Source organism: Erythrolamprus reginae, chromosome 3 (assembly GCF_031021105.1).
Source record: "Erythrolamprus reginae isolate rEryReg1 chromosome 3, rEryReg1.hap1, whole genome shotgun sequence".
Taxonomy (NCBI): Eukaryota; Metazoa; Chordata; class Lepidosauria; order Squamata; family Dipsadidae; genus Erythrolamprus; species Erythrolamprus reginae.
This window is the reverse complement of record NC_091952.1, coordinates 128,597,764-128,669,852: the sequence shown is the minus strand read 5'-3', so window position 1 is coordinate 128,669,852 and position 72,089 is coordinate 128,597,764. Positions and strand designations below refer to the sequence as shown.

At 40.4% G+C, this 72,089-nt stretch overlaps 2 protein-coding genes across 2 annotated transcripts in view; both read left to right on the top strand.

Annotated features, from left to right (window-relative positions):
- Window positions 1-21,968, top strand: part of CLCA4 (chloride channel accessory 4) — a 39,366-nt gene extending 17,398 nt beyond the window's left edge. The window contains exons 8-15 of the mRNA XM_070749034.1: window positions 1,227-1,451; window positions 3,841-4,018; window positions 5,818-5,924; window positions 9,234-9,464; window positions 10,349-10,616; window positions 14,546-14,710; window positions 20,803-21,042; window positions 21,369-21,968. Coding sequence (XP_070605135.1) covers window positions 1,227-1,451; window positions 3,841-4,018; window positions 5,818-5,924; window positions 9,234-9,464; window positions 10,349-10,616; window positions 14,546-14,710; window positions 20,803-21,042; window positions 21,369-21,901 — 1,947 coding nt within the window. The 3' untranslated portion in view covers window positions 21,902-21,968. The remainder of the gene's footprint in view (window positions 1-1,226; window positions 1,452-3,840; window positions 4,019-5,817; window positions 5,925-9,233; window positions 9,465-10,348; window positions 10,617-14,545; window positions 14,711-20,802; window positions 21,043-21,368) is intronic.
- Window positions 21,969-30,671: 8,703 nt separating this feature from the next.
- SH3GLB1 (SH3 domain containing GRB2 like, endophilin B1) lies at window positions 30,672-54,889 on the top strand. The gene is made up of 9 exons (XM_070746617.1): window positions 30,672-31,012; window positions 40,933-41,074; window positions 42,758-42,886; window positions 43,192-43,325; window positions 43,559-43,651; window positions 50,965-51,054; window positions 51,768-51,868; window positions 53,525-53,759; window positions 54,415-54,889. Exons 1-9 carry the CDS (start codon window positions 30,941-30,943, stop codon window positions 54,520-54,522), a joined length of 1,104 nt encoding a protein of 367 aa, XP_070602718.1. The 5' UTR covers window positions 30,672-30,940; the 3' UTR covers window positions 54,523-54,889.
- The last annotated feature ends 17,200 nt before the right edge of the window (window positions 54,890-72,089 follow it).

Genomic DNA, 72,089 nt, shown 5'->3' with positions numbered 1-72,089 from the left:
GATTATTTGAGGGCAGGAAGTGAAGAGCTGGCTTCCTTAGGAACAGCAATTACTAAAAAGGGAATTCCCTCTGATATACGTCAGAGAAGTACAGGCAGTCCTCAATTTATAACTAACATTGACTTCAAAATCTCTGTTGTTAAGTGAGACATTTGTTGAGTTTTGCCCCATTTATGACCTTTCTTGCCACTTTCTTGTTAAATGAATCACTGCCAGTAGAAAAGTTAGTAATCCAATTATTAAGTAAATCTGGCTTCTCCATTGACTTTGCTTATCAGAAGGTCACAAAAGTGGATCACATGATCCATGGGATACAGCAAAGGTCATAATATGAGCCAGTTGCCAACGATCTGAATGTTGATCACATGATAAGAGGAGGCTATATAGGTTATAACTCAGAAAAATGGTCATGTCACATTTTTCAGTGCCGTTGTAGTTTTGAAAAGTCACTGAATGAAATGTTGTATGTCAACAACTACCTATGCAAAGGTCAAGTCCCCTCTGCTTTAAGCCAAGGAAGCCATACTCAATTTCATAATTTCATACTTTCTTATCCAGTTAATCACCAGCAGGTGGGGGTTGCCGATCCTGCTGCTCCCGGTGCGCTGCACGCTCAGCTTCAGGTGTCTGCCGTGTGCATATGCATGTCCCAGTGAAATTTTGTTTCTGCACATGCACAGGAAGCAAAATTTGGAAGGAGACACACACACCATATTTACAAAATCAATAAAAATATATTTTAAAAAAACACGAGAGATTTCTGCATATGCACAGAAGCAAAAAATCGCTGAAATCTCGTGTGTGCATGCGTCCCCTCACGGGATTTTGCTTCCTGTGCATGCACAGAAGCAAAATCTCACTGGGACACACGGAGATCCATGCCAGACACCCAAAGCTGCACGCGCAGCTCCAGTTTTACTACAGGTGCGGCGTCCCTTTCCATTCCGGTAGGAACCTGCTACTGATCACCAGTTGACCAATTCATTTTAAAATAGGAAAAAAACACAGGGGAGCCAGAGGAGGCGGTCTGTCCCAAATAGCATAAATGTTTAATTACAGATTTTGAACAAGCAGTTGGAACTTTGAGATCAGGGTTGGATGGAGGCCAGCTGTTTCTGCTTTTAAATCAATTTGGCCAAAAGAAAGGCATTTGAAATGATTGTTCAGGCAATATTGACAACTTTATCCTTCTTCCTCATCTTCCATCCCTTTTTCTTTCTATGCAGTATGATCGCATTGGTCGTCTCAACCAAGCTGCAAAATTGTTCCTCTTACAAATTATTGAAATTGGTTCCTGGGTTGGAATTGTAACATTTCATAGCTCTGCCACCATTACGTCTTACTTGCAACAGATTGACAGTGACGATGTACGGCAGAGTCTTGTGAAATATTTGCCTATTTCAGCTAATGGAGGGACTAATATTTGTGCTGGAGTGCGTCAAGGATTTCAGGTAAAAAAAAAAAGATACTCCCATTACTTGTATTTCTCTCCCCCCCCCCCCCCCCGACATATATTATATAGTGAGCTCGTGCAGGTATTTTAAGACAAACACAAAGCAATTATAACATCCAATCATTTTCAGCCTCATAAAGCTGTGTTGGCAATATTCATAGGTACCAGAGCTTTAATGGATGTCTACCATTAGCAAATGCACAGGTACATTTTAAAATGACAAATCTCATGATCACAGTGTTCTTTTAAGGAGATCTGGTGGCATTTTGATCATTTAAAAAAAATTAAATTGCAGTTATTACATTTATTTTGGGGGTATATCCTGGGCAACATCCAATGGAATTCATGCCCAAATAAGATCCATCATCGCCTATCAGTGGGGAAAATGAGTGGCAAAAGGATGCCATTCTATCCAGTGGGAGCTTTTCTTCCTAATTATTTTAAAAAAACAATTAAAAGTAGAATTGCCATATTTGTTTTTGAGAGAGAGAACTAGCATTGAAATTCTTGTTGACTGGGCTAGCCTGCAGGCCAGTTTCTGACATGATTCATTTTGAAGTACTTCTTACAGTGGAGTTTCAAAAGTTGAAAATAACAGAATGGCGTTTATAACCGCCCCGTGTACTCAATTCATATTTAGTGGTATACTACAGGTAGCCTTCAACTTATGGCCACATTTCTGTTGTAAGTAAGACAATTGTTAAGTGTGTCATGCCCAATTGTACAACTTGTTTGCCATAGTTTTAAGCAAATCACTGGAATTAGGTGAATTATTAGGTTGTTAATTGAATTTGGTTTCCCCCATTGACGTTGATTGTCAGACGCCAGCTGCAAAGACCTCAAATGTATGCTGGTGGCCAAGTGCCTGAATTTTGTTCACTTGACTGTGGGGATGCCATAATGGTTATAAGTGTGATAGGGTTTTTTGGTGCTGTTTTTTGGTGCTTCAAACAGTCACTAAAAATGCTTATACGTTGAGGGCCACCTGTAGAAAGAACTTTTTCTATAAAGAAAAGAAGAGGAACATGCCTTCAAATGCAGATGTTATAAACAATATCCCATAAAGCAGTCTATAAGAAATGGAAGATGAAAATGTGAAGCCATCTCAACCTTAATGTTGATAAATTTGTTTGTTTGTGTGTTTATTTATTTGTTTGTTTGTTTGTTTATTTATTTATTTGACTTCTTTGCCGCCCAATCCCGAAGGACCTAGCTTAAGATGACCTCATTAATCATGACATAAAATGTATGCCATGTGTTAGAATAACAGCCCCCAATCTTTGGTGGCACCAGGGACTGTTCTGTGGAATGAGGTTTTTCTGCAGATGGGAGAAATGATCCAGTGCTGGTCAAGGGACTGGGAGCTAGAAAGTACAGGAATGATTATAATATTGTAGGAAGATTCATCAAGGGATGTGGTAGGAGTATTTGTAGTTTCAAAATTATGTTACTTTTTTTCAAGGTGTATTTCACACGAATCTAGGATCTTAGTGTTGCTCTGCTTGGAACAGATTAATGGAGATGGGACTGAAGGAAAGAGAAAACAAAATAAAGAAACAGAATAACAAAATAGGAAAAAGTTTTCCTTAATCTGCTTGGTGATGTATTGAATATGGCAGGTTGGAGTTTTTTGCAATGATACTAGTTCTGCAATAGTGGCATCCATGGCAACAGGCTGCATGTGTGTGTTTGTCAATATTATACATGTTATATATTGTCTTGGTTCTAAGGCCAATTGAACAGGTAGAGGAAAAACAGTGAAAGATAACAATTAATACCACATTATTCCACTGAGATTTATAATATCATTTCTCCTTCTTTTGTACTGTCTCTCTCACAGGGGTGGGTTCCTACTGGTGTGGTCTGGTGCACCGCTCCGGTAGTGGCCCGCTGATTGTGCAATTTTGTCGTGACGGCTCCAGTCTGTCTTTGCTGCTGCGTGCGCAGCAGCATCTTTCCCCCCCTAATTTTCTGCAATTTTTGTTTCTCTGTGCATGCACAAAAGGAAAATTATCCCTCTGCACATGCACAAAAGCAAAATTGCGCTGGGATGCACGAGAGCACAAAACGTTGCAATGCGCATGCAGTGCACCGGGAGGAAACGGTAAGAGGAACCCACCCGTGCTCTGTCTCCTCTATATCTGACTTTATAAGAACATAGGAAGGACCTAGTCTGGCTTTTATTACATACTATAGGTAATTATTCCTAAGGAATACAGTACTACTTTATGGTAGTTGGGGAAATGTGCTGCAATTTTTATTACAAATTATTTATATAATTATTCTATGAATTTTATTCAACTTCTTCATTTTAAAGAGCATTCTGTGAGTTTTGTACTGCATTTCCTGGTCTGCTAATATTTTATTTTATTTATTTTTTAATACAGGTGATTAGATCAAGAGATGGAAGTACCGAAGGGGGTGAAATTGTGCTCTTGACAGATGGAGAAGACAGCGGAATGCGATCTTGCTTTACTGAAATTGAAAGGAGTGGATCAATAATTCACACCATTGCTTTGGGTCCAAATGCTGCAGACGAGCTAAAAAACCTCTCAATCATGACAGGTAAAGTAAACTACCGGTATATACTTTGAACAGCTTCCAGTGTTATGCAATAACAAATGGTGATTCAGAAAATGTGATCTTCATAGTCACAAGGGAATAGTCATCTTACTCAAACCATGATTGGTGCCTTCTAAAAGACGCTCAGTTCACATTTTCTTTTTGGAAATTGCTTGTTGACTGCTTTCCTGCTATTGGGAACCTTTGGATAGATGGCTTTATAACACTGTATGAATTTCCTTCAATCTTCAGTTAAAAAAAATATTTAATTATAATTTTAATGGTTTATTTTTTTTATTTTGGAATAAACAATAAAAGTTACAAATAGACTAAAAGTCCATATAACTTTGAAGTAAGATTTTGAAATTAGAGATAAGAATATTCAATGGGGAAATGCTTTTGTTTTGAATTCTATTTGCAAAAAGAACCCAACCATCATGGGCTGAGACTTGGAAGATTGGATATTAGAGGAAACCATTATTACACTTAAAAGAGGAGAAAATTTGACATTAATTTAGAATGATTTTTTTTGTAATATTGGACATATTGAAGAATATTTTTTATTTGCCTCTATGTATAGACACTGTTCCAAAGATATGAAAGAGGAACAAGTTTTAACTGACAAGATTGAGACTGAATTGAAAAGGGATTAAAAATGACAGACCGCAAGAATGATATTGAAAAAGATATTCCACTGGACACAAAAAAAACCAGTTGATGTCTTAATAATTAAAATGGAGAAATTACAAACCAAGAGAATGACCTGGATAATTTTCCTATATTGGATTTACAAAAGAGGCTTGTTAAAGCCTTGAACAATTTTGTAAGAAGGGATAAAAACTAAAAAGAAATCAAGCACTAGAACCATGATGGTGAAACTATGGCACACATTGTCTGCCAGAGGTGGCATGCAGAACTGTCTCTGTAAGCATGCACACCATCACCAGCTGCTCTTCTGGTTTCTGGGGCATGCATGCACACCATCCAGCTGGTCTTTGCACATGCTGGAGCATCAGAAATCCAAAGACCAGCTGGCTGGTATGCATGTACACTGGGCAGCTCTTCTTTAGGTTTCCAGGGCTCTGGTGCATATGTCTGCACATATTCCAGTTTGGGCACTCAGTGCCGACAAAGTTCACCATCATGCACGTAGAACACGATTTGAAGATCAGATCAAGACTTAGAATTGAAAGGAAGGAATATAAAGTTTATTTATTTGAACAAGGTAAGAAGCGATATGTTTTTATTTCTAGTAATTCCCTAGTGAACTTTTCTGATCAAGACTGAATGAGAAATCTTCAAGGATTTGTTTATAAATAAAAGATTGAATAGAGGAAGGAGGGATTATTTGTTGTATTTTAAGAGGCAGCAATACATTACTAAAATTGTTTCTATTTTTGATGAAGGGGGAGGTAATTTCTTCATATATACTGGTATATCCTTTTTATTTATTATAGCCTTAATTTTTGCTTTCTGTTTTTCCATTTTGCACTTTCTTTTTTTTTCTTTTCATTCTTTTATTTGTTTTAGTTTGTGTTAGTTTTTATTTTTTTTATTGCAACTATTAATAAAGTTCTTTTTTTCTTACAAAAATGGGATGATCTGCAAATAACAATTGGATTGTTGTTGGTCCTGCATTGCTGAACCTAATGTAAATATTTATTATTTATTTATTAATTGGACTTTTATGCCGCCCTTCTCCAAGGACTCGGGGCGGCTTACAACATATAAATATTGATCCAGCATTAGGCACAATGCAAATATTTTAGTAAATCCCATTGATTATCTCAATCTTAATTTAGGTGGATTACAATTTGCTGCATTTGATAAGTTGGATCCCAATGGCCTCATGGATGTTTTCAGTGGAATTTCATCAGAAAGTGGAAATATTTATCATCAGGCAATTCAGGTATTTGAAAGCTATTTATTTATTTTTAAATGCATATATGACTCTCAACAACACTGGATGATTAGTAGCTAGTAGGATTTATACTTTCTCAAACCTCAAGTTCCTTTGAATGCTTTGCAAATGGAAGCTACCGTATTTCTATCAGTCTGTTGATGGCTAATTTGTCAAATGTGCCATGCTTCTAAAAATTATCTTGCATACTTACACTTGGCTTGATCTTAAACATTTACATATTCCCAGTTGAATTTGTGATTTAATTTCTCTGTGTCTTGTGAAATTAAAGACATTTTATCATGTCTAGTGATTGCCAATTAACATTCATTGATGCTTTCTGACAATCTTTTTCATGGTGATTTTCATAGACTTTATATTGTCTGTTGTAAATTACTCCTGTTTTTCATGTTTGGCTACTAATTGTTGGATTTGTTTAGGATGATTTGGGATTCTTTTGTTAGTTTTTAGGCTAACAAAACCATGATATTTAGCATGTTCTTGGAAATTGTTCTGTCCCAGCGACGAGCCCCCCCCCCCCCGGGAAGTAGGCACACACACACTGATTTTTCAAGATTTAAGCATTTAATTCTACAATTTTTATGAGCAGTGAAGTTTGTTTTAAAAGTTTAGAAAATCAGGAAATAACTCGGTGCCAGCTGCTAATTAGCATTCCCACAACAGCCAGCATCCAAGCAGAAACCAAATCAAACAGACTCATTTCTTTGATCGCACAGATCTCATTCACAGACTTACTCTGAGTTGGCAGAAAGCCCGGAGATAATTAGTCCAACTTGCCAGTTTGTAATTCATCATTGAAACAATAATATCCAAGAGAGAAATCTGAACAAACAGCTGTTCAGATTTCTTTCTATCTATCTATCTATCTATCTATCTATCTATCTATCTATCTATCTATCTATCTATCTATTTGATTTTAATGCCGCCATTCTCCTTAGACTCAGGGCGGCTTACAAAATGTTAGCAATAGCACTTTTTAATAGAGACAGCATATTGTCCCCACAATCTGGATCCTCATTTTACCCACCTCGGAAAAATGGAAGGCTGAGTCAACCTTGAGCCGGTGATGAGATTTGAACCGCTGACCTACAGATCTACAGTCAGCTTCAGTGGCTTGCAGTATAGCACTCTACCTGCTGCGCCACCCCGGCAGTAACCTTCCCCTGCTATGCACACTGTTAAGGAAAAATGATCAGAGTTACCCCCGAGTTATCAGGAACATGCTTTTTAGGAATGTGGGATTGCAGTAGAGATCCCGTAAATGATGAGTAATGATCCACTCACAAACAGATTAGTTAAAGAGTATAAAATAGTTTGCTTTTAGATAAATAGCACAGTCCAATTAAACAGTCAAAGTCATTCACATTTAGCCAGTCAATATCAAGAAGTACTATAATCTTACTAGCCTGGCTTTAACTTAAATATCAAACAAAGTTTACAGCTAACAAACACTTCAATACTTCCACAGAATAATAGAGTTTCACATAGAACTCCTTATAAGACACACAGTCAATCACAAATGAATCAGCATTTCAGAGCACTTCAGCCTCCAACTACAATATCTGGCTTCCTCTTATGGCAAACTTAAAACACCATAGCTAATCATAATACAGCAGTACATTTAAAGTTAAATTACTCAAATGTATACATAAGAACATAAGAAGAGCCATGCTGAATCAGGCCAAAACTCATCGAGTCCAGCATTCTGTGTCACACAGTGGCCCACCAATTGTTCATGGGGATCTTGAGCAGAAAGAGAAGGCAAGACCCTCTCTTTCCCTTGACCCCCAACAAGTGGTACTCAGGGGAATCCTGCCTTCCTCAACCAACATAGAGGAAGCACTTGGACATCCGTTTCAATAGCCATCTATATGTTTGGCATCCATGAATCTATCTAATCCTGCCTTGAAGCTATCAAGGCTGACAGCTGTCACAACCTCTTCTGGAAGTGAATTCCATAAACCAACAACCCTCTGGGTGAAGAAATATTTTCCTTGATTTGTCCTCACTTTCTAACCTATGAGCTTTAGGGAGTGCCCCTTGTCCTAGTATTGTGTGATAGAGAAAAGATTTTTTCTCTATCCACCTTTTCTATCCCATGCATGATTTTATACACTTTGATCAAGTCATTCCTTAAATTCCGTCTTTCAAGGCTGAAGAGACCAAGGCGTTGTAACCTGGTATCATAAGGGAGGTGCTCCATTTCCTTTATCATTCTTGTTGCCCTGTTTTGCACCTTTTCCAGTTCCATTATATCCTTCTTAAGGTGCGGTGTCCAGAACTGTACACAGTACTCCAAGTGTGGTCTCACCATCGATTTGTACAGAGTCAATACAATGCTTGCTGATCTATTTTCGATTCCCTTCCTAATCATGCCAAGCATGGAATTTGCTTTTTTTACTGCTGCTGCGCACTAGGTTGACACAAACATAGATTGATGGCTTGTTTATATATTAATAACCTAACCATATGGACTTAGTCCTAACACACACCAAGCCACACCCACAGAACTGGCAGTAATTTTTTTTGAATCCCACCAAAAGCATTATGCTTATTGTTGTATGTATGTGAATGCAGGTATTTGTGCACTGCTGTATGTCAGTTGTTTCTACAGATAGTCCTCGAGTTATGACCACAATTTAACCCCAAATTTATGTTACTAAATAAGACAGTTGTAAACTGAATTTTGTTTCATTTTACAATCTTTCTTGCTATAGTTGTTATGAATCACTAAAGTTTAAGTTACTAACATGTTTGCTACATGAACCTTGCTTCCCCATTAACTTCACTTGTCAGGTCACAAAAACTAATCATATCACCCTAGGACACTGCAACTGTCATAAATATGAACTTGCTGCAAGTATCTGAATTTTGATACATGACCATGGGGATTCTGCAACAGTTATAAGGGTCATGAGTCCCTTTTTTCAATGCTGTTGTAATATCAAGCAGTCACTAAACCAAGTATTGTAAGTCGAGGACTGTAGACCATAATTTATTGTCGTAATAAAAATATTTAATTACCTATAAAAATTACAAAGATTGATTATAGAAATCCAGATAGATAGATATTATTTGTTCTAATATCTGGGAAAGATCGTGCTGTCAAGTGTTTGTTGCACTAGAAATATGCAACAATATCAGCATTTATTCTTTAACTTTTTATAGGTTTGTACTCCATGTTTTTAACTATGAATTTTAACTTAGATGAGATATGCCCAAAGTAATTAAATACAATTGATTACAATCACAGTATTTTCTTGCTGTATTATAATTTCCTCTTCTTTTTACTTGTAGCTTGAAAGTAAAAGTCAGAGTGTTAATGCCGGCAACTTTCTTAATGGTATTGTGTCCATCGATCACACTGTAGGAAATGACACTTTTTTTGTAATTACATGGAGTGAAACCTATTCTAAACCTGGAATTCTTCTGACGGATCCAAAAGGGAAAACATATAATCCTAATGATTTTATAGTTGACAATACCAACCTCAAAACTGCTCGACTTAAGATTAATGGGACTGCCGAGGTAAATATTTCAGCTTTCTTTCAACCAAGGAAGTTGCATTATCATTAAAGTTATCATTTTAACATTATTTTCAGCCCATAGGTACCTATTTCATAGGTGCAAGTGGTATACTAATAAAGTTTGGAATACCTTAAGCTAAATTAGTACAATTAGTTTATCTGCTGAGGTACCTATAAGACTGGTAGATGAGACACAGAAATAACGAAGACTCTAAAAGGAGTAGCCTGATGTTTCAGTTTTGTCTCGATGCAACAGTTAGCTGGTGCCATTAATTTGCCTATTCATTCCATTTTGGTAGGTGGGAGAAGTCATACTGGACTGGCAACATATTTCCACTGTAACATAAAACTTTAATTGTATTTAACTATGTTCATTGGAATTTTGGGATACTGCAATTACAGTACATGGAAGTTATTGGGTTGGTGAAGTTTTACTTAAAGGGACTTATAATATGGTCATACTTGGGCATCCCCATGATGGCATTTCATTAATCACAGTGTTCTGGCAAAAGCCTGCTCTCCTATAGACAGTGTTCAAATGATACATTGATATTGTTAATTGCAAGCAGTTCACCATAGTTAAATATTTCACACATACATTCTTCCATGTGAGACAATCATGAAATTATGGTACCTTACTTCATATGAAAGCCAATATGTGTACAACTATGTGCAAAAATGCTAAGGAATGATTTGTACAAAGCGTAGAACTAAAATGGAAGATTTTACAAGTGATCACGAATGAGCTTCTGTTGTCCAATTCCTTAAAATTCCTACATATACAAATGCCTATTTATTCTTAAGAAATCAACACTGCATTAAAATTGCCCAAACAATGCTGAGTGAATATTTAATAATATTTTACTTCCAAATCTTGATCTGCAGACCGGGGATTGGAGTTATACACTTTATAATACACATTCAACGGCTCAGATGCTATCAATCACAGTAACATCTCGAGCGGCATCTCTAACGGAACCTCCAGTAACTGTGAAGTCGTACTTAAGCAGTGATACAAATACTTTCCCCAATCCAATAATTATTTATGCAGAAGTCAGTCAAGATCTTTTGCCAGTGATTGGTGCGACTGTTACAGCCACAATTGAATCAAATTCTGCAAGTGAGAATTTAGAGCTTTTGGACACAGGTTCTGGTAAGTGTACTCGGAAGAATGTTGTATTATATATTTTTCAGGCGACCTCTCTACATAATATTCCAGAAGTAGTAACTTACTCACGTGGCCTCAGATAATTGTCCTACTACTGTTACTCTAATAGCCTGTCAAACTGGTGGCCCATGGACCAGATACAGCTTGCACAGGCCATGCCAACCTGGCTCTACAAAGGAAAAAAATGTCACAATAAAATCTGTCCTGCGATGCAATTGGGTTTGACACCTATGCTCTAAGTTCATAAATAGTGCTAATGATGGTAGCCTTCTAAATCACAAATACATATTTGTCCACTTTTATTGAGCTCCTGGAACCATTGCAGCTGCTTGCCTGGAGGGAAAATCAATTGTGTTGGATTAGATATGGAAAGCATATTGTGGCCAATGTCCTTTTGCTCTGCTCTCTTTCTTTTATATATTTTTTTATTTTTCTCTATATGAAAAACCTACACAGTATCATCTATACCTTAATATGTAACTACTATCGCTTAAGAACAGTAATACAAAAACCTAAGTTACATTCCAATTTTAATTTTATTATTCAATCTATCTCAATCTATCTCCACTCCCCTCTTTCTATCTCAGGTGGCTCTAATACCTACTTTCTTATAGCTTCTCTCCCCTTTCCTACAACCCTCTCCTCCTCCCCCCTCCTTCTCTCCCTCCCCTTCTACTCTTTCTCCTTTCTTCACCTTCCTACCTTCTTACATCCTCTCTCCCCTTTTTTACTAGCATCTCCTCTTCCTTCCTTCTTGCTTCTCTACATCCCTTTCTGCTCACTCTCCTTTCTCTCTTTCTTTCCTACTTCCTCATACACCCTCTAAATTCTTCCCTGAGTGGATAATTCTAATTACAAAACCTTTTAAAATTAGTTCTCTCCCCACTGAAAACATACATAGCCTATCATATACTTTAATACAGCTTAAGAATCTACTAAATATAATCATTAATACTTCTTAATTTCATATCTATTACTTTCGGTATATGTCATTAATCTCACGCTACCTCCTTTATCTAATTTTGTCATCTGGATTACACCAATTGTTTCAATTTTCAATTAAGTTTTAAGGCTATTGCTTACTTGCTCTACTAGTTGTTCTCTCTTGCTTAATAAACCTAAGCCTTGTGCTTCATTCATTTCCATATTTCCTTAGTCATCGTTTGTTTTTCTTAACCCCTATTTTCACATAACTAAATGCCCCTAAAAATTCCACATTTACTTATTATCAAAAATGAAGTGTCAATTCATATTTTATATTTTATATCTTATATCTGACTGATATCCTTTACAATACAAGGAAAAGCAGATATCATTCAAATTCCAAAACTCAAACACATTGACTTCTTTCATTCATTATCCATCATACTATGTCTTCCCTCTAATGTTACAAATATATCATTTTAAATTTATTTCAAAAATCCAATTTATAGAAGTCTATAATATAATTATATTTTCCCAGAGCTATCACTTAATTGTATAGTTAATTGCTTTTAAATAAATTATATTAGCTTTAAATTAAGTTAAAAAAACTTATTCATTAACAGTATCAATATTAATTGTCATCATCAACTATATTTTCAAATAGATATTAATAATTCAAAATCCCAAATTTCTCAAAATTCATTATGTAAAAAAAGAAATCATTATAAGATAATCAAATAATAATTAAATAATCAAATAATCATAATCAAATATATTCACAAATGTGCTAAATTCTATGTATAAAATATTCATCCATTTTCTTGAAGCTTCCATTCTACTAGAAACAGACATTCAAAATAAAATTAATGGGAGAAATAACAACCTCAAATCTACTAATGATACAAATTTAATGCCTAGAAACAAGAAAGACCTAAGCAATCTCTTGTTGAACATGAAAGAAGACAGTACAAAAAATGCTCAATATTATGCTTACAAGCTAAGTCAATCCAGTAGTACATCTAGGCAAAGATGACTTCTAATTATTGTGATCGGAAGGCTTCGAGTCTGACATCTTAGCAGATAGCTGTTGCTATAAAAGACAGATAGTGTCCAGGTTCAGCTATAATTAACTGTAAATTGACATGACTTTGCCACAAAGTCAATTGTCTCAACTCTTAGCCTTCTAGAACCATGACGCCTATCCTATGCCATGTATGACACAGGTGGCATGCAGAGCCCTCTCGGTGGGCAAGCCAGTTGTTGGCCCAGCCCAGCTCTACCGTGCATGTGCGCATGCATCACACCAGCCAGCTGGTCTTTGTATCTTTGCTGCGCATGCACAAGGACAGGGTGCATATGGGGGTTGCACGCACATTGCATGGGTGGGGCGCAGGGGCACTCACATTGCATTTGGGGGCCTTGTGCAGTGCCCCCACACCCCATTTTTGCTTCCAGGTTGGTGCAGGAGGCCTTCCAGGCCCAAAATGGGACACAGAGGGGCTTGTGCAGCCTGCCCTCTTGCCCCATTTTGGGTTCCAGATTGGTGCAGGGGGCATGGAAGGACTTCTGCAAAAACCTGAAAGCCAAAAATGGGGGGGGCAGGGCGCATGTGGGGGTCACATGTGCAGGCGTGGGGGAGCACAGAGTTTACATACACACATGTGTGGTGGAGGGAATGTGGGGGGGTGTCATATGCACATTGCATAATGGGTGCATGTGTGTGGAGGCACACATGCTTTTGGTACACGATGACAAAAACGTTAGCCATCATTGTTCTAGAAAAAATGGGCTTTATTCTTTTGGGAGTATTGTAGGCAGATGTCTGGGAGAAACTGAAGGAGAATTGAAACAATTCTATTTATAACATTCCATCATTATTTTGTTTGATATAAAGATTAGCATGCAATTATTAGAAATATTTAACACTCAACACTCAGCCCAGAAAAGTCAGCCTAGAGAATCAGGAGTATTTTTGGTACTTATGGTATTCCAAGTCCTTGGAACTCTTTCATTATTCATTGATTTCAGTAGAAAAGTACAGAGATTTGAGCAAACCAAGGAACAAAAATTTACTCTATTGAAACTTAAGATATTTGTTTCTTACCATAGCATTACTAATTAATTACTAATTAATTATTAATTAATTGGCATAACATTGCTTTTTAGAGCTAGTCTTCTGAAAATATACATTATTTTAGGTATCTACACTTAACAAAACTATGAGTATACATGCCTATTAGTTGAAGTTTGGAATGTATCTCTCATGATGAGTGAATACAGACATGTTATATACAAAAAAAATCATGCATGGCATATACCATCTGGATGATATCTCTCTTACAGAAATTACAATCTGATAAATCTTTAGCTATTAAGATCATTGGAGGCATTCTTATATGGCTCACAACAGTAATCAAAATTAGCCCATTATCCCTCAGATTTAGGAATCAATAAACTATGGTCCCTTCTGCCTCAGGAGATCTATGCCAATATCACTGTTGTGTAGAATCTAATATCCAAGAATTATAGAATTGGAAAAAAATTATGGAGCCATTTTGACCAACTTCAAACTTATAACAGCTTTTTTTTTTTACCCTTAAACTATTTACTGTCAACCTCGCCCCATTCTTAGGAGATCTTTAAGGGGCCTGCATTATCTGACACTCTAGTTTCTTCACCAAACCCCCAAAACCTTATCCTTAAACTATCTACTGTCAACCTCACCCTGTTCCTAAGAGATCTTTAAGGGACATGCATAAGCGCACCAATGTGCCTACCATCCCTGTCCTAATGTTTCCTTTTATTTGTATCCATTTCATGTATTCATGTTTATGTTTATACTTATATCTGTTATCTAATACTGATGAAACAAACAAACAAACAAACAAACAATGACATTTACTTTGATGAAAACAGGGATAGATACAACTTAGTTTTGGTGTCTTTTCTACATTATCCTGGATGTTAATTTTTAATATTTTTGTTTCAAGGTGCAGATATTATCAAGAACGATGGAATCTACTCAAGATACTTCACATCATTCAAAGAGGATGGTAGATACAGCATAAAGGTGCATGTCCAAGGGAGAGGTGGGACCAGCCGACAAACTCGCCAAAGGAATCACGCTCTATATGTCCCAGGCTATATAGAGAATGGTAAAAACTATGAAAGAACAGCATTGTAGTATAACTGAATGATTAATTACATGCCATCAAGTTGTTTTAGGCTCCTAGTAGCCACATATCTTTCCCCCATCATAATTTATCATGAAGACCTAACTTAATCTTTCAATTTTTCCATCACCACAATAACCGAGTCCATCGACTTTGGTCCTGATCATCTTCTTCTCTTTACTTCTACATTTTCCAGTATTAAAGCCTCCTTTAGAAAGCTAGTTCATTGCATAATGAGTCTGAAGTAGGATAATTTGAGTGTGGTCATTTGAGAACTCTTGAGTTGATTTGTTTGATCCTTTTGTATTCTCCAATATCAAAGTTCAAATACTCTTCCTATCTTCCTCCTTCAAAGTCCAACTTTTACTTCTGTAGAATATTACAGGGAATATCATGGCTTCCATGATTCTTTTTTAAAATATAAATTTATTATTGATTATTTATAAAGTATTATAATATTATTAAAATAAATATATTATAAAATATGATACTTAATAGTAGAAACTAACATAGACTAAACTTAGAGAAAAAAATAGAGCAGAAAGAATAAAAACTGCCGGAAAGAAGAAAAAGAAAGAGAAGAAAGAATGTAATACAGTATATGTATAAAGAAGTTAATTTCAAGCTTCGTCACAATAAGTTTAGATAAATTTAGTAATTCTTCACTAAATAATGTTACAAATAGCTTCATTTTAAATCCCTTACCTTATCTGTAAACAAATCCATAAAACATCAATTTTACAGCCGGTGTTAGTAAAAATTGCACAAAGGGTTTTCATATTTTGCAAGAAAAAAGTATTTAATTGTAATGAAATAAACTAATTTTTCATTCCTTTCTTTTATTTCCAACAATCTTAATATTTAATTCAATCAAATATACTCCTGAGATTTTATTTGTCTTCAATTCTTCTTAATCCCATCACACAGTTTTTCTTCAAGATGAAGAAAAATTTCTAGGTCATTCTCTTCGTTTGTATTGCATTTTCCTTTTAATTTTTAAAACTTCAAGTTTCTTTCTCTAGTTTCTTTTGTGCTTTCAGTACTTTCTCTGTCTTGTCAGATAATATTTGTTCCGCATCTGTCATTCCTTCATTAACATCTTTTGGATATACAGTGATCCCCCGCTCGTTGCGAGGGTTCCGTTCCAGGACCCCCCGCAACGAGCGGGTTTTCGCGAAGTAGCGCTGCAGAAGTAAAAACACCATCTGCACATGTGCAGATGGTGTTTTTACTTCTGCAGCGCTAGCGAGGAGCCGAAGATTGGGGGCGGTGCGGCTGTTTTAAAACGTCGCCGCCGGCATGGGGGGCTTGCCAGCACCCCCCGGACCTCCAACCCGGGTTTGGGGGGCTGCTAGGAAGCCCCCCATGCCGGCGGCGACGTTTTAAAACAGCCGCGCCGCCCCCAATCTTCGGCTCCTCGCTAGCGGGCAGGCAGGCGGCGGACAAGCCGTTCGCTGGCGCCGCTCGCATCCGCTTCCCAGCTGAGTCCTGAAGCGAATTCGCTTCAGGACTCAGGTGGAAAGCGGCGAGAATGAACGGCGTGGGCGCGGGACGCGCGAGCGGGTGGCGGACAAGCCGTTCGCTAGCGCCGCTCGCTCCGCTTTCCAGCTGAGTCCTGAAGCGAATTCGCTTCAGGACTCAGGTGGGAAGCGGCGAGAATGAACGGCGTGGGCGGGCAAAGGGCGGGCGGCAGCGAGGAGTTTGCGTGGGCGGTGGGGAAACTCCTTGCTGATGCCCGCCGCTCGCCCTCCTGCCAGCAAGAGGGGGAAGACCCAGGGAAGCCGCCCAGCAGCTGATCTGCCGGGCACCATCTACGCATGCGTGCCCATAGAAAAAAAGGGCACGCATGCGCAGATGGTGTTTTGACTTCCGGGTTCAAAAATCGCAAATTACCCTGTTCGCAATGGTCGGGGACGCAATAACCGGGGGATCACTGTACTCTATTAACAGAAGCAGACATCCTTACTGACTGTTGATATTGTAGTTACAAATTCTGGCTCCATTCTTCCAAGATGTCCTTTCATGTTTTTAATATTATAACATTGTGTAATATTGTGCAACTCTCAGTATTAGCCAACATGAAGAGCAGGCTTCCATTTCTAATATAGTGATTTTAAAAGCTACATTAAGCTTAATTTTATCACACCAGAGAAAGCCAAAATTCCAAGGAATGCCATCCTAATTTTAATATCTTATTTCTTAGCAGCACCCACTCCTTCATCCATACCAAACAGTGGGCTTTAAGTACAATTTAATGCAATTCCAATCTTCTCCTTCCTTTGTAATTTGGATGATTTTATATTTAAGCCTTGGCAAGGTGGAAGTTTAATAATAAAAACCTGCCATTGCTGACAGGGCCGCCATTAGGAATTTTGGGGCCCCATACAGCTTAAGTGTCTGCCCCCCCCCCGCCATTTTAAAACTACTGCCACCCAAATCCCGTGCCATGCCACCATGGCCACACACCCTTGGCAAGCCCTCCCCTTAGCCCTCTGAGGTCAAACACAGCCCTGATGTGGCCCTCAATGAAATTGAGTTTGACACCCCTGGCCTAGAGGCTAAATCCTATGACCAAGGGCTAAGAGAACGAGTATGTTTAGCTCAACAAATAGAAAACTGAGGGGGAATATAATAGTAGTTTCCCAATCCTTAAAGGGCTGCCACAGAGCAGATGGCATCTATTTATTCTCCATGCCACCTGAAGGTAGTACAAGAAGCAATGGGCGGAACCTCACCAAGAAGAAATGCAATCTGGAAATAAGGAAAAACTTGGGACTGGGCGGCATATAAATAAATAAACAAACAAACAAACAAATAAATAAATAAATAAATAAATCCCTTCTTTTTTATTAAAAGAAATTAATAATTTAAAAAAACCAAAATCCATTACTATTAAAACTAAAACAACCAGCAAAACTATTAATAAAAACAAGTGAGGGCTGGTTTTTTTCTCTATTATTATTTAAGTGCTTTTACCATATGCTTTAAATCAAGAATCACTTCTCTCTCTGTTTCTCTCTCTTTCCTGTCATTCTCTGCCTCAATCATTTTCTCATTTCTCTTTTTTCTCCCCTTTTTTCTATCATTTCTCTCTCTCTCTTCCTTCCATTCTTCTCTCTCCCTCTTCCTCTCTCTCACTCTCTTCCTTCCTCTCTCATCTCTCTCTCTTTCTTTTTTTCTCTCTCTCTTTCTCTATCTTGCTTTCTTCCTCTCTCACACTCTCTTCCTTCCTCTCTCATCTCTTTCTTTCTCTCTCTCTCTCTCTCTTTCTCTATCTTGCTTTCTTCCTCTCTCTCACTCTCTTCCTTCCTCTCTCATCTCTTTCTTTCTCTCTCTTTCTCTATCTTGCTTTCTTCCTCTCTCTCACTCTCTTCCTTCCTCTCTCATCTCTCTCTCTTTCTTTCTCTCTTTCTCTATCTCTCCCCCTCTTGCTCTCTCTCTTTTTCTCACTTCCCCTCTCTTGTTTTCTTTCTCTCTCTCTCTTGCTTTCTCTCTCTCACTCTTTCTCTCTTTTCTTTCTCTCACTTCTCTCACTCTTTCTCTCTCTTGTACTCTCTCTCTTGCTATCTTTTTCTCTCCCCCCTCTTTCTCTCTCTCTCTCTTTCTCACTTTCTCTCTATCTTGTTCTGTCGCTCTCACTCTCTCTTGTTCTCCAGAGGCTGGCGAAAATGATTTTCAATGTCCCCACCCCTCTTTTCTTACTTTGAATGTTCTGGGCAGACTGGCAGGGGGATGGGGAGAGCGCGTGCCGGCCCGCACGCCTGACATTGAAAATCGCCTTCGCCGGCCCCCGCTGTGAGAACGCCTGCCCCGTGTCTCTTGCAGCGGAGGAGAAAGAGAGGCAGCTTGGGCGGGCAGGGGGCAGCAGCAGTAGCCAGGGGTGCGAGGGGGCTAGAGGTAGGGGGGCGGGGGCGGGGGCGGCTTCGTGCATGCCCTTGGAAAAGAGTGCATGAGGGAGCATTTTGGGGGGCGCTGGTGCAGACCTGTGCAGCCTACATGGAACGGTGCTGGGCACAATGACTGCTGAGGGTGCCAGGAGGCCGCCACACGGTGGCGGGCCAAAACTGCCCCCCCATTTTTCAATTTGGCCGGGCCCCTGACACCAGTACCAGTAGTACCAGCCTATCGGGGCCCTGATTGCTGAAATGGTACAACCATTGTCACAATAGATATTCTCTGAAAGAAAAACATCGTTTTAGGTGGCAAATTCATTTTTTTCTTAATTTCTCCCATCGCCATCTTAATTTAATTTTCTGTCTTAACATATTGTAATTATTCTGAAATAACTTACAATTTATATTAATTATAATAGCACCCAAGTACAGTGGTACTTCTGCTTAAAAACCTAATTTGTTCCCTGACCAGGTTCTTAGGTAGAAAAGTTTGTAAGTAGAAGCAATTTTGTAAGTAGAAGTTTGTAAGTAGAAGCAATTTTGCTTTTTGTAAAAGCAAATAATGTGTGCAAACCCATTAGGAAAGAAATAAAAGCTCAGAATTTGGGTGGGAGGAGGAGGAGGAGGAGGAGGACAGTCACTGCCGAAGGAAGAAGATATGGTGAGGAGGTTCAAAAAAATCCAAAACTTTAAGGCTTAAAAAAAAAGAGGGATTCTCAGGTGGCAAGGAGGAGCACGCACCTCCTATACACCTGACGCAAGGCTGCCTCCCATACACTGTGACAGAGAGCGAAACCCAGGTGGGCGAAAGGGGGGAACCTCCCACTCCTTTGACCGAAAGGCAGCTGCTGCTGCTGCTGCTACCTGCTTAATTTATATCCTTCTCTTTTAATCATCATTCCATCAATTATTTCATCTTACTTTATGTCTCCATTTAATACTTCAAAAGCTAAGTTTAATACTTCAAATGCTAACAATAATGACAAAGGGCATCCTTGACTTTTCCTTTTCTGTATTTCACAAGGTTTTGCTAATTTTCCACTTATAATTATTTGTGCTTGTTGCAAAGTTTAAATCAATTCTATCCAATTACCGTATTTTTTTGGAGGATAAGATGCACTTTTTTGCCCCCCAAAAGAGGGTGGAAATGTCAGTGCATCTTATACACCGAATACAGCCATTTTTTGCCTCCCGACGTCCTGCCCCTGCATCCCATTTTTGCAAAAAATAGGTCTGTTTTTCATAAAAATGGGATGCACAGTTTGGGAAGCCTGCAGAGTGTTCCTAGGGGGTGGGGGAAGGCAAAAAATGGGGCATTTTGCCTTCCCACACCTCCTAGGAATGCTCTGCAGATTTCCCAAACCTTCTCCATGCCCCATTTTTGCAAAATGGGTCTTTTTTTGCAAAAATGGGGGTGGTTTTGCCTTCTAACTACCCCACCTAGCATGACTGGAGGAAGAATTCTGGGAGTTGAAGTCCACTAGTTTTAAAGCTGGCAAGTTTGAAGTTTGTAAAAAGTGTACATGGTTGTAAAAACTATTCTGCCACACTGGTATTTTATTAAATAACATACTATTACACCATTTGGTTCAGAATACTGTTTTACTCCTCTAAAATCTAGATGCGTCTTGTACTCTGAAAAATATGGTAATCAAATTCTCACCAAACTCCATATCTTCCAAAAACAGGAAAGTCCAGGCATCATAGGCCTTTTCTGCATTTGAAAAGTTCAAAGAAGCCTTTTCCAGCATTATTTTCTTTTAAGTACAGTATTCCAAAATGTCCAATACATTCTAATACTGTATTATCTTTTGGGTAAAAGCTCAAACTGATATTCATTAAAAATATAATAAATAACTATAACTATAGTTATCTGTATATCTATATCTATATATCTCAATGTCTAATAAATAATGTATCTCAGAGTCCCTGATGAGTAAATAGGCATGATTATGTATATCTATTTATATTTTCAACAATACATAAATGATTTGCCATTCTTCTTTTTAGACAATTCAAATAAGCATCAGAATAATGAGAAAGTTTGGAGTTTCTGCTGAAAGTCTTTCTTTCTTTCTTTCTTTCTTTCTCTCTCTCTCTCTCTCTCTCTCTCTCTCTCTCTCTCTCCCTCTCCCTCTCCCTCTCCCTCTCCCTCTCTCTCTCTCTCTCTTTCTTCAACAGGTGAAATAAAAATGAATGCACCAAGACCAGAATCTAGTGACAATGATACACAACCCAGCCTTGGAAAATTCAGCAGAATTGCTTCAGGAGGTACTTTTGTAATGTCAGGAGTGACTCCTGGAAGTTCTTCAGATGTCTTTCCACCATCTCGAATCACTGATCTTGAAGCAAAACTCAATGATGAGGATTATTTCCTTTTGTCATGGACTGCTCCTGGAAATGACTATGATACAGGAAAAGGTAATATTTTATTTCCTATGTTAGGCAGAAAAAAATCATGCTAAAGGAGGAATAAAATGCTATTTGTTACTAGCTCCAAAATTTACCATAAATCTTTATAGAATTTTCCTTACAGGATAAAATTGGGTGAATACAATCTAATTTATCACATTGGCTGCTTTCACTTTAAATGAGATGCAGTTGGATTAAAATATACCCCAGAACCCCAGAACTGTTTGTTTGTTGCAAAGATTTCATTGACAAAGATATCAGTTCCCAAGTATTGTGGAGAATTTTTCTTAATGTCTCCTTGAATATTTTTCTCTTTTCTTTTTTCTTTTTTGCAGCTGAAAAGTATGAAATAAAAATGAGTGAAGATCCTGTGGAATTAAGAGATACTTTTCAAAATGCTACTTCCTTGAACACGTCTGATCTGAAACCCGATGATGTTGGGATTAAACAGTCGTTTCAGTATAAGATGGAAAACTTCACAAAAGAAAATGGCACTGCAATTTACTTTGCCATTCGTGCCAGTGATGGCAGCAAAAATGTTGGGGAAGTATCTAATATAGCAAGAGCAGTTGTACTTCTTCCTCCATTCTACCCTACTCCTTCCATACCTACCAATCCTTCTAGCTCTGCTCCACCTACACCAACCAATTCTTCTAGCTCTGCTCCACCTACACAAACCAATCCTTATACCTCAAACACCACTTCTAGTTTGGAAGCTCCCAATAATGAAGCCCATGGTGTGATAAATATGGTGACTGTAATTGTTATCATAGTATGCATTGCTTTAATTATAATTTGTGCTTGTATATGTATAACAATTTGTGTTTTACATAAGCAAAAAAAGGTAAATCCTGAAACTATAATGTAAGAAGAAATAAGAACAAAACTATAGAATGGAAGGACAAATAAATACAACCTATGATGGTTACTTCTAACAACCTGTGTTTGTGTATTTAGATGACCAGTTAATATTCTCTCTCATAGACATAGATTTCTGAGGTATCATTGATTTTAACTTCTAAAAGTTGAAAGGAAATTTAATCACTATCTTCAGCTCCAGAGTAGAGGTGAGTCAAAATAAAATAAAACAAATTAGAAATACTTTTCAGCCTCATATTTTAAATTTTACAAGCCACCTGGAATCATCAATGTGTGAGTTGGGTGGATATATAAATTTGTTTAATAAATACAGAAATAGTTTTCCCCATGTTTTTATCAAGCAAATTTGAATTTGCAAGGCAAATACTTCATTTATATACTCCGCCTTTTACCCTTAGTGTAAATATAACATAAAACCAATTTGAATTTAGCAACCTTAAAGGCAGCGTTATTAATTTCATCTATACTAATTCATGAGAATAAGTTCTATGTTAGGCTTAGATTATAATGATATTACCATAATGGAGTTTGATTCAGTTTTACACTGAAGTATTTTTTTCTGAGATGAGAAAGATTAAATTAAATTAAATCAAGTTTCTGCAGGCAGACTTTAGATGAGTTGAACATGTTGAATGGCTAAAGTAACAACTTTTTAGGAATTATGATTTTTATACTAAGAAATCTGGAAGCATCAAAAGTGAGGGATTTGTTGTTGCCCTATGTCAGCTCCAGCATGCACATACACACTGACCAGCTGATTTTCAGCCTTCTGGAAGATTGGGGGAGGCTCCAGAGGCTTTCCTGAAGCCTGGAGAGGGCAAAAAACAGCCCAACAAGCTTGCTGGAAGTCTGGAGGCTTCAATGAGGCCTGCGTGCATGCATTGGGGGGGGGCAGCACATGAGCATTGCATTATGGGTGTGGGCACATGTGCTCACACTATTGCACATGCAAGCGCCCTTTTGGCACCCGAGCAAAAAAAGGTTCGACAGCACTGTACTATGCTTTAACTACAGTGGAACATAACTACAGTGGAAGATGGCTTAGCAATTCTGATACCTATCAACAGGGACCATATTGCTTCTCCTAAATATTGGTAAATAAGTATCAAGACTCATGTCAAAGCAATCTTTTTAACAAACATGTTTGGTAGGGAGAGATTTAGAAGACTCATATGAGATAAAAATAAATCATTGTTCCATTTGAACTGTTATGGATGGATGACGTAGTAGCAATTTGTATAACTGCTGTTGATTGGCTAATTTAGCGGTGGGAGAAATGAACTCCCATTAGTGGCTTGTAGGCTTCAGGGAAGCCCTTAAAAGTGGCTTTCCTGCAGCCTGCTGGCTGTCTGCATTAGTTCTAGCTAATAGACAATAAAGGTGCTGAACTGTTCCTGTGTCTCTCCTCTTCATTTGCGTGTGAATCTAATGAACAATTTTACTTACTTTCATTTGTTTATTCAATGTATTCAGTCTCTGTTCCATGAATCTGGGTAGGTAACCACGGTTAAAAACAAAAAGAGAAAATCATTAAATAATAGATAGAGTGGCCAAGTTAGAAAACCAACTAACTCATCAGTCAACATTTGTTCCAGTCTTTCTGAAGTTTAATAAAGAATAAATTTAACTGATTCTCAAACTTGGTTACCATTGTGTGCAATTGCTATACTGTATTAATAGCCTTTGGTGTATTTGTAAAAAGGTCTATTGGACTGTTTTGTTTTTGCAGGTCTAATTCAAAATTGTGGTCAACCTGAAAATGGATGGGACTTTTATTAAAGTCCCATCCATTTTCAGGTTGACCACAATTCAGGTTGATCACAATTCAGGTTGACCACAATAATGTACTTATGGCTACCATCCTGATATCCCCCGAAGATACCCCTATATTTCTGTCCTGAATCCCCAATTTCTCCTTTGAAAATAACACCCTTGAATTTGATGAGCCAAAATATTTTCTGACTTGTTTTTTTGCACTTCAGTGGTTTTAGGAAAGCTTCCTGAAGCCCCGGAGTGCAAAAAATAGCACAATGGACAATCCGGAAATTCGGAAAATGCACTTTCAGTTTTCCTGTTGTGCTGTCTTTTGCACTCCGGGGCTTCAGGAAGCTTCCCTGAACCCACTGGAGTGCAAAAAACTGCACAATGGGCAAACCAGAAGTGTTTTTTCAAAACTTCCAGTTTGTCTTTTGGATGGGGGTTATTGTACTCCGGAGCTTCCCTGAAGCATCTGGATGGCAAAATGGCCTTTCCCAAAGCTGAAAATCATCTGGCCAGCACGCACATACACATTGGAGCTGAAATAGGGCAACATCTCGCATGTCCTCTGATATGGCTCTACGTGCCATGTGTGCCATGTGTGTCATAGGTTCGCTATCACAGATGTAGAGGATAAGTAACACAGATTAAAGTGGAAGAAAATTGAAAATTAAAGGTTGTAGAGTAGACCCATATGATAAAATTAGGTAGCTAAGGAGGCAGCATTAAGATAGTAGTAAATATACTTAGGAAAATATGTGATATGTGTATAAATATGGTTATATTGAAAACATGTAAGTCTAAGAGTTGCATTGATAATTAAAGAAAGAAAGGGATGTGAGTTACCTGTCTGTTAACCACAAGATGAAATATGATTAGATTCACTTAGGGAAGGGATTAAGAGGGAGAAAGAGGAAGTAGAGAAGGAGGGGGAGAAGGGGAGACAAGCTGCCAAAGGAGATGGAGTGCCAAAATTTTTATTGCCACACTGTGGGCATGGCTTGTTTTGTGGGTGTGGCTTGATGGTCATAAGACCGGGTGGGACTGGCTTGTCAATCATGTGACTGGGGGTGGTGGCTTAAAGGTCATATGACTGGGTGGCAGTGGCTTACTGACCAAGATAAATTTTCAAATAGGTATAGTATAACAGATTAGGCGAGTAGCTCAATTTTCTTTAATTGCTATAAAAGTTCAGTTTTAGATCATTATTAAAATGATTAAAGCGTTTATGGGTAAAAACATGCTATTTAATTATTCCCTATTTTAAAAGTGATTAGGGATTATACTAAGGTACTAGAGAAGGAAGGACAATAAAAAAACTATTCAATAAATAGTGCATAAACTTACTACCTCCATTGCTCCACCTCTCCGTGGGGGCAGCAGCCCATTACTGGAGAGGAGGGAAGTAGGAAAGTGGCAGAGAAGGAGAAAGAAGGTAAAGGGAAGAGAGGGAGTTAGAGAGAGTAGAGTGATATGAAATATGGGGGGGGGGGGACGACAGACGGGCAAAAAAAGTATAAAAGGTGCAAAATTAGGGTGTTTGTTTATGGTTTATTGAATAGAAATGTAATAGAAAAAAAAGGAAAACAGAAGCTTTCCACCACTTAATAATAATAATAATTGTTCTGTCGGGCTCTCTGGTAAACTTCTCCCCAAAATTCACAGGTACAAATTTCAAACACACACACGTTTGAAAATTCAAAACAATGTTCTTTATAATAAAAAATCCCTTAAACTAAGCCCTCTTTTGGTATAGCAAAGAGCACTCTCTCCAAACAAACTGGTAATTTGTAAAAGTCCCTTATCAGTTCTGTGATACTTAGCTTGCAGCTGTGAGGCAATTCACAGTCCTTCCTCTTTCACAAAGTGAAACACACTTTGCTCTGGTTTAGTTTCAAAGCGGGGGAAAATCAGCATACAAAAGGTCAAAATCAGTAAAACAGTCACGAAACACAACAATCAGATAATCCTCCACAATGGCCAAACCCACAGGCTGCTATTTATAGCAGCCTCACTAATTACCACAGCCCCACCCAACCACAGGTGGCTTCATTTTCTTTGATAATAATCTCTCAGTTGTTGTTGCCTATGCATCGCTCTCCGCATGCGTGGCTATATCATTAACTCTTGTTCTGAATCCAAGGAGGAGCTAGATAATTGATCTCCTTCTGAGCTGTCTGCCACACACTCCTCCTCCCTGTCACTCATGTCTTCTTGGTCAGAAGAGCCTTCATCAGCAGTTTCCACCGGGGGCAAAACAGGCCTGCAACATGTGTATGTCTCCCCCACATCCACAGTCCTTGGGGCAGGAGCTGGGCCAGAGCTAACCACAACAAATAATAATAATAATAATAATAATAATAATAATAATTTATTAGATTTGTATGCCGCCCCTCTCTGAGGACTCGGAGCGACTCACAACAGGTGGTTTCACCTGCCAAACTCAAGGTGATCTGTAAAGCAGGTCTGTTCCTGGGTAGGTCACTGAGACTCCTTGGAACAAAGGGCCACTTCGGGGATTTGTTTGTGGTATGTCCTGCAATCAGCACCCACTCATGTTTTTTATGCCATAATTGAATATTTCTACCTCCTTTTGGCAATAATTTGGCCCGTTTCTTTCTATAAGTTCCATCTAGTGATGTCCTTCTATAGAGGCATTGTTCTGTCTGTTTCAAAACAGCGTAACTGTATGAAGAAATCATTAGAATGACAGGAATTGATAACGCCAACTGTTTTTATTATAAATGAGAGTTTGTGGCTTGGTACTATACATAAAAGTCATTTGTGATTTATTCAATGGACTGCTCTTTATGAAAGTGAGCCACTATTTATATATTGGTCTGAATTTAGTTTGTAATTCTCCAGATGCTAAACTTATTTCTTTCAGTATGGTGACATCTAGTGGATTTACAGTATAATTTTATTTATGTCCTGCCTGATAGATCCTGGTTGCTGTAATAGCATTTTTTTGCATTTGTGGCAGACTTTCACCATATGCATGACTGACTACACCTCGGTTCTTGAGAAAGAAAATCAAATGTGAATGCAGAAAATGAATCTTTAGTAACATGGTGCACTTCATAGTCCTGTATGATATAAATTTATCAACCAGCTAAATGTAATTTGGTACTCTATGGTTGCCAAGAAAATTCTCAATGAATTCTTGCATGCATCCCAGGCAACTTTCTCAGGCCTCACTAACAGATATTGGTATTTCTTGTCATTGATAATGTATCTGAATTATGGACCAGCAAAAATGCTTTCTTTAATCTTAATTTTGGCATTAGTTATTCTTGGAAATATCCTGTCTCAAATAACAAAAATCTTCATCTTCTTTATTCACTACTTTCAAAAAACATTTCATTAGAGTTTTACGTGAAGCACAAGTTTTGTTCAGTCAACAAGTGGCTCATTTGCCTTGTTTTCCTATCCTGAAACCAAATTATTTTGGAGTGGCTATTTGTTTGCTACTCTCTTGCTTGGTCTCATTAGCATAAATAACAACACTATTTGCTACATCCAAAATGTATTCCAAGCAGCAGAGCCACTACTTTTAGATCTCTTAAGCTTGATCTACTGGATGTGTGTCAACTCATAGTTCTATCTTTTTGTATGTTTCTTTCATATGTGCAGCATAGCCAATAGGTACTGAAAGATATACACGGCCATTGTATAACAACAGAATTTTAAATTAACTTAAATTACAGGCTATTTTCATGATTAGCAGCCAAAAATCTGGACTGAGTGTATATGATTGTGTAGTTAATGGGTTTTTATGACAATGTATTTTAATTTAGCTTTAATTTTTTAACATTAGATTCATATTGTACTGTATTGCTGCTTTGTTGTGAGCCGCCCTGAGTCTTCGGAGAGGGGAGGCATACAAATCTAATAAATTCAAAATTCAAAGACACAAGCAAAAGTATTCAGGTAGCAAAACCTTTTGTGTGTTCAGAACTACATTGGGAAACACAGCAATGGAACTAGAACAAGAATGGGCCTCTGAAGAATTCAGAGCAGTGAAGGGCTACCAAACTTTTTACTACCACACTGTGGGCGTGGCTTATGCAGGATGCCCTGCATTTTCTTTCAACATCTTTCTATGCTAAATTTATGTGACTACTTATAAGTAGTCTGGTGTGGAGCTCCATTTTCGCTACTCCACTGCATCCTCCCCCCCCTGTCCAGGCAGTAGCCCACCCCTGATTCAGAGGCAGGTGAATTCAACAAATACTTTTAATACTTTCTATTTAAATAGTTTTTAGTAAAAATCTGGTGAAAAGCTAATCAATGAATGCTTTGCAGATTGTGCCACATTGTCGGAAATACATTAAAAAATTGTTGTTCCCAGTGAGAAAATGTAACTTATAAGTAGTCACATAAATTTAGCATAGATATTCCTTTTGATCTTGGCTGCTGTTTTCAGGATGTTCTGAAAAAGCATGACCCGTGTTTAAAAAATGGACACAAAACTCAAAAAAATAAACTCGAAATAATAATTAATAATAATAATAATAATAACAATAATAATAATAATAATAATAAACAAAGATCTAAAAATTAAGCTGCAACGACTCTGGCAAAAGCCAGTGAAAGTGGTACCAGTGGTCCTTGGCACGCTGGGCGCAGTGCCAAAGGATCTCAGTGGACATTTGAAAACCATCAGAATTGATAAAATTTATATCTGTCAATTGCAGAAGGCTGCTTTAGTGGGATCGGCACACATAATTTGCCGCTACATCACACAGTCCTAGGTGCTTGGGAAACATCTGACTGGGGATGAAATATGAAATACGAAATCCAGCATAGTGATCTCGTTTACTGTGTTGTATTGACAATAAATAATAATAATAATAATAATAATAATAATGATGATGATGATGATAATGATAATAATAATAATAATAATAATAATAATAATAATAATAATAATAATAATAATAATATGAAGTTGGAAGGGACCTTGGAGGTCTTCTAGTCCAGTGTTTCCCAACCATTTTTGAGCTGCGGCATATTATTCACATTTACAAAATCCTGGGAACATTGAGCAGGGGGCGGGCAGGGGGCTAAAGAAGTTTGGACAAAAAACCCCTCTCTTCCTCCCTTTTGCCCTATTTCTCTCTCCCTCCCTCTTTCTTTCCCTCTCTCTCTCCATCCCTCTTTCTTTCTTTCTTCCTCTCTTTTTTGCTCTTTCTCTCTCCCTCCTTCCCTCCCTTTCTTTCTTTCTCTCTCTCTTGCATTCTTTCTCTCTTTCTGTCTCTCTTGCTCTCTCTTTTATTCTCTCTTTCTCTCTCCCTTGCTTTCTCTCTCTCTTGCTTTCCTTCTCTCTTTCTTTCTCTTGCTTTCTTTCTCTCTCTTCCTCTTTCTCTATTTCTTGCTTTCTTTCTCTCTCCTGCTTTCTCTCTCACACACTCTTTCTCTCTTTTTCTCTCCCTTGCTTTCTCTCTCTCTCTTGCTTTCTCTCTTTCTCTCTCTTGCTTTCCTTCTCTCTTTCTCTTTTGCTTTCTTTTTCTCTCTCTTGCTTTCTTTCTCTTTTCTTTCTCTCTCTCTTCCTCTTTCTTGCTTTCTCTCTCTTGCTTTCTCTCTCACACACACTCTCTCTCTCTCTCTCCCTTGCTTTCTCTCTCTCCCTTGCTTTCTCTCTCTTGCTTTCCTTCTCTCTTTCTCTTTCTTTCTTTCTCTCTCTTTCTCTCTTGCTTTCTCTCTCTCCTACTTTCTCTCTCTCGTATACCACGCCGGCAACAGAGAGAGAAAGAGAGAGAGAGAGCGGAGAGAGAGTGGAGGGCGGCTTGCCGGTCTGTGACTCCTTGGATCAGCAGCCCCGCATGGCCCCAGCGCGGACTCTGCCTCCGCCCCTGTCCAGCTCTGCAGCTAAGAGGCAGCAGCCACATCTACCCCTTCACCCTCCCAGGTGTCCATGGCGCTCAGCGCCTGTCCACACGCCGCCTCCGCCTCCCGGTAGCGCACCAGACTTCTACCTGCAGGAATGGGTGGCAGGGCGCCATGAAGGGCGGTGCTTGAAGGCCACCACGGCGCCGTTGTTGTCATCACAGAGCAAAGCCACGCAGTCCCGGATCGCTCGCTTCTCCGGCCAGCAAGCCGGCTGCCTGGGAAAGCGGCGCGCTTTTCAAACGTGGCGCTTTCCTAGGCAGCCGACTTTGCTGGCCGGAGAAGGGAGCGATTCAGGACTGCGTGGCTTTGCACCACTTCAAAAATTTCTGTGGGGGTGGTGGTGTTTCCTGTGCGGGTGCATGCCCACGCAGCTTAGAAGCAACAGTGGCCGGCGCCCTCCCACCAGGCCCCAAAAGCTCACTTGCCGTCACCACCAGAGAAGCTCCAGCCAGGCCGGGCTCGCGGCACACCTGACCATGTCCTGCGGCACACTAGTGTGCCGCGGCACACTGGTTGGGAAACACTGTTCTAGTCCAACCCTCTGCTTAGGCAGGAAACACTACACTACATCAGACAGATGGCTATCTAACATTTTCTTAAAAACTTCCAGTGTTGGATCATTCACAACCTCTGGAGGTTTTGATTGATTAATTCTTCTGTCAGGAAATTTCTCCTTAGTTTTAAGTTGCTTCCTTCTTTGATTAGTTTTCACCCAGTGTTTCTTGTTGTCTACGGTGCTTTCAGGTGCTTTAGAGAATAGTTTGACTCCCTCTTCTTTGTAGCAACCCGTGAGATATTGGAACACTGCTGTCATTTATTATTTATTTATTATTTAGATTTGTATGCCGCCCCTCTCCGCAGACTCGGGGCGGCTCCCGTAGTCTCTCAAAGCAGTATTTACCGAGGCAAGGAAGTAAAAAAAAAGGTCAATTTCGCAGCTAACTCCTTTAGATGCCAGTCACACCATCTCTCAAGAGATCAGTACGTGACCAGCCGATGTAATCTAATCTACACCGCAGCGGCTGAGAAAAAAAGGATCACGCCCAAAGACTCCCCTCCGGAGGCGCTTCCCTCAAGATCCTCTGAGGAAGCTCGTCATCGGGATGGTGGCGGTGGGTGGGCGGAGCGTCCTGTAAGCAGCTGGGCCGTCCTCGGTCTAGCTCGGGGCTCCGCCCACCAGCTCGGATGCATCCAATTGGCTGCTAGTTTCGTAACTCCTGGGCAAGGCCCTATTGCGGCTGGCACCACCCTTCTAAATCCCACCGCCGCCGCCGCCGACTTCGCCCGGCGCTTCCAGAGGGAGGAAGTGTGGTGGGCGGCAAGCCGCCGCCGCCAGCCTCCCCCCCACCCCTCCCGAATTGGTCGGCTCCCGGTAAAGATGAATATTATGGATTTCAATGTGAAGAAGTTGGCGGCTGACGCTGGCACGTTCCTCAGCCGAGCCGTGCAGGTAAAGGAGGCAAGAGCGGCGCCGAGGAAGGAAGCGAAAAAAGCCTCGTTTTTCCCCTTCCTGGCGAAGAGCTGTCCCTCTAGCAGAAGGAGGGCTCGGGCGTTGGCCAGGCCGTTGCTGCACCGGGCGAGACCCCACCCCTCCCCTCTTTCCCCTCCGTAACTGGCATAAGAAGCCGCAGCTCCGCTGGCACTGGGGCAGCAACCGGTTGAGCAGGAGCCAAATTAGGCCTAGTCCTTCTCCTCCTCCTTTCGCAGGCTTGCCTAACGCGGAGAAAGGCAGAGGCGTGGATAATGGGGGTGAGGTGGGGTGGGGGCTGTTTTGGTGCCACTTACGGCTGTCCTCGCCGCCTCAGGGGTCTGTCTAGGGAGCGCAGCGGGCTTCAATGCCCGCAGCTCCGGCGCTTGCGCAAAGATTTCTCATCCCCAGGACTCCCCCCCCCCTCCTTTTTTGGGTTTTCTTTTATTCCGTTTCGGTTTGGCAGCCTCCTTTCCCGTCTTCGGGGGGGGGGGGGGCGTTTCCCATTAAAGGGTGGAAGGTGAGAGACGGAAGGAGGATAAAGACGGGGTGTGACGGACGGACCAGGGGTATCCAACGTTAAGTCTGTCGGACTCCAACTCCCAGAATTCCCCTGCCAAGCTTCTGGCCCTAAAGCTTTGCTGGCTGGGGAATTCTGGGAGTTGAAGTCCGCTGGGCTGCCAAGGTTGGAGACCCCTCCCCATAGAGGTGTGAAAAGTTCGATGCTGGGACTTTCAGGATTGACAGAACAAAATTCTTTTTTCCCCCGCCCCCCCCCCCCCAACACATAATAATTAGCTTTGAAATTTTCAAGTCTATTTAGGACGGGTGGATTTATTTTTAAAAAAGGACTTTGGACAGGTAGATAGAAGATTTTGGGTGGGCAAGCTAGGTGGGTGGGTAATGACTATATATTTGATAGCTGCTTTGGCTAACTTTGTAAATCAAATGGTAAACTGGTGTCTTCCAAAAAGTATAGGATTGGATTTTTGGGAATGCAAATGTTGCCATTCATTCTGGCCCTGAAGCTTTCAAAATGAATCTCTGCCGCTTGTTACTTTGTGACACAAAATTCTGGACTAGATGGCCCTGCGGTTTGATCTGGCAAGGTTCTTGTGCCAAGATTGTTTCATTTAAATTAGATTTCTGCAGACAAATATTTACAAGCCATTAGGCTAACTGTATGAGACCCTGGTGGCCTTTCTAGACACCAGAGTTTGGCACTGTCATTTTGGAAGAGTACAGTACAAGTAAAATAATATTAAAAAAACAAAAACAAAGTGAGACCCCTCCATGTGTCTCCCTTTGTAACTTGAAAAACAAAAATAAAGCATGTGTTCTCAGCTATTATTAGCTTAAGCTCAAGAGTGACTTGGTACAACTGACCCTGCACATTGAGATTTTGCTGAACTTTGCAAAAGAAAAATGCCTGTCTGCGGTGTCTTACTGTGCCTGATATATTATCTATTTTGTTTATTCCTTCTTATTCTAAAGAAATTGTAAGCCTATTCCGGTTAATCCGCAGTATGGTGGTGAAAGATAGGAATTGTGCCCTTTTCCTTAACATTCACTTTTTCATATTTGCATTATTAGTAGATTGGATGAATTTGTGGCTTTAACAATTTTATTTTCTTCCTAACTACACTTACATCAGACTTCCTGTGTTGTGCAATTGTTGCCATAGCACAAAGTTACTGGAGTCTTTAAGTTTTTCCAGTTAATAACAGGATGGCATTTCAGTTTTTGGTAAAATTCTGTTAGTTGCATAATAATTGCCAACACAATGGGAAACATGTTAAACTTTTTTTCTGCCCCACCCTTAAAGTGCTATTATATATTAATTTTAAACCATCCATTTGGTTTCTCTGATGGATTTTCTGACCTCTTTTCTTAAATATAGAAGTATATTATAGTAGCAACTATAAAAATCTATAGTAAAGGGGGGTTTTAGTTGCTGATAAGGCCACCATGTCTATGTAGTTTTCTGGGCACCAATAAGAATGGTTTGCCAATGCCTCTGCCATGATTGATTTTCCAGTCTAGCCTTTAGTTCCTTAATTTTTTAGAGGCTCCTTATCCATAGAAACATAGAAGTCTGACGGCAGAAAAAGACCTCATGGTCCATCTAGTCTGCCCTTATACTATTTTCTGTATTTTATCTTAGGATGGATATATGTTTATCCCAGGCATGTTTAAATTCAGTTACTGTGGATTTATCTACCACATCTGCTGGAAGTTTGTTCCAAGGATCTACTACTCTTTCAGTAAAATAATATTTTTTATTTTATTTTATTTTATTCCTGGTCCTAAATAGAATTTATCTGCTTTATGTTTGGAGGTGAGCCTTCATTGACTAAATACTGTTTGTTTATTTATTGATAATATTTATAATTAATTATGCAACTGTTGACTTTATTCATTATATGATATTAATAGTTATATATAAGATTAGAATAACAAAATGAAAAGTATGCTGATGTCATAGTGGTTACCCCCATTTTGTGACATACCTCTCCCTATATCTCTGGCATTTCATGTTTAATATTGCTTTAATTTATTGTATATTGGTTTTTTATTTTGTTTGCTTTGACTTTGTACCTTGTCCAGAATTCCTTAGAAATAGCTATCCCTAGGCCTAGGCTATGCATATTGCAAAGTAAACATGCCAAAAGAACATTTAAGACTAAGTCAACTCATTTCCAAATTCCAAATATTTTAGCTGAATTTTTCATAGCTAAGGAACTGTGTAGGGGAGAGAGAAAGGAAAAAATGCTACTTGACATACAGACGTGAGGGAGATCCCTAAAAGATCTCTTGTTGATGGCTCTGTGGTCTGTTTATAATCTTTAAAATGTTATGTGGAACAGAATTTAATATTAGAAGTCTACTCCTACCACCTCTTCTTTCCCCATTCCATTTGGCCAGTGCTAATAACTACCCTGCACAATGGTTTTACACATTTCTTTTCATAATATATACCGTATTTTATTTACAATTGTTTAGATTGCAATGAACTCAGAAGAGAGAGGGAGAAAAACAGGTAAAATGCATAACAGATGTTTGCTCAGCTGGTCTCTTGCTTTGTCCACTCAGACAATCAACACTAATGGCCCTTTGCAAAATCTCCTCCCACGTTTGTAGTATTTTTTATTTATAGATACTTTATATGTGATCTTGAAAGCTGTTCAGATATAAAGCAATATCAACTGGATTGCATTGCATATCCCAATTTCATTTGAAATCATCCACAAGTGTCTATATACTACTCTTGTGTGTGATTGTAACTTTCAATTGGATGAAACAGTGTAACATAGGGCACCGATTTTTTAGCATATCGCAAACAGGGCTTATTTACAGAATGAGTAAAAAATGTAAGACCCATGACTCCTATAGGATTGACAGTTTGCAAAGTTGTGGCCGCTGTACACTCAGCCATGGTCATGTGATCATCATTTCCAATATTCCCTGTAAAGTAAAGTCAATGAGGAAGTCAGAAGTCACTCCCATGGCTTTTCTGCCTGCTCATGGTCATTCTATTTCTCTGATTGGGTAAGGAGATATCTCTGAAATGATGACCCATTGAGCAACAGATTGTTTTGTAATCTTGATGGCATATATAGGTCTGAACTAAGAATGAAATTAGTTTAGAAAATCTGTTTCCCCAGGGCTTTCTGCAGCTGTTGCACCAAAGTTGTCTCAGCAATCTTCTCTAGAAGGTTGTAGATTAGTCGATTGTTGTCCTGAATTTCCAGTCTGAGCTGTCATTTCATGAGAAAAAGGTATCTGTACTACCACCTTGTCCTAAACGGGGCACATTTGTCTACTCACTCAAAGATGCACTTAGCAGTGTACCAACCCATTAGTGAGTCATGCCTTAGAGCAGTGTTTCCCAACCTTGGCAACTTGAAGATATTTGGACTTCAACTCCCAGAATTCCCCAGCCAGCAAATGCTGGCTGGGGAATTCTGGGAGTTGAAGTCCAGATATCTTCAAGTTGCCAAGGTTGGGAAACACTGCCTTAGAGCTTTTTGCCAATTAGAAATGAAAAAGATCCAGATTACAGATGTCCGGTCCCAATTCTTCAAGCTAATTCTAAAGATTAATATAATAAAAGTTAATCTTTTTCTTAAATACGAGTGTTTCTTAAATTACTTAACAAGTTACTGTACTTACATACAGTTTCTAGTTTAAGAAGTACATTTCTTCACTTGTAATTTGTTCATTGGTGCTGGAAAGTGAACAAACAAAATTATCTTCTAATTAAGAGATCCTATGATGCTTGTCTTATGATGCTGACTTGTTCATTTATATATGAAAAAAATCAACTGTTTTGCATTTTCTTGGCTACAAATAAATATAGTTTGAATCTGAGTTAAACTAGTTAATAGAGGCTCCAATAATTTTTGTAAGTCATCATAGTAATAGTCAATTTATATTATAGTCAATTTATATACTAGCTGCCCCAGGTTTTCGGAGAATTGCGGCATACAAATCTAATAAATAATAATAATGATAATGATAATAAATGTTATCATGGTAGTATTGTTTCCATGAATTAGATATTTGGCTATCTACTGTACCTCTCTATTTTCCCCATAATTGTATGCAAAAAGTAATTGTATAATTGGTCCATAAAATATATATCATGTAGTCTTTTGCGATTACCTGCACAAATTCATATCTGTTATATAATATTCATTAATAAAATGCATACTAGAGATTCTACCCAACATTCTCATGCAATATTTGATTTACACATTGTATCACATCAAATACTTACTACACAGTAACTATGGCATACTTCTTAAGCATTCATGAGAGTTCACAAAGCAATAAAGCAATATTTAAAGTTATCTCTAAATCTCAAATTTTTGAGAAATTAATCATAATCTAAAACATAATAAACAGTTCACTTTTGTTTTTTCGTATTGATTGGAATGTCATATTTAGAGGCAATCTTCTGGGATATTTTGTTTTTAAGATTATTTGTATCCCTCTTAGTTACTTTATAAGTAATTCAAAGGAGTGAACATATATAATATTTCTTCTTCCTCAACAATAACTCTGTGAATTAGATTGGACTGAGAGACAGAGGCAGTACTAATTGGACCAAAGTCACCACTTAACTGTAATGTCTCACATAGACTAGAACTCACCATCTCTTGATTTCTAGGCCAACACCTTAATTACTACAGTTAACTCTTCAGAAAATTAATAGTGAATAAGCTCTTCTTGTCAAAAGAGATCATAGGGATATGTAGCCTAGACGCTAAGGCCACTGCCTTACAAGGCAGAGCCCCAGGGTCAAATCCCAGTAAAGATGTGGCTACCTGATGAAGGCAAATAAGCCTGAAATAGATCTATAGTAGTCTCCCTTCCTTTTCATTATCCGCAAAAATATGTTACACATACACACACTAATTACTGTAAAATTTATTATTTATTAAAATTACTCACCACCCATCTCTCAATTCTGAGATACAACATTCCCAAAGTACTGACATTCTTATGCAGAGCTAAAATGATGTATCTTTGTTTGGCAAAAGCACATAATGGTGTGTCAAATGATAATCTAGCAAAGTCTCTTTCTGAAAACAGTCCTTAGAAATGAGCCACCAAAACCTCTGCGTCCTACTTACAAACTAAACTGGAAGGATACCATGTGGTTAATGGTACCGAAAGCTGTTAAGAGATTTAGGGAAACTATTCCAGCTGCACCCTGCCTGACCTTTTCTACAGATCATCTGTCAAGCCAACAAAGATAGGTTATGACAAATCAGATTGCAAAGAACAACAAATTTCAGGAATTGCACAGGCATCGCTTGCTTAGACATGTTACCAAAGGAAGGCTTTTCATCGAGGGTGTGAATCCTTAGTAGCCAGCATAGTTCCCTCTAAGCTGAGCAGTGAGCAATCGTTCACTTAAAAATCATAATCAACTCAGAGTTTTCCAAACCTGCCCAGAAGCCAAGAGGGAAAGAGTGAGAGGGAAGGAGAGAGAGAGGAAGAGAGAGAAACAGATAGAAAAAAGAGAGGAAGGAAAAGAAAAAGAAAAAGAATGGGAGTAAGGAAGAGAGAAAGAAAATCAAAATCTAGTTTGAAAGTAGCTCAACTATTTAAGTGGCATTTTGATATTGATAGAGTTGCCCTAATATGAGCTCACTGTTATAGACACACAGTACAGTATTTTATTTTGAAATTCTCTGAGGCAAAACAGGGTGGGTTTTTTGTCTGTCTGTCTGTCTGTCTGTCTGTCTGTCTGTCTGTCTGTCTATCTATCTATCTATCTATCTATCTATCTATCTATCTATCTATTATTTCTGTGCCGCCCAGTCCCGAAGGGACTTCCGCTCAGACACTATACTTTTCCGCCCCCCCTCCCCCCCAAAAAAAATTAGAGGGAACACTGGTAGCCAGTCATTATTTTTTCTTACATTGTTGTCCCTTCCCCTCAGGTTCTGAAGTTGTATGGAGGAACGTTTTCTTTCTTTAACATGGAACTAGAAAAACCCTCTGTTTCACTACTATGCCTACAAGATATTGGTGGGAAAGGATGAGGCTGAGGCAAACAGCTTCTGGAATCAAGTAATATTTGTGTCCAGGCTACCTAAGGCACCATCTCATCCATTGGGATTGGCCCATCCTACTTGCAGAGGTTTGGGACAAGAGTCTTCTCTGCCGCGCCCATCCTCTAGACTAGAGCATCTTTTCCTTTCTTTGAGATCTGCACCCACATTTTGGATCTCCCAGAAAGGTCTTAAAATCTGGTTCTCTTATTGGCCTGGACGGGGTATTTGTGTGTCATTCTAGATGTGGTTATCGAATTAGAAGATTCCACTTCCACTCTATTATATGGCCCTCTACTAACTTAGCTATTGCTTTTTAAATTTCATTGTATTTATTATCTTCCTGTTCCAGTTTTTTATAATATTGTTTTATTGAATGATGGGTGATGCATAAAATTAATAAAGTAAAATAAATACACCAATATAATTGACAACTCTGGCAGCAAATTTATTGCCCTTTAAACATAATGAAAATACTTTGAAACCTGGAAACCCATTCATAAATACATGTTGTAAATCAGCAGATCACGTATAATTGCTATTGTGCGTTTTTTTCCCATACAGTAATACCTCATGATACGAACTTAATTGGTGCAAGGAGGAGGTTCGTAAGACGAAAGGTTCGTAAGACGAAACATTGTTTCCCATAGGAAACAATGTAAAGTCAATTAATCCGTGCAACAACAAAACCCCCCCGCAAAAAACCGCTGCCGCCCGGCTGTCACCTTTTAAAACAGCCTGGGGGCTTCGGCGTTGGGAGGCTGCTGAGAAGCCCCCCGGCTGTTTTAAAAGGTGACAGCCGGGCGGCGGGGCTTCTCAGCGAAAGTTCGGGTTTGGGAGGCTGCTTTGAGGAGGCGGGGAAGCCTCTTGCAGCAGCTGCCACAGCCGCCGGCTTCCCCGCCGCTCGCCCACCAAGGATGCTGACCTCCTGCCTCGCGGGGAAGCCGGGCAAGAGCGATCTTCTGCCGGCCATGGGCGAGCAGCGGGGAGTCGCCCATGGCCGGCAGAAGATCGCTCTTGCCCGGCTTCCCCGCGAGGCAGCAGGTCAGCAAGAGCAATCTTCTGGCGGCCATGGGCAACTCCCCGCCGCTCGCCCATGGCCGGCAGAAGATCGCTCTTGCCCGGCTTCCCCGCGAGGCTTCCCCCATCCTCGCCCGCCGCCCGCCCGTCCAGAATGCTGACCTGATGCCTCGCGGGGAAGCCGGGCAAGAGCGATCTTCTGCCGGCCATGGGCGAGCGGCGGGGAGTCGCCCATGGCCGGCAGAAGATCGCTCTTGCCCGGCTTCACCGCGAGGCATCAGGTCAGCAAGAGCGATCTTCTGCCGGCCATGGGTGACTCCTCGCTGCTCGCATTGGGGTGGGGGGGCTGTCAGGACACACCCCCCCACCCCAGCACTTTGCATCCCGCCGGCTAAGAGCAATCGGACAGCAGCTTCTGCCAGACATGGGTAATGAGCGGGACAGAGAAGCGGGGAGAATCAGGAGGCTCCTTTGGCGGCTGGAGGCTGCCTGGCTTTGTGTTTTTGGCTGGGGGAGGAAGCAGTAGGACCTTACTAACTCCCTCCTCCCCAGCCAAAACCCCAAAGCCTGTTTGCTGCCACACGATTTAGCCAGGACAGGAGCGAAGTGACGTGGAGGAATGGGGAGCTGAAACCGGGCGGTTTCAGCTTTCCATCCCTTCACGTCACTTCGCCGCTAAATCGTGTGGCAGCAAACATGCTTTGGGGGTTTGGCTGGGGGGGAGGGAGTTAGGAAGGTCCTACTTCTCCCCCCCAGCCAAATCCCCAAAGCATGTTTGCTGCCACACGATTTAGCGGCGAAGGGACGTGAAGGGATGGAAAGCTGAAACAGCCCGGTTTCAGCTTTCCATCCATCCTCGTCACTTCGCCGCTAAATCGTGTGGCAGCAAACATGCTTTGGGGGTTTGGCTGGGGGGGAGGGAGTTAGGAAGGTCCTACTTCTTCTCCCCCCCAGCCAAATCCCCAAAGCATGTTTGCTGCCACACGATTTAGCGGCGAAGGGACGTGAAGGAATGGAAAGCTGAAACAGCCCGGTTTCAGCTTTCCATCCATCCACGTCACTTCGCCGCTAAATCGTGTGGCAGCAAACATGCTTTGGGGGTTTGGCTGGGGGGGAGGGAGTTAGGAAGGTCCTACTTCTTCTCCCCCCCAGCCAAACCCCCAAAGCATGTTTGCTGCCACACGATTTAGCGGCGAAGAGACGTGAAGGAATGGAAAGCTGAAACAGCCCGGTTTCAGTTTTGCATCCATCCACGTCACTTCGCCGCTAAATCGTGTGGCAGCAAACATGCTTTGGGGGTTTGGCTGGGGGGGCGAAGTAGGACTTTCCAGCAGCCTCCGAACGCCGAACGCGGACGTTCGGGTTTGTTCGGCTTCGGGAGGCTGCTGGAAAGCCGCCCGGCTATTTTAAAAGGTGACCGCCGGGCTGGGGGGCTTCCCAGCAACCTCCCGAACCCCGAACCCGGGTTCGGGGGGGTGCTGGCAAGCCCCCCAGGCCGGCTGCGACCTTTTAAAACAGCCACACCGCTTCCCATCTGTCTCCTGAAGCCGAATGCGGAAGTTCGGCTTTGCCGTTCGGCTTCAGGAGACAGATGGGAAGCGCCGCGGCTCTTTTAAAAGGTCGCAGCCGGCCTGGGGGGCTTCCCAGCACCAACCCCGAACTTGTGCCAAACTTCCGAGTTCGGGGTTCGGGGGGTGCTGGGAAGCCCCGCCGCGCGGCTGTCACCTTTTAAAACAGCCGCGCAGCTTCCCAGCAGTCTCCGAACACCGGTTCGTAACTCGAAAAAAGTTCGTAAGAAGAGGCAAAAATTTTCTGAACCCTGGGTTCGTATCACAAGTTGTTCGTAAGACGAGGGGTTCGTATCTTGAGGTATCACTGTATGTGTTTTCTACTAAAGAGACAATATAAAAGTTGAAAAAATTTTGGGTTCCCTTTTCTCTTTCCAAAGCAATAGTTTGCTGCTGTATTGTTTACTTTGGGAATCTGTGCAAAAATGAAAGAGTGTTGATTCTTGTCACCATTGAAAGTCACATTCTATTGATATTTTTATACATCTGTTCTTCAAGTGTAGACCAATAAGATATGATAACAGTTACAGAAAATGGTATACGGTATATTGTATTTGAAAATCCATGCATGCCTATTTTAACATGCTGGCTAAATATATCAGAAGATAGGTTTTTTTTTAAAACTAATATGAAGATTAAAAAAAATTAAATGAGTACATTGAGGCAAACACTTGCATTTTCTATTTTTGCTGATCAGTTTGTTTTGCGCATATCTTGAGAAGTGCTTTTGTTTGTTTAACCAATGTAGTTTACAGAAGAGAAACTTGGGCAAGCGGAGAAGACAGAATTGGATGCTCACCTAGAAAATCTTTTATGTAAGGCGGATTGTACAAAACTATGGACAGAAAAGATTATGAAACAGACAGAAGTGTTGTTGCAACCAAATCCAAGTAAGAGCAAAACTTTATTTCTCTTTTGCCATTAATTTATTTGCATTTTGATAAGTTCTACCTGCATATATAATGTAACCTGAATTATCAACTTCTGAGAAATTAGCACTTAATTCTTCATGAATTCACATGTCATTTTTCTGTTATACAAGTATGTACAAATCATACAGTAATTACAGAACTTAAAATGTTAACTATAACAATAAGCTTACAATTTTGCAAAACAAATTGATTCAAAATAAAGAGCAAACTTATAATTTCTTAAGTCAGGGATGCATCATGTGTGGGCCACACCCACCCTGGCTCCGCTAATGGGAGAAACATTATGAAATGTCACATGATGGCAACGTGACACTGCGAGTTTGACTCCCACATCTTAAGTGATTAGGATGAAATAAAATTGATAGTATAATTCTCTGACTGTCAGAAATTCAAGGTTTGTTGAAGCAGAAATAACCCAACTGATTACTCTAACTTTATGCTAAACTTAATTCAGTTCTACAGTTCTGAAAATTAATTTCTTAAAAGCCTTTCTTACTAGATTTACCCAGGTTTTATTGAGTAGCTTAAGGCAGTTGGGTTCCTCCATCTATTTCTCATAGTATCAACTCTTTCAAACAGGTTGGGCTCAGAGAATGTGGCCAGCCCAAAATCAGCCAATGAGCTTATATCATTGAGGAAAAACTTTAACCCGGTCTTCTTCCTTTCCTTTCTTTCCCTAGCCATCCCATTGCACTGCACTTCAGCAATAATTTATTTGATTATATTGTTCCTATGGGGGAACAATGGTTTAGTGGTTAAAGACATTGTGCTTGTCAGCTTGAGACTGAGTGCTGCACGATGGAGTGAGTTCCCATCATAGCCCCACCTAGCAGTTTGAAAGCATGGAAATATAAGTAGATAAGTAGATACTACTTCAGTGGGATGGTAATAATGTTCTGGGTGCCTCGGTATATAATCATGCTGGCCAAACGACATGGAAACAGTCTTTGGGCAGCTCTGGCTCCTTTGGAGATGAACCCCGCCTCCAAGAGTTGGATATGACTAGGCAGGGGAAACATTTTTTATTATTATTATTATTATTATTATTACAAAATATACAAGTTTGGTTGTATATGTAGTCTTTAAGTTACAATGGCAATTAGGACCAGGATTTCCATTGTTAAATGTTGTGCTAATAAAGTATGTCCTGTGATCACATTGCTTAGCAATGGCAATTCCAGTAGTCTCAGTTGCCATTGTAACCCCAGATTGGGCAATGCAATTGCTGTTTCTCCGAGAATTGATCATAAATCCCATTTGTTCAGTGCTGTAGCTATAAAAAGTTGCTGAATGGTTGGATGCAACCCAGGGTCAGCCTCTTAAATAGACCAGACAGGAAATAGGACAAGATGAACTAATTCTAATTTAATGTAAGGCTACATTTATAGAATTGGCAAATGTAAAAGTAGATGTCTCCTTGCTGTTTTTTTTACCTGTGATAAATTAGTATGGATTTTATCTAAGTTTCTTTCTCTGTCTGTTACTCAGTTCTGAGCTTTTCCTTTTAGCTGATAATTCCCTAAGCAACATATTTCTCCCCACCTCACTCCCCCCACCCACCCCTTCCAGGATCATTCTCACATTCCATTCCATCCAAGAATTACCTGTAACAAAGAAATGATATGTTTTATTTTTTGCCAGATGCTAGAATAGAAGAATTTGTTTATGAGAAACTGGATCGCAAAGCACCAAGTCGTCTGAATAATCCAGAACTACAGGGCCAGAATATGATTGATGCTGGAAATGAATTTGGCCCAGGAACGGCATATGGCAAGTTGCAGCTATTAGTTTATATGACAGGAATGTCTGAAATGAAGTTAACTAGATACTACTTCTATGATGAAATAATTCATCTTCACTGTTCTGAAAACGTTTTGTATCTTTAAATTTTGAAACTATGCTGGGTACTGAAAATAATATTTTGAACTTATTATAAAAATTGTAATATTTAAATATGTAATAATGCTCAAGGATGTCTTTGAATAAATGGTGTCAATACTTCTAAGTTAAATACCTGTAATTGTAATTATGTCTATATTGCTACTTAAACCATATAATCATTTTTTTTATTGCAGGAAATGCTCTTGTTAAATGTGGAGAAACACAGAAAAGAATTGGGGCAGCAGACAGAGAACTAATGCAGACTGCTGCAATAAACTTCCTTACGCCTCTTAGAAATTTTATTGAAGGAGACTATAAAACTATTACTGTAAGTTATTAACATAATGTAATGAAACGTGAAGCTCAAAAAATTATTTTTGTTGAGCATTTGGTATCATTCTCTAAAATTGTAATACAGTCTCTCATATGTAGCTTTCTGCGATACAAGAAAGAACAAGAAATTCTAGTAGTTATGTTATTTCATTTTTGTGAAATAAACTAAATCTTTCACATTTTGTCCAAAATAATAATGCTTTGGTGTTTTGTTTTGATTTTTTATAGAGAGAACGCAAGCTATTACAAAATAAAAGGCTAGATTTGGATGCTGCCAAAACTCGACTGAAAAAGGCAAAAGTAGCAGAGGCTCGTGCTTTAGTAAGTAAAATCTGCTTCTTAAGAAATTCACAATACATAATTTTGTACTTTGTCTTGGTTCTTCATAATCCAGACATTGCTACTAATATCAGCGAGCATAGAAAACTTTAACTCATTTGCCCTTACCCTCTTTTATAGTCATGTATACTTTTGAAAAAGTCTGTGGAGTTTTTTGGAGTGCACAAAGTATTTATTTATATATTAGATTTTTATCCCACCTTTATTACTTTATGAGGAACTCAAGGCAGTGAATATATCTGATACACCTTCCTCTTCCTATTTTTTCCTCAACACCAACCCTGCGAGGTGGATTGGCTATTGCAAGAGAAGAGAGGAGCCAGCAAAATACTTCCACTCGCCGAATGCTTTAGCTGAATGAAACACTTTCTATGGATATTAGGAGACCTTTCATTTGCAGAACAGGAAGTCTGTAGCCAGTCCTTTAAAAACAGTCACTGTAGGTTCCTAAAAAAAAAGGTCATATAACAAGGTTAAAGGTTTTTCTGTCTGTGAACATATTAGTAGAGAAATTTTGTTCCACTTAAGGTGAGACTTTATAACAGGAAATCTCTAGTCTCTGAAATTAGAACAATATTGGGGAATTAAATTCTTGAAATGTTACTTAGAAAACAAGGAGTAGCTCTAGGTATTTAGATTGGTGTGAGAAAGACTGTAAAATGCTACTTCCAGGTACATAATTTCAAGAAAGAACAGAGAATAGAAGAAAAATATTATATTGGCTTTAATTCTTAGATGTTCTGGCGAGAAAGAGAGCTGAATACAGTACTCCAATGCTAAAGCTCAGTTACATTTACTAAACTGTTAACAGGTATAGCACATTGAAGGCACATAGGCATATAAACATGTGACCACCTCTATCTAATTAATGAAAAAAAGATCACTATCTGGAATTAAAAACTCATAAACTGATGAAACCATTTCAAAAGCAGGACAAAAATATGCTTCTATTCAGATGCATATTTATATTTTAGATATACTAATATAATTATGCATTATTAGATACTGACTACTTTTAAAAGTCCATAAAAACAAAAACTAAGAATATGCAAACACTATCACCAAAAAAAAAGCATTAATCAAGACACTTTAACTAAAAACACCCCAATCCAATAAAAAATACAGCACTAATAATGCTGAGGGTCATTGTGGCTGGTTAGAATCATTATAGAATTGGGTGGTCTTATGCATTTTTAAATTAAATAAAAGCACAACACAACAAACTTGTCTTCTTGGCTTGTGGAAAGACATACTGTGTGTGTGTATATGTGCATTTTAAATAAGAATCGTTAGCCCTTGCAGGCTTCCGCTGTATCTGTGTGGCACCTTTCTTACAGGCCAGTGCCTTTTCAGCACTGTGCTGGAGTGCCGGAAACCGGAAGAGTAGTTCCCGGTGCACACGCACGCCAGTCACCTGGTCTTCTAGTTTCTGGATTGCATGCATACGCGAAGACAAGCTGGCCAGCATGCATGTGTGTGCCAGAAACCAGAAGAGCAACGGGCGACAGCTAGCGTGCCTAGAGAGATGGCTCTGTGTGCCACTTCTGGCACACATGTCATAGATTCGCCATCATGGTTATAAGCTGTTTTTAATGAAGAAGCTGCTCTGTATGTTATTTATGTATGTGTTTATTTGTTTAGGGCAGCCAATAAACAAGGAGAAATAATTTACAACTACCGGCAAAATGAAAATTGGCTTAAACTGAAAAAGCAGATATTAGTGTGTTTTCCTCAGGATTTTTGTGACAGTGTGTGAAAATGAGTGTTAGGCAACATTTTTATAGCCAGCAGCTACCATAATATTTTTAGCAGAGACTATAAAAGGAGTGAATCCATATTAAACAGGTTGAACTTTGAAGCTTCTCTTTCTCTTTCCATCTCTCTCCCCCCTCCCTTCCTCCTTCCTTCTTTCTCATCTACCTATCATCTATCTATCATCTTGTGCAGTGGTGGGTTACAAATAATTTTGCTGCCTGACGTGCACACAACGCTTCTGCCCATGCACAGAAGCATCCCAGGTAGATGGGCAGAGCCTCCAGTTGGCAGCGCTGCCAGTTCTAAGAACCACTCTGAATTGGGAGCAACCCACCGCTGATCTTGTGCTCTAGTGCAAAATGGGAAGTAACAGCTATAAATTTTCAGCGATAAAAGAGATGGACTCCTAGGGCCACCCAGGAGACCAGGTTTCCCATCTCTGATCTAAATGATTGCAAGAGCTGTGCAGGCTTCCTGAGGGAGATCATGCTTAAAGGAAACACATTGAAAACCTTCTAGTTATACGTAGTTCTTGTTTAACAACTACCTCATTTGCCGACTCTTTGCAGTGATGACAAAAGAGTAACTTTACAAACAGTTTTTGAATTTGTAGCTTTCATAAAGCAAAGAAAAGCTGAAGTCAGATCATTAGCACAATTGTGATTTCATTTAGCAACTACTTTACTTAATGACTGAGTTGCTATACCCAAATGTGTTTTGTTTGCTAAATGGGGACTACGTGTATTATCTAAGATGTGTAGGTAAGGCATAAGAGATGATCTAATAATACAGATAAAATAGTCTGGAGGTACTACATTTTGTATATTGAAAAGCATTAAAAATTATTCAAGAAGTGTCACTGATCAGACAATGTGTTTCTTATATCTTAAGTTCTGCCTACTAATACTGCAATCTAACTAATTGCCTTTTCTAGCTTTTTTCTGCAACATAACATCTTTTTGTCTTTATACTTTAAGCAACTAAACCTGTCTCCACCTGATGAAAATAATATTATGGTAAATGTTTCTTACATGCTCAACTTGCTGCATGTAAAATGGCTGAAGGTTTGTTGGCCTCTTGTCTTCATAACATTTCTTCAGGTGTTTCCTCTTGCTTTCCTGCTGATCAGTATTATTTATTTAGATGGAGAACTACATCAATGAACACGTTGGCATATCTAACACCAGTGGGTGTGGTGGTGGAGATGTATCTAAAAGAGCAGTTTGCTGATGGAAACCCCCCCCCCCGAATCATTTAAACAATATTTCTTATCCTCCTTCCAAGGTGCTGCATGTATTTAGGAAATGATATATGCGCATGCATGAATCCCCATTAGGGTGAGCAGCAGTATTTATAGCAGTGGTGCCCATCCTTTCTGGCACCAGGGACTGGTTTTGTGGAAGACAATTTTTACATGGACTGGGTGGGTGGGTGGGATTCATGTGCAACCTAGATCCCATATGGTGCAGATAAAACTTTGCTTGACCCAGTTCTCAACAGGCTATGGACTGGTGCCTGGCCATGGCTCCAGAGGTTAGAGACCTCTGATTTAGAGCACAGAAAATTGATAAGAAAAAAGTTAGAAAAGGTAGAGATAGAGATAAAAAAAAGAAAGAGATATTAGTTGTAGTGTAGTGTTTGTATTATTTGATTTTTACTCACCTCTCACCTCTATAGGTAACTCAAGACAGTGACATAATACTCCTTCCTTATTTCCCTGCAACGACCCTGCGAGGTGGCCTTGGCTATCACCATTCACTATGTTTTTTCCATATCTGGAAAAACATTCTGGCTTATACCACTTTTACATTACTCCTTGTATTCCCGTTTGCTTTTTAAATTTGCCTCAATTTTTAAAGAAACTCATCAATTCCATCCTACACATTACCCCATTCATTCTACTTTCATAAATTTCTGTTGCACTTTCTATAACTACATTACCCCAACTTATATATTTTATACTTGTCATTTGCATTTATACTCAATCCACATTCACTAAGCACCCATTTGTTTTTGTTTTTTGTTTTTTTTGTATTATTATTATTATTATTATTATTATTATTATTATTATTATTATTATTTAGATTTGTATACCGCCCTTCTCCGAAGACTCGGGGTGGCTATACTTCTTCAGTATAGATATACTTCTTCGGTATTAAAATCCCACTGCATTCATTTTTTAGGTTTCTTCTGATATCTCCCAAATTTTACTTTCATCTAGGAAAGTGGGAAAATCACCCTTGTATCTATAGTGATCTTTACTTCTTTCCACAAAAATTCATTCCTCACGTCAAACCTCATTTTTTAAATTTAGTAATTAAATATTTAATAGAGGTGGGAACCAAATAGAGGAATATTAAGATATGCTTATAAAAAGACTGCAGGTAGCATGTGCTCTGTTATGAGATATCAATGTTTGTTGAAGGAAATTATAGTGGTATCGTTGTTTTTGACAACTAACTTTCCTGTCCATATACCTGATTGTGTCATGTAATCTAACATTTGCTGCATTTTCAATTTTAACACTCTTGTATTTTTTGCATTAACGTGTGCTTTATTTTTATTTCTATACATGAAAATTACTATTCGTCCAATAATCAATTACAGAGTCAGTCTTCACACACATTAAGTATGTCACATGGCCACTTCATAAGCAAATCTTAATATTTCTCAGGGTGTCAAACTTGTGGCCCGCAAGCCGGATACATCACGCTCTGGCCACTCCCACCCCAGTTTAGCGAAGGGGAAAAAGTCATGATACATCACATGATAACAACTTGACATCGTGAGTTTGACACCTATGAGCTACATCTTCTAGACATAAGAGTTTATCATGTTTCACCATACTCACAGCACATGAATTCCTTTCTTACATACCAGCATTTAGGAAAATGAATTTATAACATTCAGACCCAATCTTCAAGAGGTTGGTATCACGTTCCTTCCTTACTATAGGAGTACTCCTTTGGTTCCTCAAAATTAAAGTGAAATTCCATTCATTTCTGAATGATCTGTCTGTCTTGTCAAAACCATGAACCCCTTTTTCTGGTTTAAAAATCCATGTGCTTTTCTTCCTTTGTTCGTTAGGAATATTTTATGTGTCCCTAACATGACTAGGTGGGGAAGATATAGAATGGTATACTCAGTTACCATTTGAACAAATATTAATTTCTCTAAATAAGTTAAAATGGGCTATAAAGAGGTTAATTTAATATTATAGTAGTCTATCAGCACTTACCTTTCCTAGTACTAAATATATTCATAATTCTCTGAGTAGACTAGGACTCTGAGCCTCTCTCAGATCTATCTTTTTATCCAAATCTTCCAAATCCATCTTTTCTCATTTTTCTCCTCCTTCTATACCAGCAGTCCCCAGCCTTTTGGGCACCAGGGACCAGTTCTGTAGAGAGAGGTTTTTCCACAGACCAGAGGAAACATAGTTTTGCATGCTGCCTGCATCCTGTGGATGGGGCTTCGCTTGACTCCGTGGCCCAGTTTCTGGCATGTTGCAGACGAATGCTGGTCCATGGACCAGGGGCTGTGGACCTCTATTCTATACAATAAACTGAAAAGAGGTGTCCTACATTGCTATATTTTGATTGGCAATTTCATTATCTAATTATCATGGCTAGCAGTATTCCTCTCAGCGTTAATCATCTCATTTAATTTCAAATGATTCATCACTTATATTTCCATTCACTTGGTGTTTTCATTACATCATTATAAAGTTACGGTTTCTGCATAAGAAATTGTTCGCTCTACTGAAATTTCAAATAGACTTTAAAATACTACCATGGAAGCTTTTAATATATATATATAGTTTCACAGGAAATTTAGAACAGAATTACACTACCTAAAATGCAACATACTAATTAATAAAATACATAGCATTATAATTGTGAGCAGCACTAGCTATTTGAATATTGTATTACCTTTAATGCATAAAAATAATAATAATTGGGTCCTTTTTGGTAACAATTTGGTTGGTCTAAATTATTGAAATGTCAAAGGCTTGGATAGCAAGAGAAATCACTTTTCATTATTGTTTGTAGTAGTTGTATTTTGAATAGATTTGGCTCGTATAAACCATTTTTCAAAATAAATGTCATCCATCTGGTCATAATTCTGTCAATTGCTATTTGGATTGCATTCTTTTTGTTGCTTTCTAAGATATAGGGTATTTTTAACACTTAAAGACTATTCTTTCGTCATATTTAATTCATTGGATCCAGAAGTCTATAAGAGGGAACATTACTCATGAGAAATAAGGAATTTCTCTTGGTATATGTACAACCCTCCTACTCTGTGACCTACATCACCTCTAAAGTATTGAACATTATAGAGGAGTCAAGAGACATCTGGCAAGAAAGAAAATAAATATCCACTGAATCAAAGCCCAAAGGGACCTTTTTTCTTTCCTAGAAACGCCACTCTGGATCCAAATACTGAACATATATTTAAAAAATACCTTATTTTTTTCAAGTTTTAAGCTACTGACAGAATGTTGAAGATCCCTGTTTCCACATTCTCCTTTCCTACAAATTGTTTTTAGACTACCATGAGGAAAATTGTTGCATAAAGTTCTTATCTGGCAGTAAAAGCATAATAGTATATGTATATTATAAATAAGGATAATGATGATAATTTTCAAAAATCATCCCGTAAGAATCTGCACTAGTAATAGCACTATCAATTATAACTATTCAGTAGACTAAACTTCAACTAATATCAAGCTCTGGTCATTACATTATAAAATAAATCCATGAAATGATCACATATTCATATGAGGAGAAAAATGAAGTGAGGAAAACATAGCAATATAAATTCTTATTGTTTCTTTACACTTTTATGCTTACAAGATATGGGCAGAGGAAGTGACAAAAGTAAGTACTCCTAAGTGAAAGTGTTGATTAAGAAATAATGCTGAATTGCTGATGTCCAGAAAAAATATTGCTTAATCCAACAGTCAGTGGTGTGGTCATAGCAAAATGATAAACAATTACCAAACAACTCCAAACACACACGCACACGCACACACAGAGTTATAGAGTATATATATATATATAACTCTATAACTCTGAGTATATATATACTCTATATATAGTCCTGTTCAGGCACTCGTTTGATTGCTTTAAAATGTGGAGAGAATGTACACAAATTATACCTTCTGACAGGTGATCTGAAAGAAACATGTATTAGCACTCATTTAAACATGGATACTTCTGTCAGGGTGATTTAGGACTACATTGCATTGAATGGGAATACACTGCAGCTGTTTTTTCAGAACCCAGCTCCTGAATTACTTGCAATATAGGTTAGCTGAAAATGTTGTTATTTAAACAACCTATTTTGTCAATATAGTCTTTAGACTAGTAATAAGCTTGCTTCCAGAGATAAACACGGTGCTTAGCTGTTTCAGGAGTTGGCTGTTCAGTCCAATAAAGGACCACCATTTACTGAATCATGTGTTATATTTTTTCTCACAGCATTAATAATTTTATGTTATCAAAATTCTGAAAATTTTGTAATATGTTTTTCAGTCTGAACAGGAAGTACGGATAGCCCAAAGTGAGTTTGACCGGCAAGCAGAAATTACTCGACTTCTGTTGGAAGGGATCAACAGTACACATGTGAGTACAGAGCAAAAGGCAAGATGGTTTTGCTTAATTGTTAAGAGTAAGAAAATTAAAAGCCATTAATTATAAGTAAATGTTAAGATGATTATATCCCTGTCTATCAACCTTCTTGGATCATCTGCTACAATAAGTAAATAAAATATGCTCTAGAATTTCTGAAGATACAACTTCCTCCCTTTTCCCCATTCAAAATGAAAATCTGCAGTTTAAGTTTAGATACAGTTCAGTGACCACTCATTTGGGGTTCATTTGAGGTTAAAACAGTGCGGAACTAGTGAGACATTATGGCTGGTTTTCAAAGTTCCAGCCATTGCAGAGTCATATGATTAGGGTGCTAGTGACTGGCACATAATAACAACAGTTACAATGTCCAGCATCATGTGATCACCATTTGCGATCACCTAACAATGACAATAAGAAATGCTGCCACTATCATTGTAAGTTGATATGATCATGTGATTTCATATTCTGATTGTTCATCTTAGCAGTGGAATTGCTAGTGCCAATTACTGTCATTAACAAACATTATCTATATTACTGGTTATCTTATGTTAATTGTCTTATTTGTAAAATTTACCAATTTCACATCTGATGAAGGTAATTTACTTAAAACTTCAATATCCTCCAAATTAACTTCTCTGTATTTTTAAATGATTGAAACATCCCCGTAATTTTGTTGTTCATATTTATGTTTTATTGCATCGTAGGCACATCATCTTCGTTGTTTAAATGATTTTGTGGAAGCCCAGCTGACTTACTTTGCACAATGTTATCAGTATATGTTGGACCTTCAGAAACAGCTTGGAAGGTAATAATTAAATCTATAGTTACGTGTCTCAAACTAAAGAGGTAAAATAAATAGAATTGGCCAGATTTTTTAAAAACCTTGTTTAGTGACTATTCAGATTTCATGATAGTGAAAATCTTTGGGAATATCTTTCTGGAAAATTTCTGTTCCGTAACATCAAAGATCAGGATTTGATCATTATAAATACGATTTAATTGCACACTTTTCCTCTGAAAAAAGACAAGATTTTTCTGGAGTTTGCATGACTAAGCAGTCATCCAGGACAACTTGAATCAAATACAGTAATACCTCATCTTACGAACGTAATTGGTTCCAGGACGAGGTTCGTAAGGTGAAAAGTTCGTAAGATGAAACAATGTTTCCCATAGGAATCAATGGAAAAGCCAATAATGCGTGCAAGCCGATTAGGAAAATCCAAAACATTAAGGCTTTAAAAAAAAAAACCTGCCGGCAGACGAAGCTGAGGCGAACGGAGTGGGGGGAGGGAAACCCATGGAGATCCAGAGGGGAGAATGGTGCAGGACAGGGTGGGGAAAAACGGGGGAAACCCATGGAGATCCAGAGGGGAGAATGGTGCAGGACAGGGTGGGGAAAAACGGGGGAAACCCATGGAGATCCAGAGGGGAGAATGGTGCAAGACAGGGTGGGGAAAAACGGGGGAAACCCATGGAGAACCAGAGGGGAGAATGGGGCAGGACAGGGTGGGGAAAAACGGGGGAAACCCATGGAGATGCAGAGGGGACAATGGGGCAGGACAGGGTGGGAAAAAACGGGGGAAACCCATGGAGATCCAGAGGGGAGAATGGTGCAAGACAGGGTGGGAAAAAACGGGGGTAACCCATGGAGATGCAGAGGGGAGAATGGTGCAAGACAGGGTGGGAAAAAACGGGGGAAACCCATGGAGATCCAGAGGGGAGAATGGTGCAGGACAGGGTGGGAAAAAACGCGGGAAACCCATGGAGATCCAGAGGGGAGAATGGTGCAAGACAGGGTGGGAAAAAACGGGGGAAACCCATGGAGATCCAGAGGGGAGAATGGTGCAGGACAGGGTGGGAAAAAACGGGGGAAACCCATGGAGATCTAGAAGGGAGAATGGTGCAGGACAGGGTGGGAAAAAACGCGGGAAACCCATGGAGATCCAGAGGGGAGAATGGTGCAAGACAGGGTGGGAAAAAACGGGGGAAACCCATGGAGATCCAGAGGGGAGAATGGTGCAAGACAGGGTGGGGAAAAACGGGGGAAACCCATGGAGATCCAGAGGGGAGAATGGTGCAAGACAGGGTGGGGGAAAACGGGAGGAACTCAAGTCTGGAGGTGGGGCATCCCAGCGGCCGGCAGCAAGTTCGTAAGGTGGAAAAAGTTCGTAAGAAGAGGCAAAAAAATTCCGAACCCTGGGTTCGTATCTTGAAAAGTTCGTATGATGAGGGGTTCGTATCATGAGGTACCACTGTACTTTGTAACTTATATGATTTTGTTTTTAAAGCTATATTTTGTGGAAGCTTTTGTACATTGTGTTTTGTAGTTCAAAAATTGAATTGCTTAGTTTTGGAAAATTATATTGGAAGGTGAAACCCCATATTAAAATTGTTATTTGAAAGTGTGTTTACAGCATTCATGTTTATCTGTAATAATTAATTTTATTTTCATCCTTTATAGCTTTCCAGCTACGGTTCTTGTCAATAATAACCAGTCATCTACAACTTGTGTTCCAAGTAGTTCTTCTAGTAATACGTCCTCAGCTACTGTTACACCCTCACTATCTTCAATAAGCAGTGCAGCAGCAGCTTCAAGCTTTGGTGAATTGAAGCCCTCAAGTGGTAGTAGAAAAGCCAGAGTACTTTATGATTATGATGCTGCAAACAGCACTGAATTATCACTACTTGCAGATGAGGTAATCATTTGCCATTTTTAAATAAAAGCAAATATTTTATGAAAGCATGATAGATCTGCCTTTTGTCTTGGAACAATTGCAGTGTGATCTGGGTTTGAATGATATTACCATAAAGCCTTTGCCTTAATCAGATTACTGTGTGATCTCTTTTTCCTCACTGGTGATTGCCCCCTCACTTTGCAGGTATAGAGGGTTACATTGGTCTACCCTAGGTGACTAATATATCCTGTGAAGTTTCAGGTGGACCTTGGATTTTTATCCCAAGGGTCTGATATGTGGTTAAACTGTAGCCTTGGTTATTGCCTGGGATGTGTTGGGTTATTCCTATGTAGCCTCTTACTGTGCTCCTTGTTGTGGAAGTGCTCCTTGTTTTTCTGAGGAATTTTGGGAGATTAAATGCTAGAAGATTATTGGAAGATGACAGAGAATGAATCTGACCAATGACCTGGGAGAGTTGGAATGCTATCCTCCCCTCAGTTAAATAGTGTAGTCTGAAATGATCCAGGAAGTGGGTTTTCTCATGTTACAGTACCTGCAACCCTTATTTTTGATAATGTCTAAAATACATTGTTCTGTTCTGTTTGCCAATCAGAATTATGTTGGAGTAAGGTGACTTACAGTATACATAAATAAATGTTTTCTTTGTTGCTTCTAGGTGATAACCGTGTACAGTGTCCCTGGCATGGATTCCGATTGGTTGATGGGTGAACGAGGAAATCAGAAAGGCAAAGTGCCTATTACTTACTTAGAACTGTTAAACTGAGCAGTTGGCTTGTATAAAGACTGTCAGTTATGGTGAGATCATATTTATATGCAATTTAACTTTATATAAACCAGATTTAAGTGTCTTCCATGTTAATGTCTTAATGGATGAGAGTAACGAGCATTAGAAATGGGCATTTCTTGCCAGTATTGTTGCATGGTAGATACTGTTTTGAGAACTAAGTTGTTTAAGGGCTTTTTACTTTATGTGCCAAGATTGTTTCTTATATAACTTTGTTTCTATTGGAATTTTCACTAATAACAGTTTTCTGCTTTTGAGTACTGTGAACCTGAAAGCAGGGAAAACAGTTTTCTACAGAACTTTTCATAATGACAAGTCTCTTCAAAATAATAAATGGTTGAAAAATTGTTGCCTTTTTTTCCTGGGTAGAATTGAACTTTTACCTTTTAAAGGTCTATAACTGTTATTTTGTGCAACGAAACACTACGGCCTTAAAGAAAAGTCTTTATAACATGGTTGTGTCACGGTAGACACTGGGTTACTACAGGGCAATGTTTATAGGATATTCTTTGCTTATTCCCCCACTTCCACACATTTGATTTTTTGCTCAAATTGAATAGCATTGCTTATTAGTACAAGCATCTTGGTTAAATGTTGATTGGATTGCAAATGTTTGTTTTATTTATTTATTGATTGATTGATTTGATTTGATTTGATTTGTATGCCACCGCTCTCCGAGGACTCGGAGCGGCTTACCACTGTTAGTCCCCTTGAATACCAAAGGAAAGGAATAATACCACTGTAATCAGAATTGGGAAGACTTTTGTGAACTTGCCTCTGGGTGACACAATAATTCATCTAGACCAGTGTTTCCCAACCTTTTTTGAGCTGTGGCACATTATTCACATTTACAAAATCCTGGGGAACATTGAGCGGGGGGGGGGGCTAAAAAATTTGGAGAAAAACCCCTCTCTTCCTCCCTTTCACCCTATTTCTCTCTCCCTCCCTCTTTCTTTCCCTCTCTCTCCATCCCTCTTTCCTTCTTTCTTCCTTCCTCTCTTTTTTTCCTCTTTCTCTCTCCCTCCCTCCTTCCTCCCCCTTTCTCTCTTTCTTGCTTTCTCTCTCTCTTGCATTCTTTCTCTCTCTCTTCCTCTCTCTTTCTGTCTCTCTTTCTCTCTCCCTTGCTTTCATTCTCTCTCTTTCTCTCTCTCTTGCTTTCCTTCTCTCTCTTTCTTGCTTTCTTTCTTTCTCTCTCTTGCTTTCTTTCTCTCTCTCTTGCTTTCTTTCTCTCTTGCTTTCTCTCTCTCTCTTCCTCTCTTTCTCTCTTTCTTGCTCTTTCTCTTGCTTTCTCTCTTACACTCTTTCTCTCTCTCTCTCCCTTGCTTTCTCTCTCTCTCTTGCTTTCTCTTTCTTTCTCTCTCTCTCTTGCTTTCTCTCTTTCTCTCTCTCTTGCTTTCCTTCTGTCTTTCTCTTTCTCTCTTGCTTTCTTTTTCTCTCTCTCTCTTGCTTTCTTTCTCTTTCCTTCTCTCTCTCTCTCTTCCTCTCTCTTTCTCTCTCTCTCTTGATTTCTCTCTTGCTTTCCTTCTCTCTCTTTCTCTCTTGCTTTCTCTCTCTCCTCCTTTTTCTCTCTCTCTCTTTCTCTCTCGTGCACCACGCCGGCAACAGAGAGAGAAAGAGAGAGACAGAGCGGAGAGAGAGTGGAGGGCGGCTTGCCGGTCTGCGGCCCCCCTGGATCAGTGGCCCCACATGGCCCCAGCGCAGACTCCACCATCACCTTCACCTCCGCCTAAGAGGCAGCAGCCACATTCACCCCTTCGCCCTCCCAGGTGTCCATGGCACTCAGCGCCCAGCCATGCGCTGCCTCAGCCTCTCGGTACCCTGCCCAACTTCTACCTGCAGGAACGGGTGGTGGGGCACCACGAAGGGCGGCGCTTGAAGGCCACCACGGCGCCGTTGTTGTCATCACGGCGCAAAGCCACGCAGTCCCAGATCGCTCGCTTCTCCGGCCAGCAAGCCGTCTGCCTGGGAAAGCGGTGCGCTTTTAAAAGACACGCTTTTCAAATGCGGCGCTTTCCTGGGCAGCCGGCTTTGCTGGCCGGAGAAGGGAGCGATTCAGGACTGCGTGGCTTTGCGCCACTTCAAAAATTTCTGCCGGGGGGGGTCCTAATGGCTGTGTGGGCGCACGCCCACGCAGCTTAGAAGCAACAGTGGCCGGCGCCCTCCCACCGGGCCCCAAAAGCTCACTTGTTGTCACCGGGAAGCTCCAGCCAGGCCGGGCTCGCGGCACACCTGACCATGTCCCGCGGCACACTAGTGTGCCGCGGCACACTGGTTGGGAAACACTGATCTAGACAGTCTTAAGTCCATGATGGCGAACCTATGGCATGCATGCCACAGGTGGCACATATAGCCATATCGGAGGCCATGTGAGACATTGCCCTGGGTCAGCTCTAGCGTGCATGCGTGTGCTGGCTAGCTAATTTTCAGCCTTGGGAAAGCTGTTTTGTCCTCCGGGCGCTTCAGCAAAAACCCCACCCAATGGACAAACCGGAAGTTTGGAAAAACACACTTTCGGTTTGCCATTGTGCTGATTTTTGCACTCTGGAGGGTTCAGGGAAGCTTCCTGAAGCCCCGGAGTGCAAAAAAACAGCACAACGGCAAACTGGAAGTGTTTTTCCCAAACTTCCGGTTTGCCTTTTAGGCATTTTTTTTCAGACACCAGGCTTCAGTGAGGCCTGAGCGTGGAGCCGAGGGGGGATTGTGTCCATGTGTGGGGGCAGTGCAGGGGTTGTGCATGCATGGGAGGAAGGGGTGTAGGCATGCACATGCATGCTACAGGGTGTCCAGCAAACCTGGAAAACTGGGAATTATCAGGAAAATCGACAGTTCAGGAAATATCAGGGAATTACCAGGGAATTTGTGAAAAAAACGGAATACAGTAATCCCTCGCTTCTTCGCAGTTCATCTTTTGTGGATTCACTACTTCACGGGTTTTCAAAGGGGGCTTAAATCCATTAAATCCATTGAAAATTTTAAATCCATTAAAAATTCATAAAATTCTTCTACAGTACTACTGTACTCTATTAAAGGAACTGGTAGGATATCACACGTAGTTCCAGCTGAGAAACATTATAGAATGACTGTTTAATGTAAAGGGTGGGTTTTAAAGGTCCAAAATACACATTAAATACATAAAAAAACATTTCCTCTACTTCACGGAAATTCATTTTTCACGGTTGGTCTTGGAACACGTCCCCTGTGAAAAACGAGGGATTACTGTAAATCACGGTGGGGGGGGGGACGACGACAAAACTCTATTAAAATGTTTAAAAGTCAAGGAAAAATGATGTTTTTTTAAAAGATGGATCATGCTGCCTGGCAGAGTCAAGCAAAATTGAGTACAGTATAACTGTGGCAACAACTTGTTTCCTCAGCTACCAATATTTTTTCACGTCTTAGCAGTTTGGTATGACATCGTCTACAAACGTGCCTTAACTAGATTGCAAGTTACAGGGAAATGTCAGGGAATTTCAAAATGCTTTCCCCCTGGACACCCGGATGCTAGCACACCTCCTTTTGGCACGCGAACCAAAAATGATTCTCCATCACTAGTCTAAGTTTTCACCATTTATCATTACAATTTGCAATTGTATGTTTTGTTTTTCCTGTGAAATATTTTTCCTTTTGTGTAAGGGAAACAATAACAGCTTCCAATCAGCCTCATATAGTTTTCACACACATCCTGTGCAACCATTCCAAATGCAGGCTACCTCTATGACGTTCCTTGAGTTGCACCAGAAATAAATTCCCAGTTTCACAGTGCTGCTATCTTGTTTCATGTTATCATTGTAACTGAGGGTCTTTTAAAGTCATAAACACTATTAAGAAAGTAGATTGAAGACACATCAGAAGCCAGTCCTGAACAGGCAGCTCCTAATCAGCTGAAGATTGACAAAGTAATGACTGCCAGGAAAGAAACTGTGAGTATTTCAACACCCCAGAATTTAAGCAGCATATTTAAAGCAATTGTAACTTAGGAATGCAATGCCTCCCTCCACTCTTAACATTTAGTTACTCTCTGAGGAAGGTACCAGCACAGTTATAGGTGAAATAATCATCCTGAAACTAGAGCCTGGGATTTCATGCCACAGTAAACAATGCACCAAATGAGAACAGTGTACTTTGGCCATGTTTGCATCAGACCGTAATACCTATTTTTTAAAAACTCAGTTACTGAACATAAAATGGATATTAAGATGTTTCTTATGTAGCTTGTCCAGGTGTAATCAGTGAACTTTTAAATCTCAGAATAGTTGGGGTTTCCAACTTAAGAGGATTTTCCTTACCTTCAGACTACAACATGGCTGAAAAATGCCACAGTGTATTAAAGCTTTCTTGGCCAACTTCCTTAAAAATCTCCATATCAGTTTTTAAAGGTTTAGCTTTATAATTGCTCCCTCAAAACAGAACAAATAAGGGGAAGCTTGGTTCTGTTAGGTTAGTGACCAAGTCTTGTCTTATCTATAAGTTACATGCTCATTCTATGCTTTCCCTCTGCTTTGCTTTGGAAGAGGAGCTGTTGAGCTTGGTCTTTGAAAACTCCTATGGGAATAATAATAATTGGGCAATCTCACTATCTCAAGCACTTCCTCCATAGTCCACATGAGATAGTAGGAAAGCTGTAAAAACTGGGCCATAGAGTCTGCAGTTGATAAGAGTGCTGGAAAGGGTTGTGTGCCGAAAGAGGCTTCTGTTCATCTCAAGGATCCTAACTGAGGGAAGATTCAGGACCTGGAAAAATCCTTTAAATTGCTCTGTATTTCAGTGATCAAAGTACTGAGAATAAGCTGTCAACTTCCCCACTAGAGAGTTTCCCCACATACAGTACTGTAGTTTGGCTAACACCCCACTATACAACATGACACTGTCGAAAGGGAGAATGGGAATCAGAAACTGGGAAGAATTCCATTTGAAGCAGCCCCATCACCTTTGAGAGCAATAAACTACAGTTCACCCAAGTACAAAGTCCTGCTCGTCTGAATGTAGCCAAGCACCTAGTCCCTCTTGTGACCAGAGGAATATTATCAATTTCAAAAGAAGCACTGATAACTGATTTTAAAATTTCATACTAGAAGGATACTAGCAACGGCCTTTTTTAGAAGTTTTGAATGTGCTGAAAAACACATGTTGGTGACCCCATGTAACTTGATTCGTTTTTATGTTTGATGGCAACCCCATAGAAACATAGAAGTCTGATGGCAGAAAAAGACCTCATCATGGTCCATCTAGTCTGCCCTTATACTATTTCCTGTATTTTATCTTAGGATGGATATATGTTTATCCCAGGCATGTTTAAATTCAGTTACTGTGGATTTATCTACCACGTCTGCTGGAAGTTTGTTCCAAGGATCTACTATTCTTTCAGTAAAATAATATTTTCTCATGTTGCTTTTGATCTTTCCCCCAACTAACTTCAGATTGTGTCCCCTTGTTCTTGTGTTCACTTTCCTATTAAACCCCATGTTTGGTAGAGGTTCATATTAAATGGTTATTTCACAAAGGACCCTTCTGTATACAATTTTTCAAAGTACAGTGAATGATCTACTCTTGGTGGTTGACTCTAGTGATATGACACATTATTCAGTTTGGTGATGAAGCCACATTTCGATACAAGATACATCCAGTGAAACATCAAGAATGTTTGGCTAAATGAATGAATGACTAAAAATCTTGAACTACCATAGAAATCTTAACTAGCTTAATTTCTACTGATGCCATGTAGTCTTATAGACATATTTGAGCAGCTAATGACCGCATTTAAATCAAATTGCACACAGAGGAAAGACACAGATGGGTTGATTCAAACCATAAATTATCAATGTGGCTTGACCTTGGCTGCATCAGACTAAAATTCTAAGATGTTTATAAACAGCAGCCTATGGAGGCACACCAGGTGGCCCTCCTTGCATTAAACTATGATAATCACTCATAAGGGCAAACGCCAAAGCCATCATAAAAACAAGACAGATGTTGATTCAGTCTGTCAGATTGCTGAACTTCACTCTTCTGGCATTTAACTACTTCAAGCTTTTATAATGCACCCTCAAACTCAGCCATCCAAGAACCTTATGGACACAGGAGGCAGGTTATAAAGGCCTATGTGTGTTACACAGCTATACAACAGGGCTAACAAGAGTTGAAACATGAACCCCAGTTTCAGTATCAGAAATGGCAAAACTGGTATCTGAAGATAGGCAAGACTTTAGACTTTGGCTAAGTTCTATCAGAAGCAATACAACTGAATTCCAACTTGGGTACCAAATTTAGCTTTCTGGATTACATATGTCAACCAACCTGATCTCACTCAAAAAGACAGGAGAGAGGATGACAATAATTGCATTCATATATAAAAAAAGCAGATGTGATATAATAAATTAGAAGCAAGTAGCCTACTAAATATGATTAGTAAACTATATGCTAAGCACCTGATATCAAGAACATTAGAGGTGGTTTAGCAAATTCTCATCATTAAATATATTGGAGTGGATTTTGATACCAAAGAGGTTCAGCCTGATTATTATGCCTTTGAAGCAGCCAGCATCTTTTGCCACTTTTTGATAATTTTTTTCCCAACTGTAGGGAGTTGGTTTCTGTAGCTCTTAAAAAAGTTTTTAAAACTGAAACATTAGCTCATATATTATACAGAACAGAGTTGGCTCTCTCTTTGCTATTGGGAACTATTTTTGTGGGTTCAAGTTGTGTAATCAAAATCTCTCTCAAATTTGAGGGGGCAATGCCTAAAATTATTGGCTAATGACATAGTTCTTTCCCACTGCCCAATTATTTCTTTTATTGTCTGAGGACCATTTGCCAAGCTTGAAGGATGCTATAGAGCAGGTATGTCAGATTCAAGGCCCACAAGCTGGATCCGTAAAGTATTGGCCCTCAGTGGCTTTGCCAGCAAAAATGGAGCTTGTGAGGGCCGTGCGTGTTTTTGTTGGCAAAGGGCTGCTGCAGGAGGCCATTGCACCCAAAAAACAAAGCCCAGGATGGCAGTGTGTGACCCTCAGGGCCACCATCAGGAATTTTGGGGCCCCATACAGCCTAAGTGTCTGCCCCCCCCCCGCCATTTTAAAACTATTTTAAGTCGCCAAGCCACTCCATCCCCCGGGGATCATTTCCCGCCTCACGCCAAGCGAGGTGGTCCCATAGGCCAGTGTTTCCCAACCTTGGCAACTTGAAGATATCTGGATTTCAACTCCCAGAATTCCCCAGCCAGCAAATGCGAGGAGTTGGAAAGGACGAGGGGAGAGAAAAAGCAGGGTACCAGCAGTCAGGCGGGTGTCTTGAGGGGGCACTCCCATCTGGAAGGAAGGGAAGAAAGGCTAGGGCGAGCTATGAAGGAAGGAAGGAGGGAGGGAGGGAGGAATGGTAAAAGGGGCGATCAAGAGAGGAATGGGTAAATGAATGGATGGAGGGTGGGAAGGAAGGAAAGAAGGAAGGGACAGGAACAGAGGAAGGGTGCAAAGGAAGCAAGGAAAGGTGTGAAAGGGGAGAGTAAGAGAGGAAGGAGTGAAAGAAGGGAATGAGGGAGGAAAGGGAGGAAGGAAAAGGAAAGCAAGAAATGGAGGGAGGAAAGGAAGGAAAAGAAAGAAAGAAAGGGGGAAGGGACAGGAACAGAGGAAGGAAGCAAGGAAACTTAAGAAAGGGGAGAGTAAGAGAGGAAGGACTGAAGGGAGGGAGGGAGGGAAGAAGGTAGGAAGGAGAAAGAAAATAAGAAATAGAGGAAGGGAAGGTAAAAGAGAGAAAGAAAAAGAGCAAGAAAGAAAGAAAGAAAATGAAAGAAATAAAAATAGAGAGGGGGAATGAAAGAAATGGAAGGAGGGAAGGAAGGAGAGAAAGCAAGAGAAAGAAAAAAGAATGAAAGATCTAGAGAGCAAGAGAGAAAAAGAAAGAAAGAAAGAAAGAAAGAAAGAAAGGCAACTTCAAAGAAAGGCTCACTGAGCATCTCTCACTCTCTTTCTATCCCTCTTTCTTTCTCTGTCTTCTATCTCTCCTCTTCCTTTATCTCATCTCTCTCTCCCTCTCTCTTTCTCTCTCTTTCTCTCCCCCTCTCCCCCTTTCCCTCTCTCTTTCTCTCTCTCCCTCTCTTGCTATCTCTCCCCCTCTCCCTCTCTCTTTCTCTCCCCCCCTCTCTCCTCCCTTTCCCTCTCTCTTTCTCTCCCTCTCTTGCTATCTCTCCCCCCTCTCCCTCTCTTTCTCTCTCTCCCTCTTTCTCTTTCTCTCCCCCCTCTCTCCCCCTTTCCCTCTCTTTCTCTCTCTCCCTCTCTTGCTATCTCTCCCCCTCTCCCTTTCTCTCCCTCTCTTGCTATCTCTTTCTCCCCCCTCTCTCCCTCTCTCTTTCTCCCTCTCCCTCTCTCCCCCTCTCTCTCTCCCTCTCTTGCTATCTCTTTCTCTCCCCCCTCTCTCCCTCTCTTTCTCCCTCTCCCTCTCTTTCTCTCCCCCTCTCTCCCTCTCTCTTTCTCTCCCTCTCTTGCTATCTCTCTCCCCCCTCTCTCCCACTCTCTTTCTCTCTCTCCCTCTCTTGCTATCTCTTTCTCTTTCTCCCCCCTCTTTCCCTCTCTCTCCCTCTCCCTCTCTCTCTCTCCCCCCTCTCTCCCTCTCTCTTTCTCTCCCTCTCTTGCTATCTCTTTCTCTCTCCCTCTCTCTTTCTCCCTCTCCCTCTCTTGCTATCTCTTTCTCTCTCTTTCTCCCCCCTCTCTCCCTCTCTCTTTCTCCCTCTCCCTCTCTCTCCCCCCCTCTCTCCCTCTCTCTTTCTCTCTCCCTCTCTTGCTATCTCTGTCTCCCTCTCTCCCCCCTCTCTCCCTCTCTCTTTCTCTCCCTCCCTCTCTTGCTATCTCTTTCTCTCCCCCCTCTCTCCCTCTCTCTTTTGGCGGCGGCAAGGTCATCAGCTGTGAGGCGGAGCTCCGGAACGGAGCACTGACGGCAGCGGCTAGACGTGTTGCTAGACGCCGTAAATGCTGTCCAGCCACTGCTGTCAGTGCCTCTGCTCCAGAGCTCAGCCTCCGCCTCACAGCTGACCACTCTGCCGCTGCCCCACGGCTACTACCCGCTGCCTGCGACTGCTGAGAGAAAGAGAGAGGGAGAGAGGGGCCTACTACCCGCTGCGGCTGTTGCTGCCGCCGCCATCACCCTCCCGCTGCGCGCCGCCCTTCCACTGCCGCTACCCTCCCACCAGCCCCAAATCGGAGGAGGGGAGGGGAGGGAAAGAAGGAGCCACCCCGCCGTAGCGGCTTGTAGAAGAGGGGGGCAGCGGCGCGCCCAGCCGATCGGGCAGGTGTGTGTGTGTGAGTGTGTGAGTGAGTTGTGAGGAAGGGGCTGGAGCAGCGGCCACATTGCCCAACGCCGCCGCCTTGGGAAAAGGTAGAGCCGCGTTAAGGCCCCGCAAAGCAGGGCCGAAGCGGCAGCCCAGAAGCCGGCATGCAGAAGCCCACGGAGAAATCCCACAACTTCCGCATCGATGCTCTCCTGGCCGAGGAGCCGGCGCGGCCGGTGCCCAGCGTCTTCCCGGAGAGCTCCGCCAGCAGCCCCGGCGCCTGCCTGCGTGCCGAGACGCCTTCACCCTGTGCCCCGCCGGGCTTGGTCCCCCTGCCCGCCGCCGCCTTCGTCCCCAAGCCTGGCTTGCTCAACCTGCCCCCGCCGGACTCCCTCGGCGGCTTGCCAGCCATCTACCCGCCTCCGCTTTATCCAATCCCGGCTCTGGCCGGCCAGCACGCCGCCTTCGGCTACCCCACCAGCCCCAAAGCTCACCTGCTGCAGCCGTCAGGGAAGCTCCAGCCGGGCGGGGCGCTGCAGTTGCCGGAAAACTTGAAAGGAGCTAAGAAGGAAGCTCAGCTTCCTCTTCTCACAACTTTTTGAACAATTAGGGGCCCCGGCCTTCTGGCGCCAAATTAGCAGCTCCTTGCACATGCGCAAAAGGGCCCGGCCTTTTTCTTTTCTGAGGTGACAGTCTGCGCATGTGCAAGGAGCTGCTGACTGCGGGCCCCTCTAATTGGTCAATTTCACCGGACCCGGTACGGGACTCCCAGTAGTACCGGTCTATCGGCGGCCCTGGTGACCCTCATGGGCTCCGCTGTCACTGGCAAAGTGCTAACAAAACAAACTATTAGCAAAAGTGTTGTTTGATCACACGAGTGATGTCGAGCTGGCCACACCCACTTTAACCATGCTCCCCTCCCCAGTCAAACACAACCCTGATGTGGCCCTCAGTGAAATCAAGTTTGACACCTTTGCCATAGAGGAAGCTCTCAGAAAGAGAAACAGTATGCACAATATGTATACTGTACGTACATACATCTATATATTATGAAGTTTAGTTTAAGACAGTGTTTCTCAACCTTAGCAGTTTGAAGATGTGTGGACTTCAATTCCCAGAATTCCCCAGCCAGCAATGCTGGCTGGGGAATTCTGGGAGTTGAAGTCCACACATCTTCAAACTGCTGGCTGGGGAATTCTGGGAGTTGAAGTCCACACATCTTCAAACTGCTGGCTGGGGAATTCTGGGAGTTGAAGTCCACACATCTTCAAACTGCTGGCTGGGGAATTCTGGGAGTTGAAGTCCACACATCTTCAAACTGCTGGCTGGGGAATTCTGGGAGTTGAAGTCCACACATCTTCAAACTGCTGGCTGGGGAATTCTGGGAGTTGAAGTCCACACATCTTCAAACTGCCAAGGTTAAGAAACACTGATTTAAGATAATGTGGACTTTGTATACAATTCTGACTACTTGTCAGAAGATTGCAAAAGGTGATTACATGATGCTGGGATACTGCAACCGTCATAAACATGAGTTGGTTGCCAAGCTTCTGAATTTTGATTGTGTGACCATGGAGATGCTGCAAAGGTAATTATGTGAAACAGTCATAAGTCACTTTTCAGTGCCATTGTAACTTTGAATTAACACTAAACAAATGATTGTAAGTTCATGATTGCATGTATATACTATTGCCATCTGAAGTGCAGCTGTCCGGTGTATGTAAGGATGAAAGTGGACATTGACTTTTTCTGGTGGTCACAGTATCTAAACGCACTGTATATGGGATACACTACCTATTTAATTGAATACTAGTTATGCGTTCTGTTCATCTGGCCCATCTGCTTGAATTGCCCTCTGTTTTCAGGAAGGTGATATCAATGATCTCATTCCCAGGCACTGGTAATGAACTCTGTCAAAATGTAAAAATACTGCCCAGAAAAGTACTGGTGTTCTCTTAAACTATATTGGCCAAGAAATGTGGATAAGAGAAGGGAAGAAAAATAGATTCATGCGTGATGGAAATATGTGTAAAGATGTGTACGTTCCAATTCTACCTATTCACTAACCCCTTATTTTATAAACCTATATCCATTTTCTTGAGTAGGTGTTTCCATAGCTATCTTCAGCTGCTGATTGGAACTTAGGATTCACGTGAAAAATTGTATTAGTTTTAATAATAATAATAATTGTATTAGTTTTAATAATAATAATAAACAGATGCACACTATACAAATTATTAAGACTAATAAAATTTATTTAAAAAAATAGGATTCACGTGAAAAATAAAGCCAATTCTGCATAACATTTCCCCACTTCTGGATTTAAAAATGGTCAAAATCCAGCAGGTTAGGCCTAATTTCATGACAACCGTAGTCATTTTGAAATGATAACCTCTACAGCCTGTTGGCACATGACACATAGCACAGAATCAGTTGGGTTGAAATTAGGGTGGTTTGCAGTCAGTTACACCTGAACCTGCAACTTTCTATAAATATTTATACAATAGTATATGGCAGTGTTGGCGTACCTATGGCACAGGTGCCACAGGTGGCACGCAGAGCTGTATCTGCTGGCAAATAAGCCATTGCCCTAGCTCAGCTCCAATGTGCATGTGTGTGCCAGCCAGCTGATTTTTGGCTCACACAGAGGCTCTGGGAGGGCGTTTTTGGCTTGGCTTCCAGAGAGATGAGGGAGGGCGTTTTTTATCTTCCCCCAGCTCCAGGGAAGCCTTTGGAGCTGGGGAGAACAAAACACGAGCCTACTGGGCCCACCAGAAGTTGGGCAACAAACAGTTTCCGGCCTCCAAAAGGCCTCGCGGGGTGAGGGAAGGTGTTTTCACCCTCCTCAGGCATTGAATTATGGCTATGGGCACTCGCGGATACGCGATAGTGTGCGTGCATGCTCTTTCAGTACCCGAGGGAAAAAAGGTTTGCCATCACTGGTGTATGGTATACTAGAGCAGTCTTTCCCAACCTTGGCAACTTGAAGATATTTGGACTTCAACTCCCAGAATTCCCCAGCCAGCAAATGCTGGCTGGGGAATTCTGGGAGTTGAAGTCCAAATATCTTCAAGTTGCCAAGGTTGGGAAGCACTGTTCTAGAGAATAGCTGGTTAGGAAGAAAAAGCCTAGTAGGGTAGATATTAGTCAGCATCACATAGAATAACACAAGCACCAATATGTATACTTTTGTCACACTGTTCATGTTCATTTCAATTCCTTGAATTTAAGAGCTGGTAAGAATATTTAATAAATGCAATATATTTGTGCTATTGCTTAAATGTCCCTTTTAAAACAGAAGCTGGAATTGATGCAAAAGTGGGATTTATTTCAGAAATGAATCTGTCTGAGCACTATATTGCGGCAATTAAATGTTGGGTTAGGACAGGGAAATGTGTGCTCCATGCCATCCTCAGCCATGGATGTGTAATTCTCAGCCCATCCCATCTCAAAGCTTGCAAGGAAAACCAAGGGGAGAGAACACTGTGTATATTTCTTGAAATCCTGGAGGAAAAGCAGACTACAAATCTGGCGTGGGGGTGAGGAGCGAAAGAGATTTTCTGCCATTAATACTTCCTATATTACTCATCAGTGTTCTGTCTGGGTGTCCCCAGACTTCAACACCAACTGGAAAAAGCAGCCAGACACGCTGGTAAAAGCAAAAGCACTTTATAGTTTGAAAAATAAACACAGAGAAAAACCTGTTCTTCCCAACAGGCAGGCTATGAGACTTCACAGCAGAGTCCTGATGGCCAGACAATACAGCAGACTTCTTGCTGGCACACCCACCACTGTAGAGAATAAGACCCACACCTTTTCCCCCCAAGGTTTCAGTATTCAAAGTCACAAACCAGAGTTCCAAGACGCCAAAGATCACAGCCAGGTCCCAGGACTCCCAAAGATAATACTCCACAAGCCAGGAAGGGTGGGTCTGCCTTTTCAGCCTTTCCAGAGAGCACCACACCCAAACCCAGCTGTTGCCTCTTTAGTGCTGAAAGTACCTGGCTAATTGTCCCCTTCGTTGTGTTGCTCTTCTCTGCCGGAGATCGATTATTGCTTGTGCATTTTCATCTAAGGAATCCAGGCTGCTTGCTGGGGAGAGCTCCCTCTCGGGGGACTCTGGCTGTCCTCCCTCTCCCTCAGCCTGAGATTCCTCCTCCCCGTCTGCCTGAACCTCCTGTTCCTCATCCTCCCCCTCTGAGCAGGAAGCCGGCAGAAGATCAGCCGTTCCCTGAGGGGCCTCAGACGGAATCACAACAATCAGAAAACATTAAAGTTCATTCTTCACCTTTGCTAAACCTACACAACTTACCAGCAGTGACATACATTGAATTTCACGACAATGTATGCATTTAGTTACATTTGTAATTTAGAAACATATGGTAGGTGTTCTTATAAAATGGATGCCATTAACAGATGTTTCCAGAGAAAAACCATCTATTCACTAGAAAGCAGAGTGCTAAAATGATTTTATGCCAACCCTTTTTATTAATCCCGTTTTTATTTTTTATAATGTGGACACACTCCCAATGAAAGCACTGTGAATCTTTTAAGTGTTGTCGAACTGCAGCCCTCATTAGCCCCAGCCAGCATAGCCAGTGATGGGGAGTTTAGCATTTGAAGGGCTATAATACAGAAATGTCAGGTTTGATAATGTCTCTTAATGGCAATTACTAATGCCCTTTACCATTTCTTCATATGTTCTTTCACCAGTAGATGGCATCATCTATTTCCTAAAAATAATGTGGAACTATTGTTTGGATTTATTGCTTACCAAGAGTTTTGGGAAGAGTTTTCAGCAGTCTTCAAGGCATAACAAGTCTTTACTAATTTGTATGCACAAAAGCTGTAATCAGGGCACAGAACAATGTCCCCTAGGTTATCCAGTTTAATTGCAGCAACAAATGTATATTGGTTACCAACAATTGGATGTGTGATCTAGTATGTCCAGTAAAATCTAAATAGTGCAGTTTCACAATTCATCAGTTATAAAATTATCCAGAATTTTATTCATTTAGGAAATTTATATTGTCACCTATTCTCACATGGCAATTCAAGGTGACTTACAAGAACAAAATAACCCCCCAACCTGGCAACCACATATCACTCGAGCCATTTAATGGCTCCATCCCACTCTGCGTTCCACAAGCCAGTTAGCTGAACCAGATCTTCAGCACCTTCCAGAAGAGCTTTAGAGTGGGGGCAATTCTAATCTCTGCGGTATGAGGTTCTAGAAAGAGGGAGCCACCATAGAGAAGGCCATTCTTCTGGGTCCTCCATATGGCATATAATAATAATAATAATAATAATAATTATTATTATTATTATATTATTATTATTATTATTATTATTATTATTATTATTATTATTAATTAGATTTGTATGCCGCCCCTCTCCGAGGACTCAGAGCGGCTCACAACAAAAACAATAATACAATGTAATACAAATCCAATATTAAAAAGAAAACTAAATTAAAAACCCTTTTCTACTAAAAACAATCAATTCTACACAATCACACCACTCTCAGATGCTAAGTCAGAAGGTGGGGGAGACAGTTAATCCCCCCATGCCTGGCGGCATAAGTGGGTCTTCAACATTTTGCAGAGGGCAATAAGGGTGGGGGAAATTCGAATCTCGGTGGGAGTTGATTCCAGAGGGCCGGGGCCGCCACAGAGAAGGCTCTACCCCTAGGTCCCACCAGACATTGTTTTGTCAAGAGGATCCGGAGAAGGCCAAATCTGTGGGACCTAATTGGCTGCTGGAATTCGTGCGGCAGAAGATGGTTCCAGAGGTTTTTTGGTCTGATGCCATGTAGGGCTTTATAGGTCATTACCAACACTTTAAATTGCGACTGGAAACTAATCAGCAGCCAGTGCAAGCCATGGAGTGTTGGAGAGTCGTGGGCGAATCTGGGAAGCCCCACGATAGCTCTCGCAGCCGCATTCTGCACAATCTGAAGTTTCCGAACACTTTTCAAAGGTAGCCCCATGTAGAGAGCGTTGCAGTAGTGTAACCTTGAGGTGATGAGGGCATGAGCGACTGTGAGCAATGACTCCCTGTCCAGATAGGGCCGCAACTGGTGCAGCAGGAGAACCTGGGCAAACGCCCTCCTTGCCACAGCTGAGAGATGATGTTCTAATGTTAGCTGTGGATCGAGGAGGACGCCCAGGGGGCGGACTTTCTCTGAGGGGGTCAATAATTCTCCCCCCAGGGTCATGGATGGACAGATGGAATTGTCCTTGGGAGGCAAAACCCACTGCCACTCCTTCTTGTCAGGGTTGAGCTTGAGCCTGTTGACACCCATTCAGACCCTAACAAGCCTCCAAGCACTGGCACATCACTTCCACTGCTTCACCAACTGGGCACGGGGTGGAGATGTACAACTGGGTGTCATCAACATACTGATGACACCTCATCCCATGCCCTTGGATTATCTCCATATGGAGTGGGTCTTGCAACATTCCTTGCCTCCTGCAAGATTACCATACAACTAAATCAGAAGTAAACAAGTTTTGTCCTCCAGTTCTCTGGTCTTCAACTCTCATCAGTCTTATTCAGCCACTTAATTTTTAAGGGCTTAAGATCGAAAATGTTCAGCAGATTTCCAATCCCAGATCTCAGTCATTCAGCCTGTAAATTTACATGTATTTTTAAAGAGAATATAGCCCTACATCTCAGAAGGGATGTCTGCATAAAACTGTAATGTTTATGAACACATGAAAAAAAGATATTGAGAAAAAAAATGCATTTTATTTACCCATTCTTTCTATGTCAGCTTTTGATCACAAGTGCATTATCGGTGTCAAGTAGATAAAAATGAAAACAAGTCAAAAACAAACGGGGCACAATTACATTGAGCCATTCCAACCTCTAATACAAAAGATTTAGAGTAAAAGGACTTTATAGGATTTAAAATAAACAATTCACATGATTTGATGGATTACCGAGATCAAACTTCAAAGTCACTGTCAAATTGCATTATTTTTCTAGCACAGAACTTGATCCTTGGACCTTTACCCATTCCATTGAAAATGTGGGTGGAATTGTTAGAAAAGACAATAAAGAAAGTACCGCACGCCCAGCAGGGTTATGATTATCACTCCAGTTTAGAGGTTTACAATAAGAAGAGGATACAGGTAATCCTCGATTTACAACAGTTCGCTTAGCAACCACTTGAAGTTACAACGGCACTGAAAAAAGTCGACATGACAATTTTTCACACTTACGACTGCTGCAGTATCCACATGGTTATGTGATTTATATTTGGATACTTGACAACTGACTGACAGTCCCAGGCTCATGTGAGCACCTTTTGTGATCTGACAAGCAAAGTCAGTGGGGAAACTAAATTCACTTAATAATCGAGTTACTAATTTAACAACTACAGTGATTCACTTAGCAAATAAATAATAATAATAATGATAATGATGATTATGATGATGATGATAATAATAATAATAATAATAATAATAATAATAATAATAATGAACAATGTTTATTTATAATGCCCTTTTAACAAAAGGCAGAACAGCTTGTTAGCAATAGCAATTTTTTAACAGAGCCAGCATACTGCCCCCACAATCTGGGTCCTCATTTTACCCACCTCGGAAGGATGGAAGGCTGAGTCAAATAATGTAAGAAAAGTCATAAAATGGGACAAAATTTAGTGAACACATTTTTCATGTACCGGTAGCAACATAAATTTTGGGCTCAGTTGTAGTTGTAAGTTGAGGACTACATGTAATGTTCTCACTCTGTGTTTGTTTGTGTGTGTGTGTCTTCATGGAGCTACCTATATAGCTTGAGCCGAAATAAATACTCTGTCGGAAAACCAATATGCATTTTGACAGTGTGTAAAGCAGTGATTTTCAACCTTTTTTGAGCCGCGGCACATTTTTTACATTTACAAAATCATGGGGCACACCACCAACCAGAATGACACAAAATGACACTCTAAGAAAGTACATATTATACATATTATCCCCCCTTGTGTGTGTGTGTGTGTGTATCTGTGTATACACACTCTTGAAGCATTTCCAAAAACAGGTGAGGGCTGGGGGGGGGGGTTCCCTCTCATATTCTTTGGGTGCTTTTTATCATATGCTTTAAATCAAGAGTCACTTCTCTCTCTCTTTTGTTTCTCTCTTTCCTCACATTCTCTGCCTCAATTATTTTCTCATTTCTCTTTTTTCTCCCCTTTTTTCTCTCATTTCTCTCTCTCTCTCCCTTCCTCTCCTTCTGTCTCTCTCTCTCTTTCTCTTGCTTTCTTTTTCTCTTTCTTTCTTTCTCT

What these genes read in the sequence shown, in the direction of transcription:
- SH3GLB1 (XM_070746617.1), top strand. Translation starts at nt 30,941, where the DNA reads ATGAATATTATGGATTTCAATGTGAAGAAGTTGGCGGCTGACGCTGGC. An exon ending in TCCTCAGCCGAGCCGTGCAG is followed by an intron (nt 31,013 to 40,932) that starts GTAAAGGAGGCA and finishes TAACCAATGTAG; the next exon opens with TTTACAGAAGAGAAACTTGG. An exon ending in TAGCAGAGGCTCGTGCTTTA is followed by an intron (nt 43,652 to 50,964) that starts GTAAGTAAAATC and finishes TATGTTTTTCAG; the next exon opens with TCTGAACAGGAAGTACGGAT.